The following is a 72,089-nucleotide window of genomic DNA, read 5'->3' as shown; positions in this document are numbered from 1 at the left end:
ATCAACTTGAGCACATTAGTTTGGAAAATAAGTAAGCCACAAGAGATAACATTTCAATCCTTGAGAAGGAAATGGATATTATGTAAAATTATGCTAAATCTATGCCTTCTCACAGGGAAGTGATTGAAGGTGGGGCTGTATGCAACTTTCATTCTGCCCCCTCGCTAGGATTACTTTTCATAAATCTGGAATCCCTTGTGATGGTGGATAAAGTCAAGTATTTTGTTGGATATTTTATCCCAGTTATTGAAAGTGTAAGAGACATCTAACTATGCGAAATTAAATGAGAGTTTAAATATGAGGTGTCAAGCACACAAATTGTGTCCTCCACATTGTTTCATTGTAATGATGGTGAATTCAAAAATTAATGAACACACTCTCACAATTCCAAAGTCAATTAGAATGTTTAAAAATCACATAAATTTTTTAAAGCTTTAAGATATGTAAATTTTAGCACACATTTTAGCATTGGCTTTGATGAAAATAATTGTTAGCACATTTGCCAGGCATTTGTAAACTACTGTCCTCTATCTAGTCATGTGATAAATGAATAAACTGTTTAATACATTATCTTCTATACCTTAATGCTAAAAGTGGGATGTTATGATAGGAATTTAAATAAAAGAAGGTGAAATAAATACTGTAAAGGACAACTTGCAACAGGGCTGCCTGTTAAATGTACATACTGATCTATTTGAAGTAGGGAATTCACATGTACATGCAATTTTTTTAAACTGGAAATCAAACTCACAATCTCACATTGCCAGGCAGGCACTGTTCTGCTGAGCTTAATCCCTGGCCTTGTAAAAGGATATTTTCTTTGAGTGCAGAGAAAGAAGCACCATTGGCCATGTAATTCTTATAATTCATTGACAGTTACTAGATGTTGTTGAAAAGGACATGGTAAATGATGCACTTTGTGCATTGCTGTTTCATAGGTTTTCATATTTTTGAAAGTCAGTCAATGTGAATTGCATTTGATATAATGCTCATAATTTACAATTCACTTGTTTATACCTGATAAAAATTTACATGGAACATATCTGTTTTTCAATCCAGAGATATTGTCTGTGGTACAGTATCTTATAAATTATATTGGATTTTTGTTGCAACTTTAATTTTTTGCCATATAGACTGTCATTTGAAAATGAAAATATTTGTTTGCATTCCAACTTATTCTCTGCTAATTTTATTCTGTTTCTTGTATCTTGTCTAGGCCCACTGACATCATTGTTGGGTATTTTTCCTCTAGATTTCCATGTATTTAATTACATTACTACACAATAATGCCTCTAATACTTTTAAGACTTTCTTCTCTATTGTTGTTGAGAATCTGTACAAATATATAGCAGTGAAATACCCAGTTTTCTGTGGGGTGATTTTATCATTTCTATATTGCAGCAGTTTTCTCTAGTTCTCTCTGGCAACTCAGCTCTCAGAGGCTCAGGGATGGGCCGGTTATGGCACTGCTGGCCCTAGTCTCAGATATCCCAGACTGCAAGGCAGAGTGATGCCATGCACTCAGCTCTCAACTGTGCTGATTGGCTTCCCTCTAGCTATTAATCAGCTCTGCCACCTGTTTTCTCAGTCCCTTTTAATCTCACCTGTTCTCCTAATAATGTGACCTGCTCTCCTGATAGGTTGACCTATTCTCCTTTTGGTGAACTTAGCATTTCATGACTGATAGCTGTGGACTTGTTGCACTGACATTTGAAACTTTTGTTTATTTTACCTAATGTGGAAACTGTCTCAGCATTTCTTTTCTGAAGACAGATAAACAGATATAAATTGATAAGTTCCTATACTGCAATTTATTGTTTTAATCGTTTAAGGAGAATGTTATTACCAAAAGTTTTCTGTTTAGATTTATTTATAACAATGAAAGTGTCCAAGATATATACAGAGTGTTTCACCATTGGGTCTTAACAAAAGAAATGAAACTAAGGGAGAAATCCTACTATGTAAACAATATGAGGAATCTACCAGCCAAATACATAGCTTTCAAATGCAGCAAAGAATTCACAATGGGAAGAATCTCTACTTAACCAATTCTGGAAAATATTCACTTCATGTAATCACTGACAAATATGAAAAAACGCACAATGAAAAGAATCTGTATGCATGTAAGCAATGCAGAAACTGTTTCTCCCACCAGTGACTGCAATGACACCAAAGAATTCACACAGGGAAGTAATCCTATGCATTCCAACAATGGAGAAAAGCATTTAGTGCACAAAATGTCATCAAATAAGGAAATAATGCACAAAAGGGAAAAACCCTGTGTAAGTAGTCAATGTGAGAAGGATTTCTTACAAATTTTTCATTTTATAAATGTTAAATTTCCCACAAACTGTACAATAACTGTTAAAAAGATGTATTAAAAAGTTTCTGTTGAAAGAGATGCTAACCTCCAAAATGCTGTCACATTGTGGCCAAAGTCTATGTGGTGTGAGAAAGCTCTCAGTATATATTGGTATGGTCAAATACATAAAGGTCAGCACTATGAAGAGAAATTGTACACACATAAGTGTCTATTTTGAAAATACATTGCAAATTACTCATGTCATAAAGACCTGTAGAAATACTGTAAAAAATTGTGTCAATATATATTCTAGATTTTACAGAGATCACACATAAAGATGGAAATATACCAAACTATAGTCATTTTGCATTTCAGTGTCACAAATAACTAACTGATTTACTTGCATGTAGACTTATTATTTTAAAAATCACATATTTAAAGATAAGTCAAGAATTCAGAAGAATTTTCACCAAATTTTTTGATCAACTGATGTCACCTTCAAAGTTGACGCCTATTTTTCTCGCAAAAATATGTTTCATATGGATCTGTCTCAATTGCTTTTTAGAAAGATCTACAAAAACACATATAATTACATTAGTGTCTGTTTCTAGTACATTATGTAACATTCATTTGTGGAAGGCATCAATGTATATAGTAGTTCTGAGTTCTTTATTGTTGCCTTAATATGCCCTATTTATGTTTCTGCTCTATTTCTTGCTCTTCTCTATTTTTGAAATATATATATACCCAACAGCCTATTACACATCATGTGTAAACACCATCCCTCTTATATTAAGTCAGTCATTTACAAATAGCAGAATCCTGAATATGTAAGTGAATCAGGATTTCACACAAGTTCCTAAGGTTCAAAGGAAAATGCATGGAATATGATTTCCAGAGAAGGAATATTGAATGATGGAAAGGATGTCGTATTGTGACACCAGAAAGACAGTGTCCCCAGTGTGAAATAAATAAGGTGACAATCACAAGTGTGTGAATTAAATACATGAGAACTGTAGTGTTAGGATTTTTTGGTCTGAAATGGTTTTGCTATGAGGTTCGGGCTGGCCTTAGGCTCACGTTGCAGTCCAGGCTGATCTTGGGCTCACTGTGTAGTTCAGCCTAATCTTGAACTATCAGCAATCCTCCCGGCTTAGCCTTCTGAGTCCTGGAATTGTAGGCATGTACCACCATGGCCAGGTTGTAGCATTAGATTTGCCTAATAAAAATTTTCCTGCAGTGATGATAATACACCACATACCCCCCCCCCCCCAGCTAAATTCCCAGTCTCCATTTAGGCACATGTTTCACGGTTGCATTTTAGCAGCATCTTATGGTATTAAAATAAAATTCACAATTAAATGTTGACCAAATCTAACTCATGTTCCATTCTCAGTAGTGTAAGTCAATATAATGTTAATTGGATCCATCATGGATCTCAGTTTCCTTTATCAGAGAGCTGTCCTGACCAGGTTAAGAGCAAGATAGGATGAGATCTGAAGAGAAAGACAACACATTCACAGGATGTTGATTACACTGTTGTTATTATGCCAATTTCTGTATTTAGTACCATTGAATTGTTTATTCATATAAATTTTGTAATATATTCCAAAATCATAAATATTTACATGTTATATGTGTAAGTTTCTGTTTGTATAATATATTACTCTCCAATATTGGAAATATACATGGAGGCAGTTGGCATTTCTGCACACTTGATCCTGACGTAGAAAATTTCTGACAGATTACTAGTAACTAATAAGTTCCTACTTATATTCTCTTATTTTATTTTTTTTCTCATTTTTTAAAAAAAGAAAACAGTTCAGACATAGGAAAGGTGGTGGTTTCATGTGATTTAAGCAATCTGAGAACCTGAGACAACAGGATTTCAACTTTGCAATTAATATTCAGGCTTGGAAAATTAGAAACAGTGAAAATCTCTCTGTAAATAAAAATAAAAACTGCTGCTGGAGAGACAATTCAGCATAAATGTCTGGTATTACAGTCTCAGTCCTAAAAATTAAAATAGGCCTTGTTTCCTGATAAGGCAGTAAAACCATTGGCCTCTCTCACACTCAGAGTAGATATAAGAACCAGTTTAAAGAAGAAAATCATTGCTTGTCATTAAACTAATTCTTGCTGGTTCTTAGAAAGATGGCCGAATTTAAAAAATGAGTTGAAAACAATTGAACAATACATAGCATACAAATAATGTCATTTCTAGAGAAAAAAAGATGAAAATGGTTTGGAGAAAAATCCTACTCTGGGTTTTAGGATGAAAAAATCTTTAAGACATTTCTGTTATTTACCTAAACATGTAAGCAATGTTTAGTACCAGTAAGACAAGGCTACACATTTTAAGTCCATTATAAAATTGTATATGTCTCTGAAGCTCACAGGTTAAATTTATATCTGTCATATAATAATCACAATTTACATGTGAATAAAGGCATATTTATTTGTCTTCTTTGTGCACATTTAAGCTAAAAGGCTGTCTGAATTCTTTTTTTACTTTTAATTAACTTATGTCAAGCACATATATAAATCATTCCCTTGATAACTCCCTGATATCTTTGGCTCCAGAAAAGCCAAAACATTTTTCAAAGAAGTAGGCCTAATGTTGAAGATGGGCAGTATAATTACAAGGTGGATTTAAAGTTAATTCCCAAGAATTTTTAAAAAACGTGGGGTTTCCAACTGAATAGTAAAGAGATACATGTACAATAGGTAAGTGGAAACTTTTCTGCAACTGGGAGTCAGTTTCTACTGAGGAACCTTTATGTATCTTCCAGAGACCAGCCCTGATCACATCAGTACTTGACCCAGAAACAATAAGATATCTATCTCCAGAAAGGAATCCAGTTGCCAGTCTCATCAAAATTCCATTGGTCAATCAAGATAAGGTTTTAATGAGTGTTTTCCTAGAAAGGAAAACTTTTGATGTCTCATCTGACCCATAGATGACATATGGATACCTTGTCTAAGATGATTTCCTATCTTGGTGTTAGCAAATTATCATTTTTTATGTGCTTATCTTAGTTGTTTTGAAGGACTAAGAATCTTTTTCTCTAATCTCACATGGCTACAACAAAAAGGAATGGATGAAATGGCAAAAATTATTAGAAACCCTATGAGAGAAAGGAAGGATTTTTGAGTGTGTTCAATAATAATATAGGAATCCAAGAAGCCAAATTGATAAATTTTGAGTTTAAATAGCTCAGCTCAGTGACCACTCACCTGGACCCATTTCTGAGTCTCTATAAGTGCACCTGAACTGGAAAATTACAGTGCTTTTAAAACAGAGAACTACAAAAACACATCCTGTTGAAAGAATTTATCTAGAATCTTACATTAATTTTTGATTGACACCTGCATCTTTCTTCTTTGTTGAACAGGTTGATTTTTCTCTTGTGGGTACAGCTCATTCTTCTTTTCTCATGGGATTGTACTCTAAAGGAATTTTCCTTTCTTCTGAGTCAAATACAGGAGACAAGTTAAATACAAGGTTCAAGAAGGTGGCAGTTATGCCAAGCTACAACATATTTTTTATGATCACAGAAAGTTATTTAGACAAATGGGCTGTGAGTCATTGTTCTCATCCTGGAAAGGTGAGGATGGAGAATTTCATGAGGTAGTTTGCCTTCTCATAGTAGATCAGATAAAAAAGGGAACTGATGAAGAACACACGACATGCCCACCAGCAAGCAGAAGATGATGGTAGTCTTTCTCAATGAAATCAGTGCCCCAATATTACTGTTTGCCAACCTATTGACTTTCAGTTGGTAAGTTAGGGTCTCATTATTTATTAATCAATATGTATATTTTCTAACAATAAACCAGATATCAGAAAAACACCTTTTTATAGAATTTCATGTCAAAATATATGAGGGAGAACTCTGAATATTATCTTTCTGTAGAGTTGCTAAGATATCAATCCATAGCTATCAGGTCAAACAAGAAACACTAGAAAATTTATTACCCAAGTCCAAATGCTACAATGCAGAACAGGAATAAAATGTCCCATTAAAGAAGCGGCATAACATTCCAAAGTTCTCAATTTAAATTGATCATCATTTTAACAAAATTATAAGAGCAAGTGTTTCCAAGACATTACATAAAATTATATGAGCATTTACTTACAAGATATTACATAAATAATTGAAGCATAAAAATTTTTTATTACTGGCATGAATTATAATCAGAATATATGAAACAGAAACAAATTCTTACCTATTTCCACTTATATGTGAGGAAGACCTCCAAATGATATAGTTCTTATGATATTGGACCTCCAAATAATATAAATAGAATATAACTCAACTAGGTAAATGTCTCTAACTGAAATTTCCTGTTCTACAAAATTGAGAAATGAGTTCTAGGATGAACAGAGGTTAAGAAAAGGGAACAATTTTTGGAAAGTGAAGGAAAAAATTCGAGGAGAGAGAGAAGGCATAGGGAAAGTAAATTGCCCTAAATTTAATTTTTAAACAAGCTAAAATGACTGTATGTCTTCATGAGTCTCTTGGTGATATTTTTATACATTCATGGTCATGTATTGATGAACACCGGATGTTTATCATCCTTCCAAGCAATGATCCTTTCTGTTTTATGAGAATGTCACTAGCACTTTCCTCCACCTATTTGGGATTATGTAACCCAATATTATGACCTGTCACCAATTTTCTATGTGAAAGAAAAGCAGGGATCTTTCCCTCTATCCTCTGTGATCCTGTACCTTGTGGGTCAATTCGCAAATTCTGGATTGGCCCCATACATTCTGTGTCAATAATTTATTTCCATTTTTCTGTGAGATTGCTACTTTATCTTCCAAATATGAGACCACCTGAAGTATCTGTCCTTCTTTGTCTGATTTTGTTTCCTTCATCATTAAGTCACACTATTTTTTTAGACACAGTTTCACTACATTGTTCAGGCTGCTTAGGTCCTTATGTAGTCCAAGCTTGCCTTTAACTCTAAGGAATCATCCTGCCTCAGAATCCTCACTGCTGTGAAGATAGGCATTAGCCATCATGCTTAGCTCGGGAGTCACCATTGTCAAAAATCCAAGAGTGGTGATCTCCAAACTTCAGCATAAATGTCTCTCTATATCCAGGTCCAAAATGACAGAGCAGTTTGTTTATAACTTAAGGGAAAATAAGCCCTGCAATCGAGAGAAACATCTTCAGGTCTTCAGATCCTATATACAAAACACAACTGGGTGTGACATTTTCATTGTCTTACACAAATATAAAGAAAAAACCATAAATACAAAAACATATGACCTTTGTACATGCAAAAAAATGGAGAGGCAGAGATAGCTATCCAAGACACTATCACAAAATGAGCCATGATAATTCATGATGGCTGTCATTATTACCTAACTTCACTATATTCACTCATATTCCTATGGGTGTTGCCTTCTCTGAAACATCCATCACCTGAGCTCCCTGCAAAACAAACAGACATGGCCATGGTACCTCTTTCTGTTGATGAGAACCAGCCTGGACATGATTTTACAGTTCTGGAATAAAACTTAGTCAAGGTGAACCTGGTGTTCCCACTCAGTGTTCAAGGCAGAGCACACACACAATGGAGCTGAGGCTAAGATCGGTTTTCCTTGACAATATTTTAAAAGATGATTTATGGAGAATAGCATATTATGGGTGTATACATTTACAAGTGGGAAAAGCAGGTGACATATGTGACAATTTCCTGATCAAGATCTCTGTTTGTAGGTGTCCAGTGTGAGGTGCAGCAGGTGCAGTATGGGAAGTCTTTCTGGAGCCTAGAGAGTTCTGAAAACTCTCATTTGTAACCTCTTCATTCACCTGCAGTAGCTATAATGTGTACTGCTTCTGTCAGGCTTCATGGAAGGGGAAGATTGGGTCTTACTAACTATTAACTAGAGGAGGCAGAACATTCTATGCTGACTGCATGAAGGGCCAATTGACCATGTGAGACCCAAGGCCAAGAACATATTTGTCTCTGAATTAACAGTGTTGAACTGAGCTCATTGTCATGTATTAGTGTGTAAAGGAAATAGTGAGGGGACAGCATTGCAAGCCAGATAGATGCCTTCCTTCAAGGATGTCCATGACCAAACAGAGGGTGAGAAGGATCTACAGAGCACAGGAAAGGTCCCAAAACAGATGCAGAGAGGAAAATTGGGAAGCCAGTGCTTCCTGTCAGAGTCTGTGCCTCCCTCTCTGTCCTATATCACATGTGCTGATGGAACATGCAGCACCTAAGCTGTGATTGACTTATGGAGAAAACAATTTATAAGTAAAGATTGTCTCTATAACTTTTGTGAATTTGGGGGGTTTTTTCAGTGCCAAATTATGATCATTTAAAAACAAATCTGATCATTTTATCCCAATGACAAGGAGCTGTCTCATTCAGAATTAAATGTTTCAGATTAGGGAATTAAATCCTTCACATCCCTCTTCTCCAGGTCTGAGAACACACAGCTCTTCCCTCAGCAACATCATTTCAGGAGACTTTGTCCCCACGATCAGCACCAGCACCTTGTGCAGCACAGTGCTCAGGGGAGGAGGAAATAGGGCAGCCTGGCTGCACTCATGACACTATTCAAGGGCCTTAGTGAGCTTTCTGCTCATGGTAGCTAAACAGGAGTAGGGACTGTACTATCTTTACAGAAGTTGGAAATAAGACTTTATTCAAGACAGTAGTAGCATTCAATCTTTGGATATCTATTTACCTCCTTACCTATATACTTACATATATCTCTCTTTTGGCTTGGATCACCATGTCCTTTCAAAGCCTCATATACTTATAGGCACGACTTCTCAGAGGTGCCTGCACATGGGGTTTATGAATATGTTTTAAGAGTATGTGAGAATGAAATGGCTTCAGTATAGTCTGTTAGGAGAATGTGCAAACATCACCCTTCCTTGCTTTCATCATATATGAAGATCAGGCACAAGTAAGTGTTCCCTATATTCTGTGCTGGGGGTCTGTATTTCCAAGACTTAAACAGAAAAATTTTCAAAACATTCTGCTAAATCCTTCAATGTGAATTTTCAGGCAAATTATCCATTTTTGTTTTATCAAACACTTTCTGTTTCTCTTGTCACATCTGATGCCATTCAATCCCCTTCTCATTAGGCAATTCCCCCTCAGGAACCAAATCCAGGAGCTCTTCCAAGTAATTGTAATCTATTGTAAGGGTGGCATTCTTAGTCAGGTCAACCAGTTGGCTCACAGGAAGGGTGAAATGATTTGTTGTTCTTCGTGTTACTTCCCCTCAGCCCAGAATAGTATGTGCCAGGTCATGGGAAGGCTGTACTTGGCTTATTCTCCTCTCAGGATTAGCATGCCTTGTGCCAGATCCTAAAAAGGAAAAATTGCCTTCTTTTTCTTCTTTGTATTCCTCTCAGGCCCATCATGCATTCTCCTGAATCACAGGAATGGGAAATTTGGCTTTTCCTCTTTTCAGGATCTGCATGACTTGTGCTGAGTAACAGAAAAGGTGAATTGGCATCTTATTCTTGATTTTACTCTTAGATTCAGAATGGCTTTGAAAGTGTTCTTGGTTGTAATAACGCTGATAATTTAACAAATGTGTGGTGACACCAAAGCATATGAACTTCTTTCAAGTGTAACATTGTGCAGGAAATTGTTTTTATATGTTGCAGGAGTACATTAAATAACATTAGCAAAATTTTAAAATGTTAAACAAATAGAAAAGTAATATAGTTACTTAATTTTGTTAACAACTCATATGTTTATACATGGTTGTTAGTTACTCTATGTGTTTGACTGTGCAGTATTAAAGTTAGAAAGTATAGTAATATATATTTATATTACCATAGCTCATCAAAGATAAAATATGGCAGTTACATATTTATACTCATGTAGGATAAATAAAGGCTGAAAATATGGTGTACCTACAGAATAGAGGTAAGTTTGAGTTGTTTTAAGGAAAATAGGTTGATCTTGAGATAATAAGTATAAATTAATTCAGATAAAGAATATCACATAATCTGTCTAAAACAAAAGACACAATAGAAACAACACAAAGAACAAACCAAACAAGATAAGGAACTGAAATGTATCTTCTGTGGAAATATGAAGAAATCTGAGGCAGAAGGAAAGTAAAATGGAGAAAGATGTGACACATAACCACCACATATCACAAATGTGTAGTGATAGAAAAATATAAGGATTGTTGGATAAAAACAAATGATAAAAAATTTTGGAATATTTTTCAGGTGAAAATGTTAGACTAGAGTATTTGGAAGAAAAGGAAGAGGCATTTGTGATCCAAAATTGAAAATTGGGTGTTTACAAAACAGTACATGGTAAATACAGAATGTTAAGAAGTGTACACAAAGATATACTGTAAAATATTCAAGTAAGATGTTGAATTTATGAGGTTACTTCCCTTGATTGTAAACTACTGATTATATTCGATTTATCTAGTGGCCTTTTCTACTTGTGACTCAGAAAATTGTCTGTTCATTTCAATTACCTATTTCTTATTTTTAAGGGAATCATTTTTTTTAGTTCTCCATTCACTATATTGTTGATTGTTGTTGACTGCCAAAGGAATCACAGGAAAAACTTGTTTCACTATATAACTGAAATAAATCAGAGATATTTAAATACCTCACAGTTTATTTCACGTAGGAAAAGAAGAATATAAATCCATTAAATGGCAAAAAGGGAGGTAAAGAAACAAAGATTTTTCACAACTAAAGGAAACTAAGAGATAGAGAGATGTTAGAGGTAATCTGGTAGAAAAAGAATTAAAATGTTTTAAAAAACATGTGTAAGAGTCTACAATAAATATAACCATTATATACTATAAGCACTATTGATAAAAATGACTAAAAATTTTAAAAAATAGAGTAAAAAATGGAAAAAATTGAGACAGAGAAAGATCATCTTAGGTGAAACTGAGAAACTGATTAACAGGATCCTCATGAATGCCGGTGCAGTTTTCTTTGAATAAAGAGCAGAACGCACACAGGTGCACACATTTCACCACAGGGAGAGGAGTCTTCAAACAGGAATGTCCAGGAGCTGGAGCAGGAAACAATCTGCTCACACATCAGTAGAGCAAAGACCTAGACAGTGGGGATGACCTTCCTCAAGCATCAGATCCTATATGAAGAAAACAACTTTTTATGGCATTGAACATTTTACATGTTCACAATGCAAGCATCATTAATATAAAAAGCATGATCTGAGTATATAGACAAAAGTGAAAGCTGATGAAGTGTTAAAAACACAATGGAGCACTGTCACATGAGCTATAATATTCTCTTTAGTGCATCTTTGTTACTAGACTTGCTCAGTGCACTCACATAATCTGTGGACACTGCTGGCTCTGAGGGACCAATCACAGTACTGTTTATATAGCAGGAAGAAATGCAAATGAGGCCTCGTTGTGCTCATGAAAACCAGCCGAGCTTTCATTCTGCAGCTCTACAGAGGAGCACAGTCCTGGATGTCCAGCTGTTCCCACCTGTGATCAGGACTGAGCAGAGACAATCACTATGGATTTGAGGCAGAGTTGGGTTTTCCTGTTTGCCATTCTGAAATGTAAATTATGAAGAACAAAGAATATGGAAAGGGAAGTGAACATGACTGGAATGAACAGTGGATATATATGAGTTTCCTGAGCAGGATGTCCTTGTGTTTTTAGGTGTCCAGTGTAAGATTCAGCTGGTGGAGTGATGTGGAGGCTTGGTGCAGCCTGGAGGTTTCCAGAAACCTTGAATAATCACATATTTCTGAAAGGTGATTTGTAGGCTACCTCTTTGAGCTCTGCTTTAAATTCAGTGAAAAGTAGAGTATAGACAGGCCTGCAAGACAAGCCACGCTACAGTTCTGTCATCAATTTGGCAATGTGTTATATTCTATCTTCAGTGTTCCTCAGTGACTATTGCAATGTTCTTGAGTTTTGTTGATGATGACATACAGTTAATGCTTGAAGGAATGACCTCCAGGTAGACTGTTTATGACAGGAGCTGTGAAATATCAGGTTGTGTTTCTGAACTTCAGGGCACTTGTCATTACTTAAGAGACAGTGACTTTTGAGGATGTAGCTGTGATTTTCACCCCAGAAGAGTGAGATTTGCTGAATGCATCACAAAAGAAGCTCTACAGAGATGTGATGTGGGAAATATCTATGAATATTAATGCTGCAGGTAAGGATGATATATTTTGTTTATTTATACAAACAGCATTAATTATTTCTCATTGATATAGTGTGACATAATTGATAATTATAATATTTGCTTGTATATCTCAGGACCAATTATATTATACCATGAGTATGATTTGAATCAGTGATGTTTTATCATAAAGTTATAGTGAGTATTTTTAATTTCTATGTCTGTAGTACAGGAAGAATATTGCATAACCTACAAATGAGAGAAGAGGACAAAAATGGCTCAAAAAGTCTAAGGTGATTAACATAAGAGAAACAGAACACCCCTTAAGTATCAGTGTGTGAGCATAAATATTACAATAAATGAACTTGAAGAAATGAGATCATGTTACACTTAATCCTCAGGAAAAAATCAAGAGATGCATATTATTTTATTTTTGTTATCTCAGAATCCATAGAAAAACATTTGAATGTAGAAATCAGATGTGGTACTGATACTATGTAACAAATAATAGTATCTAATTTATCAGTTTGAAAGTTGCCTTCAAGATCAACATCATGGAAATGTATGAGTAAACTGAAATATTGTTTATATTGTTATTGTTCTGATATGCAGGAAGTGAACAAATAGTGAATTTTGAGTGAAACTCATCTTCAAACTATCCATATATATATAAATCATCTTCAAACTATATATCTATATCTATATCTATATCTATATCTATATCTATATCTATATCTCTCTCTCTCTCTCTATATATATATATATATATATACTGAGACTTTCCACAGATGAGAACGTGATGAGGCTAAATAGATAAGGGGGAGAATGAAGACCTAAAGTGTTAAAAAATTAATCAATATTTGATAGCCATTTGTACCAATCCCCTAAAATGATATGATGTATTAGGATTGTATACCAATTTAAAATTCCCAAATGAAAACCATCCTCTTTAGAATGAACAGTACTTTGAAAGAAGTCCTGCAGGACAATGGGTCAGTTAACAATCAGAATTACTTAGAAGGCATCAAACAAAATTTTTCATCATAAATCCCAAGTGTTAATGTGAAGCACTTTCCATTGTGATTGATGTCCCTCTTTGTTTCTTTACAGATATGATGAAGACAAATATTTGGGAATTGAAGAGCAGCAATATGAATGTAATAAAGATGAAGACACTTGCAGTGATTTTCAGTCCTTTCAGAAGCACGAAGTAAGAAAGACTGGAGAGAGACCTTGTCAATATGGGCAATGTGGGGAGAACAGTTCTGACTTTTGTGAACAAAGTCCCCATGGGCAGAAAACCTTTGTAGGTAAGAAAAGTGTGAAAGCCTACACACCTAACAATGTTCAAATGCATGAGAAAAATCACACATTGGGCAACTCCTATGTACAATAACACAATGAGAATAGTTCTATTTCTTCATACCATATTGAAAAAAGATGTGAGGAAAGATTGTGGAGAGAAACACTATGTAACTGAGAAATGTGCAAAAGCATCATGTCATGGTAATTCCTTTTAAAAACATAAAAAACTTCACACTGGAAAGCAACCATATAAATGCAAGCAATGTGGGAAAGCATTCAGTATACACAGTAGCTGTCAAAGACATAAAAGTTTCACACTGGGGAGAAACCCTATTTATGCAACAAATGTGGGAAACCATTCAGTACAGCCTCTGGATGTAAAGTACATGATAGAATTCACACTGGAGAGAAACCATATCTATGTAAGCATTGTGGGACATCCTTCAGTCAAAATGGAACCCTCATTAGACATCAAAGAATCCATATTAGAAAGAAACACTATGTGTGAAACAAATGTAAGAAAGCATTCAATACAGCCTCTAGTTGTAAAGCACATGATGAAATTCACTCTGGTGAGAAAACATACATATGTAAGCAACATGAGAAATCTTTCAGTCAAAATGGTAACCTTATTATACATAAAACAATTCATACTGGGAGAAACCCTGTGTATGTATGCAATGTGGGAAATCTTTCAGTTAAAATGGTAACCTTATTATAATGAAAGAGCTCACACTGGGTAGAACCACTATGGGTACAGCCAGTATGGCAAAGCATTCAGTATGCAGAAGTGCTGAAAATAAACTTTATCTATATATGTAAGCAATGTGCAATGTTTTTCAGCTATAGTAGTACATTTTGAGTATATAAGAGAATTTACACTGTAGAAAAACCCTCCATATATGAGAAATGAATAAGTGGATTTGTTGCTAAATTCTTACTTTCTAAACATAAAATATCCACACCAGGAAAAAAAAAGCCATGAACATGAGCAATGTAGAAAAACTTCCCACAACCAGAGAGATTGTCACTACATGAATGAACTCCCTGTGTGTAGTAATTCTATGCATTTGAACAATGGTGGATAGCATTTAGGGCACAAAAATCCATTCAAATAGTGGAAACATGCACAGAAAGAAGAAACCCCATGTGTGCAGACTGTGTGTAAAATATTTGCTGTAGTGTTTCCCTTTTGCAACCTAAGATTCCCCTCACACCTGGGAGTAAATGCACATAAGAAATATTTGGCAAATTTGACCCGACAGAGGTGCTAACCTGAGTGATGTTATATTGTTTCACAAGCCTATACATGCTATATGTGGGGAAGCATTTGGTATTCATGGTTGTTGTCCAATGTGTGAAAATAATCATAATTTAGTAAAATCATACATATAAAAGTGACTTTTGGTAATACTTTGAAAATTACTCATGCCGAGGGGACTTATAAAAATAATATAAAATTATTGCTCTAAATATATGTCCATAGATATTTTTTGTAAACTCCCTCAAACATAGTTATCCTAAAATGTTTTTGTTCCTTTTTTAATAAATCACACATAAATGTCTGATCTCTTTTTGTAGTCTTAACAAAAAATACGGTGTTTAAAGAAATTTTAAGTATGCTGAATCCTTTTTTCCTATGTTTTTGATCCACCAATATCTCGCCTTGATGGATGACACCCAATTATCTCATGACCATTTTTCCCACCATAATCTGTAACTCTTGTGTCAGTTTAGAGAAGGATCTATACATTTATAAAAAAAGTGTTCTTGTATTGATGGCCTGTGTCTATTTATGTAGTCATGCTTATGGTAATATAAACCATCACAAAAGCAAAGGCAGATCTAGTCACTTAAATCTCATGTATGCAACAAATGTGGAAATATGTTCAGTACACAAACAGATTCTAAAATACCTGATAGAACTACACTAGGGAAAAACCCTATGTGCGTAAACTGGAAAATCTTTCAGTCAAGACTGAAACATTGTCCATAAAATTTACACTTGGGAGAAATCTTTTGTAAGAAATATTAAGAAGGCTCTGCTGATAATCCATATTTCCTAGACTTAGAAGATCCCACACAGAGAGAAACTATAGTATGTAAGCAATATGGAAATCTAGCAGCCAAACTCATAGCTTGTAGATGCATAAAAGAATTCACAAAGAGAAGAAGCTGTGTGGATAAGCAATTTGGGAAAGGATTCAGTTCACATAGTCACTGAAAAACACATGAAAGAACCCACAATAGCTAAAATTTGTATGCATGTAAGCAATGCAGCAAATGTTTCCACCAACAGTGATTGTAATGACATGAAAGAATTCACACAGGGAAGTAATCCTATGCTTTGCAACAATGGAGAAAAGCATTCAGTGCAAAATAATGCCATCAATTAAGGAAATAATGCATGCAAGGGAAAAACCCATGTACGTAGTCAATGTGAGGATTTCTTGCAAAATTTTCATTTTATAAATGCTGAATTTTCCACAAATTGGGGAGTAACTATGTCAAAAATATGTATTGAGGAAAAGTTTCCATTGACAGAGATGCTAACCTTCAAAATAATGTCACATTGTGGCCAAAGCCTCTGTATGCGATGTGAGGAAGCTCTCAGTGTAGATGAGTATGGTCAAATATGTGTAAGTCAGCACTATGAATTGAGATTTTACATATGTAAGTGATAATTTGGAAAATACTTTGCAAATTACTCCTGTGGTTGAGGCCTGTAAAAATACTATAAAAAATGAGGTCAATATATATTCATAGATTTTCCAGAGATCACCCTTAAAGATGGAGATATCCCAAATATATTCATTATGTGTTTCAGTATCACACATAACTACTGGTTTGTCCATAGTCTTACTATTAAAAAATCATAAACTTTAAAGGTAATTCAAGGGTTTTGAAGAATTTTCACCTTGTTTTTCATTCACCAATATCGTCTTTATAAAAGACACCTATTTTCCTCACAAACATTATTTTCCACTTCAGGTTATTTTTCCAATTATTCTGAATTATTTTTCTAGAAAGATACACACAAATGTATTCAAAGGTGTCCTTCACCATGTTTTTTATCATGTATCTATGTATGTATGCTTATGATAAGACATTCACAAAAGCGAAAGCAAATTTATAATATGTATAATTGCATTAGTGCCTATTTCTAGTACATAATGGAAGTGTTCATCTTTGGAAGGCATCAATGTGTGTAGTAGGTCTGAGTTCTTTATTGCCTTAACATCCTCTATTTATGTTTTTCCTCTGTTTCTTGCTGCTCTCCATTTTGAAACACATATGCTCCTGCAGTTAATAAAACAGAATTATACATATTTAAACTACTTCCCTCTTATATTAAGTCCATTTTCCATACATAGCAGAATCCTGAATATGCAAGTGAATTTTGATTTCACACTAGTGAAAATCCTGCTGTTCAAGGGAAAAATGCATGGAGTATAATTCCCAGAATAGAAATGGTGAGTGATGGAAATGATGTCATATTGTGACACAAGAAAGACGGAATCACCAGTGTGCAATAAATAAGGTGATAAACACAAGTGTGTGAATCAAGCATGAGAATTATAGAATTAGATATTTTTTGTCTGAAATGGTCTTTTTCTGAAGTTATGCTGGTTTTGGGCTCATTTTTTTATCTATATTGTCCTTGGGTTCACTTTGTAGTCCATGCTCTTCTTGGGTTCATTGTGTAGTCTAGGGTGATCTTATGCTCACTTTGTGGTTCAGGCCAATTTTGAACATGCATCAATGCTCCTGCTTTAGTCTTCTGAGTTCTGGGTTTACAGTCATGTCCCACCATGCCTAGGTTGTAGCATTATGTTTACCTAAAATTTCATGTAGAGATGATAGTATACCACTTTTGCCCCTTGCATTCCAGTCTTTGGGGAATGGCACTTCTAAAATCTCATAGTCTCATTTTAGGCACATGTTCCACAGTGGTACTTTAGCAGCATTTTATGATATTAAAATAAAATTCAGAAATGAAAGGTGAAAATGTCTGAATCTTGTTCCATTCTCAGTAGGATAAATAGATCTTATGTCACTCTTAACTTTCATGGATCTCAGTTTCCCTCATCAGAGAGCTATCACATGATGTCACAACCTGACAAGAAGGTTAAGTGCAAGGCAGGACAAGATCTGGAGAGAAAGCAACACATTAACTGGATGATTACACCATGGTTATACCAATTTCTGCATTTATTAACATTTGTTTATTCATATATTTTTTCAATATATTCCAAAATTATAAATATATAAAAAGTATTCATTTCTATAATATATTGCTCTCCAATATAGGCAATACATTTTGAGGCAGCTGGCATTTCTGCACACTATTTTGAGGTTGAATATTGCTGACAAGTTAGTACAATGTAGTTCCTATGTTTATTCCCTTATTTTAGTGTTTTATTTTTTAAAAATGCAATGGTTCAGACATAGATAAAGTGGGGATTTCATAAGATTTAACCAAACTGGGAACCTGAGGCAAGAGGATTTCAACTTTGCAATTTAAGCCCAAGTTTGGCAACATAGAGACATAATGAAAACTTGTCTGCAAATAAAAAATAGTTCTGGGGAGATAGACCTGTATAAATGTCCTGGATTCCAATATCAGCCCTGAAATGTTAAAATAAGTCTTGTTTCCTGATAAAGAAGTAAAGCCACTGGCATCATCTCACACTCTGAGTAGACTGGCCTGTTCTCACCATCTCCCTCTGAGTTTAGGAGTCATTTCCAGAACACATAGTCTCAAATCACTGGAGTACAGTTTCCATCCTACTTACTACATGTAGGAATAAACTTGCAAAAAATATAGTTATTCAATTTCTGCTCTGAAAGACAAGAGCAACTTCATTTTAAGGGCAGTGATGCTCTTGTAGAGCATTTCATTAGCCCATCTCAATTCCAGGAATGGTAATTGTCACTTTGCTTATCTTTCACATTTTGGATCACTTTCCCTGTCCCTTAAGTCTCAAATATTTGGTCTTTCATCACTAGCTATTTGGTGATGCAGGAAGGCTGTGTGCTTTGTGAACTGGAAAGAGGCACAGGAAAATCAGGACAATTGATTATGTGGAATCTTCTTTTATATTTTTTCCACCATGTTTTGGATGCAGGGTCACCTGCTAATAAAGGGTCCTAGAATTTGAGCCTGGTTGGTGGATGACTTCCTCAGATATCAGGAATCAAATTCAGAAGGAAATATCCTAAAGGCTGTAAATGTAACTGGCTGTAAAAGGAGAGCCAGTTTTTCCAGTACCATTTATTAAAGAGACTGTCGTTATTCTAGTGAGCCTGCTTGGCTCCTTTATCAAAGACAAGGTGGTTGAGAGTGTTTGTAGTTATGGTAGTATCTTCTAATCTATTCCATTCATCTTCGTCTCTGTTTTGATTCCAGTACATTGTTGATCTTACTATTGTTGCTTTGTAGTATAACTTCAAGTCAGGGATTGTGATGCCTTCTGCCTTGCCTTTGCTGCTTAGAATTGCCTTTGTTATTCTAGGTCTCTTCTGGTTCCAGGTGAATATTAGGAGTGATTTCTCTAGATTTATAAGGTATGTTGATGGTATTTTTATTGGGATTGCATTGAATCTGTATAACAATTTTGGGAGAATGGCCATTTTCACAATGTTTGTTCTTCCTATCCATGAGCAAGGGATGTCTTTCCATTTTCTGAGATCATCTTCAATTTCTTTTTTCAGTGTATTATAAATTTTCCTGTATAGGGCTTTCACTTCTTTCATAAGAGTAATTCCTAAATATTTCATTTTTTTGCTTGCTAGTATGAAGAGTGTGGTTTTACTTATTTACCTCCTTGTGATTTTGTTGTTAGTGTATATGAATGCTATTTATTTCTGAGTATTGATTTTGTATCCACCTACATTACTGAGTTTATTTATTATATCTAAGAGTCTTTCAATGGAGTTTAGGGGGTCTTCTATGTAGAGCATCATGTCATTTGCAAACAATGATAATTTAACTTCTTCTTTTCCTATCTTTACCCCTTTTATTTCTCTCTCTTGTCTAATTGCTCTGGCAAGTACTTCCAGTACTATATTAAATAGGAGTGGTAATAAAGAACATCCTTGTCTTGTGCCTGATTTTAAAGTAAAGGCTTTCAATTTTTGGCCATTTAGTACGATGTTGGTTGTTGGTTTGTCATAAATGGCCTTTATTATATTGAGGTAAAGACCATCTATTCCAATTTTCTGTAAAGTTCTTATCATGAATGAATGTTGGACTTTATTGAAGGCTTTTACTGCATCTATAGAAATGATAATGTAATTCTTACTTTTGGCTTTATTGGTATGGTGGATTACATTTATTGATTTACATATGTTGAAACATCCCTGCATGCCTGGGGTGAATCACACTTGGTCATGGTTTATAATCTTCTTGACAATTTGCTGCATCCTATTTGCCAATATTTTATTGAGGATTTTTGCATCTGTGTTCATTAGGAATATCGGTCTATAGTTCTGTTTTTTAGTTGGGTCTTTCTCAGGTTTTGGTACTACAGTAATATTTGCTTCCAGGAATGACTTAGGAAGGATTGCTTCCCTTTCAATTTCATTGAATAGTTTTAGGAGTGTCAGCATTAGGTCTTTTTGTATTTCTTGTAGAATTCTTCAGTGAATCCATCTGGATCTGAGGTCTTCTTTTTAGGTAAGGATTTTTAATTTTATTAACAGAGATTGGGTTATTCAGCAGTTTTCCATCCTCTTGATCTAACTTTGGTACTTCATATGTTTCTAAGAATCTGTCTATTTCTTCTCTGTTATCAAACCTTTGAGAGTAGAGGTTTTCAAATTAGTTGTTGATGATCTTCTGTATTTCTATTGGGTCTGTAGTGATTTCACCTTTTTCATTACTTGTTGCATGAATTTGAGCTTTTTCTTCCATTTTTTCAATAAGGTTGACTAGGGGCTTATTGATTTCATTTATTCTTTCAAAGAACCAACTTTTTGATTCGTTGATTCTTTGGATTGTTTTCTTAGTCTCTATTGCATTTATTTGTGCTCTGATGTTGATAATTTCCTCTCTTCTTTTGGATTTGGGCTTGACTTGCTCTTCTTTTTCTATCTGTTTGAGGTGTAGCATCAGGTTATTTATTTGTGTTCGTTCTGTTTTCCTGATGTGAGAACTCAGTGCAATAAATTTTCCTCTGAGGATGGTTTTCCTTGCCTCCCACAGATTCTGGTAAGTTGTTTCTACATTTTCATTTTCTTGTAGGTATTGATTAATTACTTCTTTAATTTCTTCTGTGATCCACTGATTACTCAAGTGTGTGTTATTCAGTTTCCATGTGTTTGTGGGATTTTTGCAGTATCTTTTATCATTAATTTCTAATTTCAGAGCGCTATGATCCATTAACATGCAAGGGATGATTTCAACTATTTTGCAGTTGTTTAAATATGTTCGTTAAGCTAATATATGGTCTATTTTAGAGAATGATCTATGTACTGCTGAGAAGAATGTGCATTCTGATGTTGTTGGGTGGAACATTCTGTATATGTCTATCAAATCCATTTGTTCACAGGTGTGATTCAGTTCTGTTATTTCTATGCTTATTTTCTGTCTGGTTGATCTGTCCGTTGGTGTCAATGGCGTATTAAGGTCTCCTGTTACAGTTGTGTTACTGATAATTTGAGTTTTCATTTCTGTTTATAATTATTTTATATAATTTGGTGCTCTGGAGTTTGGTGCATACATGTTGAAGATAATTATCTCTTCCTCTTGGAGTTTTCCCCTAATGAATATGTAGTGACTTTCTTTGTCCTTTATCGTTATTGTTTGTTTAAAGTTCACGTTGTCTGCAAACAGAATGGCTACTCCTGCTTTTTTTTTGATTCCTGCTTCATGAAGTATTGTTTTCCATCGTTTGACTTTCAGTCTGTGTGTATCTTTCCGGGTTAGATGGGTTTGCTGTAAACAGCATATGGTTGGATTTTGTTTCTTGATCCATTCTGCTAGTCTGTTTCTTTTGATTGGTGCATTGAGACCATGTACTTTAAAGGTTATAACTGTGAAATGCTGGTTTATTGTTCACCTGTTATCTCTCTGCTGTTGCATCTTTATCTTTCTGTTCTGTTTAATTATCTGCTTTGTTTAGCGGTTTGTTCCTTTGTGTATCTAAACTGTCTTTCAATATTTTTTGCAGGGTTGGCTTGGTTTTCATGAAATTCTTCTGCTGTCCTTTGTCATGGAAGTATCGTGTTTCACCATCAATTTTGAATAATTTTGCAGGTTACATCAGTCTAGGTTGGAAATCATTTTGCTTTAGGATCTGGAGTACTTCACTCCATGCTCTTCTTGACTTTATTGTTTGTAATGAGAAGTCTGCTGTGATTCTGATAGGTTTTCCTTTATAAGTGATCTGTCTTTTCTCTCTGACAGCTTTTAATAATCTATTCTTGTGTTGGATTTCTGGGATGGTGATTATTATATGTCTCGGTGTAGTTTTACTTTGGTTTTGACTATATGGGGTTCTATATGCTTCACTGATCCTGATGTGGGTTTCTGACCTCATGCTTGCAAAATTTTCAGCTAATACTTCTCTAAATGTCCTCTTGACATCTTTTATGTTGTCTCCTTCTTTTTCATTAATCCCTGTCAATCTTATGTTATTGTTCTTTGCATCATCATTCAGTTGTTGAATTGTTATTTGCTGATTCCTTGTTATTTTCAAAAGATCTTTCCTTTCCTGTTCACTAGCTGGAATCCTGTCTTCAATGTCTGAAATTCTATCTCCACTTTCATTGAAGCGATTTTTACATCTTTCAGTGGAGATTTTTATTTCCTGTATATCTCTGTGCATCTTCATTATGTATTCTGTTTGTTTCTTGTGTTGCTCATCTAGGGATTCTATCTTTTTGTTTAGTGCCTGCAATTTTTTAACTGTGTTTTCTTTAGATATATTCAGAATCTCTTTCATTTCTTTTATCATTTCTTCTTTTACCTGGGAGATTATTTCGAGTTTGAATTCCTTTAAAGCTTCGTGGAGTTGCTTGTTGATTTCAGTAGCTATTATGTCCAATATTTGAGGTGAATGGCATACATTTTCTTCTATATACATCCATCCTAGGGTTTCTTGAGATGGGCTGGAGGTTTGAGGTTGCAATTTGGTCTTTCGCTTTGTCATTTTCCTATATTTCTGTGTTTCAAGTGTTATTTGAAAGCTTCCTCAGCGTCTGTTGGAAATCCACTTCTATGTTCGCAGCTCCTCGGACTCTGGCACCCAGTTCCCCCAAGCCACTGGGCTTTTAGAACCAATGGCACTCTTCTGCCTGTTAAGAACTTAGTAGTTCCAGATAAGCTGGGCTCCATGGACTCTGTACACCCACCTGCTTGCTGGAAGCTCCACAATTCTACAAGCGCAGCCAGAATGAGGAGGCAGATGTAGGTGCCTGAAACCCACTTATGCACTTCACTGCACCTGGAAGCCTGGAGGGTCCCGAATAATCTGTGCTTGGGGCAGAGTGCACTTAGCACTTACCTTAGGCTGTGGGTCCTCTGGAACTGGTGATGCTCACATGCTTGCTTTGGTATTCACAGTCCTCCAGACACATGGGAGGTGGCTTCAGGTGCCCCATGTCTGCCCAGCCCTTCCTCTGCACCCAGAATGTGCAGGAGTCCCAAATATGCTGGGCTCCAGGGATAGTATGCACCTGCCTGTTTGCTGGAAATTCCACAGTTCTCCAAGTGCAGCCGGAATGGGGATGCGGATGTAGATGCCTCAAACCCACTTATCTACTTCCCTGGGTGAGATTTTTGATCACTTGCTAGGGCAAAAAAGTCACTGTCCTCACACTGAAGCAGTTACAGAAGATGGACCATGTAGCCTTTTCAGAATTTAATGAGAAGAAACATTTGATAGATGAGATATAATGCAAGAAAAAAAATATATAAAAAGAGACAAGTACCCGGGAGAACATGGCAGACACAGCAAAAAGACAATTGCAGATGAAACTGAACACCAGGGAAGAAGAGAATGTAAATGAGGGGCAATAGCAGAATCAAAATAATCACAGTGTATTTTATGTAATATATAACAATGGAAAGTTAGAAAAAGATCACACATTCATCTCAAAAGATGCACAAAAATTATTTCACAAAGAATACACATTTATAATAATTTTCTTACAAAATTTAAAGATAGTTTTCAATCTTAAGCTGATAATCCAACTGTGACACCAACAGCAAACATCAGTCTAAGTGGCCCAAAACTGAAAATTCACTCGGAATTCTGAAATGAGCATGAGTTGAATGCACTCTGCTCAGATGATGAAGTACAAATGGCAAATTCATATATGGAGAAAACTTCAACATACTTGTCTTTTTAAAGATGCAAGTGAAAACAACTCAGATTTCATCTTACTACAGAAAATGGGAAATATTCAAGAAAACAAGCAATAAAAATTGCTAAGAATAATTTGGGAAATAAACTCTTCTTCACTGTTTATAGAAGTGTAAACAGATCCACATCTCTGGAAATCAATGCAGACATTCCTAAAATATCTAGTATTACAGGGCTCCTGTGTCACAACTGTTCTCCAACATAATATCTTCCCAAATTAATTTAATACATTTTACAAGAATGATGTATGTGTACCCATATTTATAAGAAAATATTTGGTAATGCTAAAATCTTGGGAACACCTCAAAATGTCCATCAACAGATGAAAATATAAAGAAGGCATGATGTTTTACACAGAGATGAAATACCCAGCCATTAATGATATACTTTACGCATTAGTAGGTAAAATGATGTACTTTCACAATCTTCTTCAGTGACATAAATTTTTAAAACTTGGGTAAATACTGCATGATCTCACTGGTGTGAAGATTTGAAAGTGGAAATAGAAAGCAAATGTAAAATAGATATAATGAAATAGTAAGCAGTTGTTCAAAAACAAAGGAGAAGTAGTGAAGGGGAGTATAAAAGGAAAGAAGGAGAAAAATGGAAAAACAGAAAAAATCGTTGAAAATGAGGAAAGGAGGGATTGTAGAGAGCAAAACAGAATTACAAAAAGAAGAATCAGAATATATAATTTACAGGTACCATTTACCTGTGATGAATGCGAATATTAGGAGTATCTCAATTGTAAAAATAAATAATAATAATAATAATAATAATAATAATATAACAAAGTGACTCCCATAAAAATCAATGTATATTATATACAAGTTGCAATACACCAAAATGTAATCCACTATTCTGTGCAATATACATGAATTTTAAAATCATTTTCAGATTCTATATATGTGGAAAGATTTATTAACTACCTTAATGTTTTCATTCAGGTATCTATCTAGCAAAGATTAAAAACTCCAGTTGTTTTTGGTTACAAGAAACAGGCTAGTGAAAAAGAAATCTTTCTCCATCAGAATTAGATGAACACACACACACACACACACACACACACACACACACAGACTCACTCACGCATATGTCCAGATTCACTACAGCCAGTTATTTCTTGCCAAAATTCCACTATTTGAATTCAGCATTTAAAATAATATATTTGGATGATTAATGTCAACAGATTGCTCCCTAAGTTTCCATTGATCTTCAGTTCTATGGATTTGATCTCCTCTCATCCTGGGTCAGATGAAGACACAGGTTTTATTTCCAACCTGAGACAAGCTGACCTCAGGAAGACCTTCCTTGGTCCAGGAGTTGATATTGCCATGCTCCATCATCCATTATGCCCTACACAATTGTGTTTCAATTTTCTACTTATTTTTGCCTATAACTGAGATGCTGGTACAGAACATATTCAATGTATCTCTAAATTTTGGTATTATGTTTACTGAATCATGTTCTACCTCAGCCAGTATTCATGTTTGTTAAACAAGGTAAAAAGGACTCCGTGGCACAGGCTATGTTAAAGATGGAAACAGCCTCCTTATTCTCTGGAAACACAGTCATGGGTATTATGTATGTCCATGTGCAGATGTTCTGGAAACTTGAAATTTAATTGCTACCTTATAAATGCTTCTTTCTGTACTCAAATCATGAACTTCACACTTTGCTTCCAAACATTCAGTAAATGTAGAGAAATCATGACTGTCTGAGTCAAAAGTAGAATGAAGATTGAGGAAAAAAAATACCGTTCTATATAGAAACAACAGATGGGCCCGTAGACTACACATGCACCAATGAAGTCACCATAAAGAGTGTCAAGACATGGAACTGTAGAATAATTTGCTAAATGCGTGCCACTTTCCATGGAAATGATATTGCAGCTGGAACAGGACAGGGTACTGAGGTCTCAACTGCCAGTCAAGCCTCCTGGCACACATCTGAAGGAATCAGGTGGAAGCCAGTACACAGATCAGGTCACAAACTTCACATATTTATAAGGAGACTCCAACTTCATCAGATAACATCTAGTCTGTCTGTCTCCATCTCAGAGCACCTTATCCCACACTTGCATTTCTAGCCTCTAGGTTGTTTCCTTGTGTATTTGATTCCTGCTCTCTGAGGAAATCATCCAGCAACCAGGCTCCAATTCTAGGGTCTTTTGTCGAAAGGTGACCATGGGTCCAAAACATGGTAGCAAAAATATAAAGGAAGACTCCGTATAATGAATTGTCCTCATCTCCCCGTGCTTCCTTCCAGTTGACAATGCACACAGCCTTCCTGCATCACCCAATAGCTGGGGATAAAAGACCAAATATTTGAGATTAAAGGGACAGAGAAAGTGATCCAAAACCTACACTGATGAGCAATTTGACAGGTGCCATTCCTGGATTACATATGGGCTACTGCAATGCTCCACAAGGGCATTAGTACACTTAAAATGAGGTTTCTCTGATCTTTACAGAGCAGGTATTGACTAACTGTATTTTTTGCAAGTTTACTCCTACTTGCAGTAAATAGAATGGAAACTATACTCCAGTAAATTCAGATTATGTAGTATGGAAATGATTCCTAAACCGGGGGGGGGGGAGGTGAGAACAGGCTGGATATATTCAGTGTGTGAGATGAGGCCAATCGTTTTACTGCCCTATGAGAAAACAAGGCCTATTTCAACTTTTCAGGGCAGATGCTGGAATCCAGGACATTTATACAGACCTATCTCCTCAGCATTGTTTTTCATTTGCAGACATGTTTTCACCATGTTTCCAAGTTACGAAGCCTGGGTTTAAATTGCAAACTTGAAAACCACTTGCCTCAGGTTCCCAGATTGCTTAAATCAAATGAAATCACCTACTTTCCTATGTCTGAAACATTTTATTAAAAAATAATAAAACATTAAAATTAGAGAATATAAATATGAACTACATTGTAGTAATTCATCAGCAATATTCTATATCAATATCAAGTGTGCAGAAATGCCAACTGCCTCAATGTATATTACAATATTTTAGAGTAATATATTTCACACATGGAAACTTACACAAATAATATTTTATACATGTTTACAATTTTAGAGTATATTGAAAAATGTACACAAGTAAATAATTAAATAGTACTAAATACAGAAATTAGCATAATAACCACAATATAATCAGAATCTTGTGAATGTTTTCTCTTTCTCTTCATATCTCATCCTGTCTTGCACTGAACCTTCTTGTCAGGTTGTGACATCACGTGATGGCTCTCAAATGAAGCAACAATGTGATGGCATCTCAAATGAAGTCAAATAATGACTCCATGTGACATCAGATTTATTTACGCTACTGAGAATGAGACATGACTTAGACTTTCTCAACATTTATTTCTGAGTTTTATTTTAATATCATAAGATGCTGCTGAAATGCCACTGTGGAACATGTGCCTAAATGGATATTATGAGGGTTTAGCAGTGACAAGCCCCAAAGACTGTACAGAGAGCAGCAAAAGTGTTGTATTATTATCAGGCATGAAATTTATTGCTAGAAATATAATGCTACAGCTTGGGCATGAAGGTGTATGCTTGTAATCTCAGGACTTGTAAGGCTAACACAAGAGGATTGCTGGAAGTTCAAGATCAGCCTGGACTACAAAGGGAGTCCAAGGTTAGCCTGAACTACAAAGTGAGCTCATGACAAGCCTGGCCTACAAAGTGAGCCCAAAATCAGCCTGAACTGCATAGCAAGTTTGTTTCAGACAAAACAAAACTAATGGTACGACTCTCATGCATTGAATTCATGCAGTTGTAGTTGTTACCTTATTTATTGCACACTGGTGATTCTTTCTTTCTGGTGTCATGATATAATATCATTTCAATCACTCACTGGTACTATTCTGGCAATCATATTCCATGCATTTTCTTTGAACCCTAGGAACTTATGTGAAATCATGATTCACTTGCATACTCAGGATTGTACTATTTATAAATGACTGCCTTAATCTTAGAAGGATGGTGCTTACATTTTTAGAAATGTACATGATGTGTAATAGGCAGTAGGAGCATACTTCTTTCAAAATAGAGATGATCAAAAGAGAAAAAACATAAATTGGGCATGTTAAGGCAACAATAATAAACTCACACCTATTATACCCACTGATGCCCTCCAAAGATGAACACTTACATTGTGAACTAAAAACAGGCACTAATGCATTTATACATATTTTAAATTTTCTTTTGCTTTTGTGATTATCTTATCGTAAGAATACATGCATAGTTGCGTTTCATGAGCTGTTGTGAAGGACACTGCTGCTGTGTTTGTGAAGATCCTTTTACATGAAATAATTTATACACATCCAACTGGAAAAGGGTGTGAAAAAATAGGTGTCTTCTATGCAGATGTTGGTGGATAAAAAATGAGGGGGAAATTCTTCAGAATCATTGAATTATCTTTAAAAACTATATTTTTAATAGTAAGCCTACAAATAGTTCAGCTAGTTATGTGTGATACTGAAGCATAAAGTGAATGGGACATCTCCATCTTCAACTGTGATCGCTGGAAATTCTATGAAAATATATTCACATCTTTTTTTGGTATTTCTACAGAACTTGACTACAAGAGTAATTTGCAAAGTATTTTCAAAATAGTCACTTACATATGTCCAATTTGTTTTCATAGTGCTGACTTTCATGTATTTGACCATATGCAGGAATACTGAGTGCTTTCTCAGACAGCATACAGAGGCATAATTTTGGAGGTTAGCATCTCTGTCAATGGAAAAAGTTACTCAACACATTTTTTCACAACTATAACCCAGTGTGTGAGAAATTTAGCATTTATACAATGCAAAAATTTGCAAGAAATCCTTCTCTCATTAACTACTTACATGAAATGTTTCCCTGTTTGCATTTTTTCATTATTTGATGGCCTTATTTTGCACTGAATGCTGTTCTCCATTGTTGGAATGCATAGGGTTACTTCCTTATATGAACTCTTTCATGTCATTATAATCACTGGTGGTGGACAAATTTGCTGCATTGCTTACATGCATACAGATTCTCCCCATTGTGGTTTCTTTCATGTGTTCATCAAGTACAAAACGAACTGAATGTTTTCCCAAGTTGCTTACCTACATAGGGTTTCTTCCCATTGTGAAATCTTTAATGCATTTACAAGCTATGGGCTTGGCTGGTAGATTTCCCACACAGCTTACATACTGAAGTTTTTTCTCTATGTGGGATCTTCTAGGTCTAGAAAATGTGGATTATCAGCTGAGATTTTAAGTTACGACTTATATAAGTTTTCTCCCATGTGAATTATTTTATGGACAACATTACAATATTGATTGAAAGATTTTCCACATTATGCACCTATATAGGCGTTCTCCCTACTGAGAGTTCTATCATGTTTTTTATAACATGTTTGTATACTGAACATGTTTCTAAATGTCTTGCATGATAAGATTTCTCCCTAATTTAATTTCATTCTTGTTTCTGACAGTGAATGTGTCTGCCTTTGCATTTGTGATGGTATATCTTAACATTAGGATGGCTACATGGATACAGGCCATGAATACAAGCATAATTTGAATATGAATGTATATACACTTCTTGGTAAACTGATATGAGTTACAGATTCTGATGGGAAAAATTGTCATGAGATAATTTGATGTCATCCATCAAAACAAGACAGGTGCGGTTCAAAACTTGGAAAAAATGATATAGCATACTTAAATTTTCATTAAAAAGTGCAACATCTTTATTAAGACTACAGACAGATAAAATATTTATGTGTAATTTGTAAAACAAGACAAAAATATTTTAGGATGATTCTGTTTCAGGTTGTCTTCAAAAATGTATGAATATATATTGACAGAAATTATTTTATAATATTTTGGCAGATCTCCTCTACATGACTAATTTTGAAATTATTTTCAGAATAGTCCCTTACATATGTATGATTTCCCTTAACTAGGATTACTTTCACACTTTTGACAACAGCCATGTATACTGAGTGCTTTCCCACATTGCATACATAACCTCGGGACATAGTATGACATCACTCAGAAGGTTAGCAGCTGTCAGCTGAACGTCTACCAAATCTTTCTTACATACAGTTACTCCCCAATGTGAGAGGAATCTTATGTTTGCCAAAGGGAAACACTGCAGCAAATCTTTGCCATACTGCCTACATATATAGGATATCTTCCTTGTGTGCAAAATTTCCCTATGGCATTTTTGTGTGCTACATACGATCTACCATTGTTCAAATGCATAGAATTACTACACCGAGGGAGTTCTTAAACGTAGTGGCAATCTCAATGGTATGGAAAGTCTTCCTATATTCCTTATGTTCATGGGATTTTTTTCCCAGTGTGGGATATTTGGTTTTGTATAGTGAGAATGTATAAACAAATCCATTTACTCATTTCTCATATAGATAGGGAATTTTTATAGAGTGAATTATCTTCTATACAAGAAAGCTACTATTATAGCTAAAATACATCACAAATTGCTTACTTCAATGGAAAGGGTTTATTTTTAGCACTTCTGCATACTGTCTATTTTGGCATATTGGTTGTACCATAGATGTTCTATCCAGTGTGAGTTCTTTCATGAATAATAAGGTGACTGCTTTGACAGAAAGATTTCCCTCATTGCTCACATACAAAGGGTTTCTCCCCAATGTGAGTTCTATCATGTGATTTACAAGCAGAGGATGTACTGAATGCTTTCCCACATTTGTTGCATACATAGGGTTTATCACCTGTGTGAATTCTTCCATGTCTAATAAGGTTAGACTTTTGATTGAAAGATTTCCCACATGGCTTACATACAAAGGGTTTCTCCCCAGAGTGAATTCTGTCATGTACTTTATAAGCAGAGGATGTATTGAATGCTTTCCCACATTTGTTGCATACATAGGGTTTATCCCCTGTGTGAATTCTTTCATGTTTAATAAGGTCACTATTTCGACTGAAAGATTTACCACATTGCTTACATACAAAGGGTGTCTCCCCAGAGTGAATTCTGTCATGTACTTTACAAGTAGAGGATGTACTGAATGCTTTCCCACATTTGTTGCATACATAAGGTTTATCCCCTGTGTGAATTCTTTCATGTTTAATAAGGTTAGACTTTTGACTGAAAGATTTCCCACACGGCTTACATACAAAGGGTTTTTCCCCAGTGTGAATTCTATCATGTGCTTTACAAGCAGATGCGTGATTGAATGCTTTCCCACATTTGTTGCACACATAAGGTTTATCCCCTGTGTGAACTCTTTCATGTCTAATAAGGATAGACTTTTGATTGAATGCTTTCCTACATTTGTTGCATACATAAGGTTTATCCCCTGTGTGAATTCTTTCATGTCTAATAAGGATAGACTTTTGATTGAATGCTTTCCCACATTTGTTGCATACATAAGGTTTATCCCCTGTGTGAATTCTTTCATGTCTAATAAGGATAGACTTTTGATTGAATGCTTTCCCACATTTGTTGCATGCAAAGCGTTTCTCCCCAGTGTGAATAATTTCATGTGTAATAAGGTCACGATTTGGACTGAAAGATTTCCCACATTGCTTGCATACAAAGGGTTTCTCCCCAGTGTGAATTCTATCATGTACTTCACAAGCAGAGGCTGTACTGAATGCTTTCCCACATTTGTTGCATGCAAAGGATTTCTCCCCAGTGTGAATGTTTTTATTACTTTGACAGCCACTGAGTTTATTGAATGCTATCCCACATTGCTTGCATTCATATGGTTGCTTTCCAGTGTGAAGTTTCTTATGTTTTTTAAAGATATTACTGTGAGATAATGCTTTTGCACATTTTTCAGTTATATGATCTTTCTCTATACCATATTTTCTAACAGGTTTTTCAATATTGGATGAAGAATTAGAATTATTCTCATAGTGTTTTTGTACATACGAGTTTCCTGAATCGTGGTTTGTCTTGGGGGTTTGAACACTGTTAGGTGTTGTGTGGGCTTTGACACTTTTGTTACCTGCAAAAATTTTCTGCCCAGCGAGTGTTTGTTCACTAATATCAGATCTCTCCTCCTCATATTGCCCATATTCACAAGGTCTCTCTACAGTCTTCCTCATTTCATGCTTCCGAAAGGACTGGAAATCACTGCAGGTCTCTACATCTTCATTACATTTATATGGCTGCTCTTCAATTCTCAAATAATTGGCTTCATCACATCTGTGAAGAAATACAAAAAATATATCAATCACAATGGAAAAGGCTCCACATTAGCAACAATTTCTATGATGACAAATTTAGTTTTATTCCTGCTAAGTAATTCTGATTGGTTAACTGACTCACTGCCCCACAGGACTTCTTTCAAAATACTATTCATTGTAAAAATTTTTACTGTTTTTTTTTTTTTTTTTTTTTTTTTTTTTTTTTTTTTTTTGGTACCAGGGATTGAACTCACAACTGCCTGCTTACAAGGCAGGCACTTATGCCTCTGAGATAAAATCCCTGATCCATTTAGACAATTTAAATTGTTATGTGATTCTAATACTTAATATCATTTTAGGAGACTGGTACAAATGAATAGCAAACATTGATCATTTTTTTTAGCTCTTCATGTCTTAATCTCCCCTTTGTCTATTTAGCCTGATCATCTTTCTCATCTACAGAACATAAGGATTTCTGGTAATATATTCTCTCTCTTTACTTTCACTTCTCAAATAAGGTTTGAATTTCTCATTTAAGAAAAAACCTGAGTTGTGGCCAGTGATTTAGCCCAGCAGCATAAGCACCAGCCGGGCAAGCATAAGATTATGAGTTCATTTCTCTGTACCAAACAGAGAGAGAGAGAGAGAGAGAGAGAGAGAGAGAGAGAGAGAGAGAGAGAGAGAGAGAGAGAGAAGGGAGAGAGAGAAACCTGTGATATTTCCATTTCTATGTCTGAATTACTTTACTTAAGGTCCAATACTTCTTGTTTCTTGGGAAATGGTATCATGGTTCCCTTTATAGCTTTTTTTTTACAACATGGAGTTAAACACAGGTCATAGTATGAACTACATTTGCTGATCTATTATTTGTTTTGTTGAGAAAGATTTTTATTGACCATCAACTTGTCCATGCTGAACTTCAAGTTATCATCCTGCAGATTCAGCTTCCCCAGCTGCTTGGGGATTGCAGGAATGCACCACAATGTTGAGCTGACCCAAATTTTCTTTACCTTGGCATCCAGTGATGGGCATCTGGGCTCTTCTCAATGCTTAGCTACTGTGAGTTGATTCTTGTATTGGATATTGTAAATGCCCTTTCATGTGCTTTAACAAACAACACACTCTCATGCATCACTAACATTTGATGATTTTAATGTATTTGACAATATACTGAGAGAATCATTACACATAATGACACAGTACGACCCACTCAACAGTCAGGAGGTAGAGGCAGGAGGATTTCCCTGAGGTTCAGGCCATTATGGGCTTCACAGTAAGTTCAAAATCAACCTGAACTACAGTATAAAATCATGGCTCAAAAGATTTAAAAAAGGATATCATTGTGGATGTACATGTGAACCAATATGAAATATGTTGTTTTAATTTTCAGACCACTGAATATTTATTACCATGTTTGTATTTTATGTGTCCATCAACAATGTATGAGGAATTTTAAACATGAACAGCTCAATATTCTATAGGATATTTTCAGAGTACTTATTGTAACAGTAGAATTCATTTTCATTTTGAATGCTGATGCTATGTGAAAATAATTCTAGATCATGAAAGTCTCAGTATTCACATGTATACATAAATGGTATTTTGAAGATGGGTTGTTATCAACTTTCACAATTTGTTCATTTCCTACATATTAGAATACAATATTTAATTTATTATCATACATTTATATGATGTTGATCATGAAGGCAATTTTTAAACTGATACATTAGATAGTGTTATTTACTACATAGCATTAGAATTACCTCTGATTCTTATATTTCAATATGTTTCTATGGATTCCCAGATAATACAAAATAAAATCAAGTATATCTCTTGGTATTTTTCTGAGGTTAAATAAACTATAACATGATTTCATTTCTTCAATTCCTTTGTTGTAATGTTTATGCTCACACACTGACAATTAAGTAATGTCCCTTTTCTCTTATGTGTTTCAGTCACCTTATACTACTTGAGCAATTTTTGTCCTCTTCCTTAATTTGCTGATTATTCCATATTCTTCCTGTAATATGGACATAGTAATAAAATACAATTACTATAACTGTGCATTAAAATATCACTGATTTGATTTACACTCATAGTATAGTATAATCAGACGAGATACTCAAGCAAATGTTATTTTTATCAAATATATTAAACTGTATCAATGAGCAATAATTAATGCTGTTAGTATAAACAAAGATGTCATCCTTACTTGTTGCAGTAATATTCATATATGTTTCCCACATCACTCTTCTGTAGAGCTTCTTTTGGGATGGAGTCAGCAAGTCCCACTCTTCTGGGGTGAACTTCACAGCTACATCCTCAAAGGTCACTGTCTCCTAAATAATGACAAGGGTCCTGAAGTTCAGTCACACATGACCTGATATATCTCAGTTTCTGTCATAAGTAGTCTACCTGAAATTCATTCCTTCAAGTACTAACTGCATGTCATGGTCATCAAAACTCAAGTACATTCAAATATAGTCACCCAGTAACACTGATGCTAGACTATGACACACTGCCAAAGCAATCACAGAACTGTAGCATGGCTTATCCTGCAGGGCCACCAATAGTGCAGTTTTTCACTTACTTTAAAGCAGAGCTCAAAGAGTGAGCATGCAAACCACCATTCGCAAAATATTGGTTATTCATAACATTGAGTTTGTCTTTCTTATCAATAGCATTATGGTCTTGAATCTAGATTTATAGATAAATATTTAGTTGAATATGAAAAGATATTTCTGAATGATTAAAATTTAATGACAGAAAAGTTTTATTTGACCATTCTATAGACAAGGAAATAAGGGAAAATATAGTTATAAATCTATAGCTCAGGGATACTAAACTATCTTCTTGTACTTATACACTGGAAATTCCACTAGGGTGCAAAGGAAGATAATGTGGAGAAAAACATATATGAAATGCTTGAAATGGAGTGATAATTGAGAAATAGAAAAGTAACTGATCATTAAATACTGATGGAAGAGTTCAGTACAGTGGAGTAGTATATGCTTGTACTCTCAGAACTTGAAATCATGATGTAAGAGAGTTACCAGAAATTTCATGTTTGCCATGCATAGAGTGTCCAGCCTGGGCTACGTAATAAGGACAGTTCAGACTACAAAGTGAGGCCATTCATCAAACTCCTGTACCAAATGAAAATTAAAATTTATTCATAGTCATTGACAAATCACAACTTTGCACCCATGATATATCTCAATGGTAAAAGCACCTGTGTGATATTTGCAAGGGCCTGAGTATACTTTCCAGTACCAAAAAGAGAATTCAAGTGCACCTTTGATTAGTTCCAACAACTGTAGATGTAAGTTAGGGAAAAAAAGCCCTACAAACATTGAATATTTGTGTGCAAGGAAACATTTTGCATAATAAACAGGAAAACATTTGACATTCAACATTCATATCAGTGGACAAAGGGATCTCAGAAAAGGAAAACAACCTTCAATTCATCCACATGGAAGTAGAATATTATGTCACAATTCAGCTGTCATTGTGCTTCTAGGCAAGAGAGCACAATATGTTTCATTTACATCCAGAAAGAAACAGGTATGTCCCTAGAAATCTGGCCTGCACACTACCGTTGCCTATGTGCATTGGTGAATTATTGAAATGGGAAAGAGAAACATGAATTACTGTGCAATTTATACTGAAAAACACTCAGTGCAAAACTCTTCTGAAGAAAATCAAGCAGCCATGAAAATTAGAAGAATTTGAAATCTATGAAAATTGGAATTAAACAAGAAAACATTTATTGGGAACACAATACAAAGATTTTACATAGAGTTATGATCAATGATTACAAATCTAAAAGTAAACAAAATTTACGTGGCCCAGCAGAAATAATGAATAGAAAAGAAAGTCTAACTCACATTTGTGAAAATAACCAAACAATATTGAAGTGTGGAAGAAAAAATATTTAGATTTATTCTTAAATTCCACAAACTCCTTTTCTATGGAGTTTATGAAAATCTACAATCAAGTGAATTCTTTCTAATGTATACAAAATATTTTGTTCTATGATTCCTTGAAATATACGTGATTCTTTTCAAGTGAAATTACAGACTCAGAAACTCTGACAAGAGAATAAATGATGGGGGCTGAGAAAATGGTGGCTTTCTAGGGGATCGGGCAGAAAGTCTTTCCAGAGAAATCATATTAGAAGCTAGAATATGACAACATGGAGAGGGCCAGACAAATGGGTAACGATTCTTATTAACCAAGACAGCACAGCTGGAGGATTTAAAGTCGTGCTGAGGCTGTGAAGGCTAATAACGGGAGGCTGCAAATACCGCGCCTTTAAATCAGCGAACTGACCCATGGACTCAAGAGGAAAAGCTGTGTTGGCTTTTGGTCACTGCTGGAAACTGAGACCTGGGACCCTGAGAAGCAGCCAGGATAGCCCCGCTGCACCAGAGGAGATTGTAAAAGGTCCTGGAGCTCCGAAGCCGAATGCTGTGCAGTTTTCTGATGGTTCCTCGCTGTGCTGGAAGCGCGGGGAGGGTGGGCAGTGTGGTGTGCGGTGGACCCGGGAGGAGGACCTGCACTGAACCCTGGTGAGTACTGGGGACCCCGCGGATGCTGGGGTTGGCCAGAGAACATCTTGGAACTGGGCAGTGCCCGCCACCACGTGGACATCATTAACACAGAGAGTCTGGCAGAAGACATCTTATAGTTGGGCAGAACCTACAGAGCAGAGACATCACTGAGTCCCCTGTAGGGAGGTCTGGTGAAAGACATATTGAAATTGGGCAGAGCATGATGCCATGCTGGCTTCAGCATCATACAGAGAACTAGTGGTAGACATCTTGGTTTTGGGCAGACTTGCTCTCCTGGCGCTCCTGTCACAGAGAGGTCTGGAAGAGAACAGCTGGGATTTGGGCAAAAACCCGTGCCATAGTGACATTAGTCAGCTGCTTCTGGTACAGGGAAAACTGGCGGGAGCTACTGGTGCTAAACCAAGCCTCTGCTTGGGTCCCAATAAGCAGAAACAAAATAGTTACAACTCAGTGACATCCAGAAAGTACAGCCTAATTTACGGATTGACTGGCACAGAGGCTGGAGCCTAGCCTGTACTGCCCCTGCATCCCAGTCTACCCCAGATAACAGCAAATTGGGGAGGACAGCAAAATCTCAAGCCAGCATGCTTCTGAAAGGCTCTAAGGAATACAGAGAGGGCCAGGGAGCCCAAGAACACTCCAGTCTGAAAGAAACCAGAAACATGACAAGAGATAAAAATTTTAAAAATCTCCAGTTGCCCAACATTAGAAAATAAGCCCAGGAGAAGTAAACACTGAAGAGAACAAGCACAGTAACCATCCAATACTTGACACAGCATCAGCCGGAATTAAAAAATACCTTCATGACCTCATAGATGAATTTAAAGCTGTACTCCTGATCCAAGTGAGGCAAGATATAAAGAGATTAATTAAAGAAATGACAACCCCCCCTAAGAGAACACAGATGGAAGAACTGAGGAAATCAGCAAAGAAAGAGAAACTTCTGAATAAGAATTTAAACATCTTAGAATACATGAAACAGATCCAAAGAGATTACCTTGAAACTAAAAACACCATTGAACACTGGCAAAATGCCTTGACAGAAACTAAAGGCAGCCTTCAGAAACTTGAAGAGAGATTTATGGCATATGATCGTGAAAGAAAAAGCCTCTTAAAAATAACAAGGAGCCAGAAAGAAACAATTCAAAAACTAGAAGATGACAAAAAGATACATAACTTAAGAATAAAGAATGTGAATGAGGAAGCAGGAGCAACCAAAAATGAAATACAAAGAATATTCACAGATATATTAAAGCAAAAATTCCCATGTATAGCAAAAAGAAATGATATGCAGATAAAAGAGGCATACAAAACACCAGCTACCTACAACCAAAACAGATCTATGCCTAGACATATAATAATCAAGATTCCAGAAATCCACCAAAAGAACAGAATATTAAAAGCAGCCAGAGACAAGATGCAGATTACCTACAATGGGAAAATTATCAAAATAATAGCAGACTTATCAACACAAACTCTTAAGTCAAGAAGGGACTGGGGAGAAATATTCCAAGTCCTGAAAGAAAATAATATGCAATGAAAGCTCATATGCCCATCAAAACTCTCTCTCAAAATTAATGGAGAAATAAGATGCTTCCAAGATAAGGAGGAACTTTGGAAATTTGTTGCCACCAATCCAACCCTACAGAGAGTGCTGAAGGACATTACAGAGAAAGAGAGGAAGGGATACCAGAATTCCAGCAACAGCAGCAGAGTGGCCTCAATGAATGGGGCAGACAGTGGAATGAGGGAATAAAGTGGACAAATTATAGCAGAAAAGTGGAGTAGCAGATATAAGTAAGAGACGGTAAGCTATAGTCTTTAGTACAGACAGCTCTGAAACTCATTAAAAAAGGCAGAGGTCATTGTTAATGGTGTGTAAGGATTTAAAAGACACAGTAGTCTTATTGCCATATTTAGTTTGAATTTAATTTGTTCTGGTCTGTCCACTCATGTCAGATTTGAGGGCACAGACATCTTGACCTAAAAATAGCAGGTTATATTATGGTAACTATCCTTACTTTCCTATTAACTTAAACTGAAATCCTGTATTACTTACATTATCTTACTATGACTGATCTTAATTGAATCCAATTCATAAGACCATGGGTTTGCCTTGGCTGATTTTATTTGAATTTGGTATGCTTGTTAGTATCAACCCTAAAAGTAGAGGCAACTACTCTGAAGAGGACAAGATGTAAAGGATATCCATACTGGTATTAACTATTAGCAGCCCTCAAATCCTACAATGCTTTCAAAGTTAAGTTTTTAAAAAATAGGTAATACTACGTTTAACTATAATAAGCCGATGTTGTGGACAATTCTATTGAAAATAACAAGAGAAAACATAGCAACTACGGAAGATCATTTATATTGTGGTCTTATATGTCTTATCCATTGCATGTTTTTTCTAGGAAATTGTTTTGCTTTCTTGGTACAACTTGGTTTTCCCTATAATACAGAGAGGATAGATACATATGTAGAAATTCACACATGAATTTTTTTAATTATTTATGGGAACAGATTATATAATGCAAGATGTAATGAACAGATACTCTGAGGAAGAGACGCTAAGAAACCCAAGGCTAATCTTGTAGCATTATGATACAAATTCTAGCAATACTATTGTTCATTGATTAGAATGACATTGGACTGATTTCTTGAGTTCAATTTCAGCATATGTAGAGATGGGGACAACTATCACAATGAGAATGAGAGATACGATGGTGGTTATTATTGTCTTCCCTAAGGTTAGATCTTGAAGACGTAAAAAGCCTTCATCATCCTGTAATGATTTGATTAGTTCTATAATATGCAGTAAGTATATAAAGTGGGTGAAGATGGGGACAACGATTTGTAAGAAACTGGAGACAGTTAGATAGCGAAGATCTCCAGTGGACTTGCTTTGAAATCTGTATTTCTTTAAATTGTTTTTTTAACTGTTTTGTTCTGTTTTGATATGTTTAATCTTACCCTTTGAGATGTAAAACAAATGTGTAGGACTGATAACCATATTACTGAGCTTTTGTTCGATCATTGAGAAGTTTGTAGTGTCACTTTTTGAATGTCATTCTAAATACTTTAATTCTGTAACCTGAGCAGCTATTTCTAAGATGACAATATGTAACTTATCAACCAGCAATTTCTTACCGTTTGTTTTTCTGTAATTTTGTATTATTTCTAACCTTTTTTGTTATCTCCATGTATTTTTTTGTTTCCTTTTCTTTAAATAAAAAAAAAGAGAATAAATGAGAATGTACTATGGCCTTGATTCACATATCAGCCCTTGTGAATGACAGTGAGAAATGACTGAATTGAGAAATACCACAAAATCTCACAATATATTTCTATGTGAATTAAATTGTAGTTTCTAAATCTTAAAGGGAATAAGCTAAAAGAATCATCTCCATAAAAGAACACAATGTACGCTTTGGAATATTTCCAAAGAATTGTCATGCAATTTGTATTGTAGTTTCTAAAAACTTAAAGGGAATAAGTTAAAAGAATCATTCCCATAAAAGAACACATTGTACACTTTGGAATATTTCCAAAGAATTGTCATCAATCATGCAATAATACTTTCTAATGTGAAGGTATTTTTCACATGGTTACCTTCATTTCTTGCTTAAGACACAGTGGTGAAACTTTCTGAATACACCTGTGACTCTTTCACCGTTCTCATTAAATCTATACACAAAATCTTTGAGAACAAGATTTTCTTTAAATGATTAAAACAATAAATTGCAATACAGGTACTAATTGATTTGTTTCTGTTTATCTGTCTTGAGATATGAAATGATTGGACAGTTTACATATTAGATAGTGATAAACAAACTACAGTTACAAATATCAGTGTAACAAATTCAGCACTAACAATTGTGAAATTTGAAGTTCACCAAAAGGGAACAGGTCAACCTATTGGGAGAGGAGAAATTATCAGGAGAACAGGTCAGATTAAAAGGGACTGAGAGAACAGGTGTCAGAGCTGATGAATAGCTAGACAACTAGGTAATCCAAAAATACTCTCATGATCCGGAGTGCAGTGTTTATTATGTGCACACTGATATGATAGGTTAAATAGTAAGCTTTGCAAAAAGACATACCTCAGTGCCATTGATTCAACAAAACATACTGACACTACATTAGCTTGATTATATTCCACATGTACAATCAGCAGTTATTTAGAAACAAATATCATTCCTTATTACATGTACCATATAAAGAGCAATCAACTGCATAAACAGAAACAGAATTGAAAGAGAAAAATCAATCATTTACAAGTCTATATTTAAGAGTTCAAAACATCTTCATCAGTGACTGACAGCTCAAGAAGACAGAGCAATCTGTAAGGTCACACATAAATTCAACAAGATAACAATTCAAAGCAATATATCAGATGGGTTCTATTGAATGGTTTATCACAGAAAAACATACCACAATATTCTCACAGCAAGGCAATAAGTATTCACACGTGTAAACCAGGTTCAACACAGCAATACAGAATGTAACATAGTCAGTGGAGTGGAAGTCATGCAAAGCAGGCTCTTACACAATACTGGAATAAAATTATAAATGAAAAGCAGAAAAAATGAAGAATATCCTTAGAATGAGAGATCAAAACACAAATTTTAAATAACGTTTAAATAAAAAGCTTAAATAATTAAGGATTTCACAATCCATGTCAATAAATGCACATTTAGAATTATTTCAGTTCCTCAAAATTGATGTCTCAAAACACATCAAAAACAGTAAAAAGAACATAGACTTCCATTGTAGAACATTAGAGAACACAGTGCAGAGGGAAGCTCAACAGAGCAGCTGTGAGCTGAGTGCATGGCATCACTCTGCATGGCAGTCTTTTGGAAATCTGAGACTAGGGCAGAGCACATAACAGGCCCATCCCTGAGCCTCAGGAAGCTAAGTTTCCAGAGAGAACTAGAGAAAATTGCTGCAAAATAAAAATGTTAATCACCCCACAGGAAATAGGATATTTCATTGCTCTATATTTGAGCAGATTCCAAGGAACAATAGAGAAGAAACTCTTAAAAATATTAGAGGCATTACTTAGTAATTAATGTAACTAAATACATAAATATCTGGCGAAAAAATCAGACATTGATGTCAGTGGACACAGACAAGACACAAGATGAAAAAATTAGCAGAGTAAGTTGGAATGCACCCACATATATTCACTTTCAAATAAGAGTCTACATGGTGAAAAAATTAAAGTTTCAACAAAAATTTAATAGAATTTATAGGATAATATACCACAGACAATATCTCTTCATTGGAATAGAGATACGTGCCATGTAAATATGTATCAGGTATCAACAACTGATTTGGTTTGCAGCCACCATGAACCGCAGCCCAGCCATGCGCGCTTTCCTTGGAGCCAACTGAGTGTGGACTGAAACCTCCAAAAACTGGATTGAACTCACAACCTTGTGCTTGCCAGGAAGGCACTTATGCTGCTGAGGTAAATCCCTGGCCAGAAGAAACTTGAATGTACTCACCAAGAAAAAATGTTGGACTTCCAGGAGAACATGGTGGATAGAGAGCAGCAGCTTCAGAGGCTCTCTGAGAAACCGCACTTAAAATCCAGGAATGGTGCCGGGCAAGAAATCCTAATCAAGGGAAGATACACTTTGCCAACCCAGGAACAAACTAAACTAACAGAAACCAACTGGAAACACAATTCCGGTGATATAACAGGAACAGATAAGGTCTCAGCATGGAAGCTGGACCCCGCACCACTGGAAACTGTGATTTGAATTTCCTGAAGCTGCTGCTGTGTTCCAAGTTCACAGCAAGGAGAGAGCCACAAAAGCTCTGAGAGTGGGAAGCGATGAATGGAGTTGAGAGCAGGACTGGCTGGGGGCCCGGCATTGACCTGCAGGGAGTGAGAGGAACGGGGACCCTTCCATAGAGGAGGAGGCTTCAGCAAAGGACATACTGGGACCAGGCAGACTAACCAGAACAGGTTGTTGCAGTGACTTCAGTCACATATTCCCCTCTCAAGCGAGACTGGTGGGGAGTGCCTGGTCTGTGTGACACTGCTGACTAAGACCTGGTAGGCTAGCCCAAACCAGGTCCCAGTACTGGGAGGTGCACCTTAGAAGTCAAGCCTTCAGTAGGTTGACCTGGAGGGGAGGGCCCAGCATAGGCTCCCCAGGTCTCTATCTCCCTAGTACACTGCAGTGGGCAGGAACATCTAGCTGGCGTAATTCAAACAAAAAATTTTTTATGGGTACCTGGGATCAAACTCATGATCACCTGCTTACAAGGCAGGTGCTTATGCCACTGAGTTTAATCACAAGCCCAACTATAACCAACAAAGAAAGAAACTGGGCAGCCTATATTTGCTTGTATAAAAGGAACAAAAAATATGGGAAGAGGGAGCGACAAGAAAGGGTCCTCTGCACCCAGTCCTGAGAAACATGCAATATCAGACATGGCACCAATAGACACAACGCGCTATCTCTGGAGCCTTATAGACGAGTTAAGGAATGAAGTTATTAATAACCTGAAGCAAGATATAAGTAAAATAGTTAGGGAAATGCTAAACATCACCCAAGAAAAAAATGGAAGAACAGATGGTGGAATGGAAGAACAGAATAAAAGGGGAGAATTGTTTGATAGAGAAAATAGAGAAAACAGAATACGTGAAGTAGGTTCAAAGAGATTACCAGGAAACAAAAAACTCTATCAAAAACTGGCATAGCAGCTTGAAAGAAACTAAGGATAGATTATTTGACCTGAAGTACAGATTTGTAATATGGGAGCATGAAATGAAAGACTTCTTAAAAATAACAAATTCCAAACAGCAACAATACAAAGGCTAGAAGATGATAAGAGGATCTATAACTTAAGAATTAAGAACATAAAAGAAGAAATAGGGACACAAACAAATGGACTACAAAAGCTATTCACAGAAATAATCCAAGAGAATTTCCCTAAATTAGCAAATGGTAAAGATACTCAGATGTATGTGGCATGCAGGAACCCAGCCAACTAGAACCCAAACAGAGCTACACCCAGGCATATAATAATCAAAATTCCAGAAATCCAATATAAGAACAGAATATTAAAAGCCGTCAGAGACAAGAAACAGATCACTTACAAGGGAACACCCTTCAGAATTACAGCAGACTTCTGTGAACAAACCATCAAATCATGAAGAGTATGGGGGGAAATAATTCAAGCTTTGAAAGATAATAACCTGCAGCCAAGATTGATATATCCTGAACAACTGTCACTAGAAGGTGATGGAAAAATAAGGTGCTTCCAGGATAAAGAGGAACTAGGGCAATTTGCAACCATCAATTCAACTTTACAGAGAATATTGGAGGATATTCTAAAAAAGGAAAATACCCAGATTTCAGAAATATTGGCTGAGAGGCAACAATTAATGGAGCAGAAAGCGAAATGAAGAAGACAAGCTGACAACAAACGACAGAAAAAGAGCTCAACAAAAATGAGGCAGAGAAGATCGGATGGTAGGAACAGCTATTTTGCAGAAAACAAGACATCATCATAGCTAGTGTTGATTTAGTATCATCTTGTTTTGAAGTCCCATTAAACTTGTATTCTTCTGTCTCCATTGGTCTTTAAAGGTTGTATCTTATTGCATTTTATTATATATGATAATATAAGTAAAAACTTTTGTAGACAAGGAGATTATACAGAAACCATTATTCTTTTTATGTTAATTGGTTCTAAATATCTGGTAATAATGTCATTCTCTTGAATGGATTTATAGTGTCTTGATATGTTTGGTGATACAGTATACGAAGTTATACTCAAAGATTTCAAGGAAAGAGACACTACGGTAACTATTTTTGTGTCAGCATATCTTGTGGTGAAACACTATTTTGCTTAAATGTTTATGTTTTGACCTGTGCTGTTTCTGTTGTTATGCTCTCCTTTATCTCAATCCCCTTTTTTAAAAAAATTATTTACTTTTTTCCTTTTAATTAAGGGAAAAATAAATAAAAAAGCAGGATACATTATAGTAACCTACATTGATTTCCTATTAACTTGATTTGAAATCCTGTATTGCAATCACCATCTTGTTTTGACTTATTTTTCTGTATTCCGCTTTGCTTGATAGTACCAGTTTCGAAAGTATAGGCAAAACTGTGAAGACAATAAGCTTCATTATGACGCCCATTCCAGTTGACTATTATCTTCTTTTAAAGTCCTGTAATGTCCCCAATGCTTTGGTTTTATTCTTTTCTGTTTTGTTCAATTTTATTGTAACTGGCAATTCTTCTTAAAATAGCAAGAGACAGTATGCTAACCATTGTTGATCACCTTGTATTTTGTTTTTACATTACCTATTATTTCCATCCTTTTGATTTGACTGACTCTGTTCTGATATATTGCATTTGGTTTTATTCTCTTCAGAAAAAGTAATAAGAACTGTGGGAGTAATAATACCCAAAATGTGTCAAAGAAAAGTAAAGAAAGTGCTCTAAGGGTTATGACTGCATATATGTTTAAGTGTATAAGATAGATAACCATATTACTGAGGTTTTTTGGATCACTGAACAAAACTGTTTGCACTCTCACTGTTTGAAAGTCCACTTTATATGCTTCAATTTTATAACTTGAACAACTATTTAAGAAGAGAATATGTAATCTATTAACTAGTGATTTCTTACTGTTTATTTTTAAATTTTGTATTACTTGTACCATTTTTCTGTTTTTTTTTCTCCATAAATAAAAAAGAGAAAAAAAGACCAATTGATTGAAATTACGAGCATTATACCACATGCAATTCATACTGACATAATTTTAAAAATATGAATACCACATATGAAACATATAAAGAGCACAAGGTGCATCATTTAGCGTGTCCTTTTCAACAATATACAGTCACTATCAATGAAGTATAATAATTACAGGAGCAAATGGTGCTTCTTTCTCTGCACACAGAGAAAAAATTCTTGTACAAGATCAGGGATATAGCTGAGCAGCACATTGCTTACCTGGCAATGTGGCATTGTGAGTTTGATTCCCAGTTTTAAACAAATTGCATGTACATGTGAATGCCCTACTTCAGAGATTAATTTGTGTTTTTAAGAAGCAGCCCCTTTGCAAGTTGTCCTTTATTGAATTATTTCACCCTCTATTATTTAAATCCCTATCATAACATCGAACTTTTCTCACTATAAGGTATAGAACCTAATGTATTCAACAGTTTATTCATTTATTGTATGATTCTAGATGTAAGACTGTAGTTTACACATGCCTCGAAGGCTCCTAGTAATTATTTTCATCATAGCCATAGTAATATGTATTTTAAAATTTATTGATGTTAAACTTAAAAAAAAAATTCTCATGTGATTTTTTAAACATCCTAGAAGGACTTAGAATTCTGAGGGTGTGTTCATTGATTCTGGAATTCAACATCATTACAATGAAACTCAATGTGGAGGATACTATTTGTCTGCTTGAGGCCTCATATTAAACTCTCATTGTATTTATCATAGTTAGATGTCCCTGGCATTTCCTATGACTTGGTTAAAATATCCAACAGTGTCACTACAATGTATTCAAGACTTATGAAAGCTAAACCTAGCTGGAGAGCAGAAAGAAGGCTGTGTGCAGTGCCCACCCTCACTTCAGGCCCTGTAAGAAGATAAGGATTCAGCATGTAAATTTTCTGTAATAGACCTTTCCATGCCAAGAGATGAATGCTAATCTCTTGTGACTTACTAATTTTTTCAAAGTAAATACTCAACTTTGCATGTCTGATGCCTAGAATTCTACTGTCACATTCTGAGTGTTTGAAGGCATTGAGGTTATTAGGAAAGACATGTAAGCGTGTGGCTTCATGTTGCAAGGAAACATGACCCACAAGATTACATGTGGTGCATGAACTTGGCTCTCAGGCTCTCTCTCACTCCTGAAGAATCTCCACTGGAAGGTTGAAGATTGATTCTGAGAGAATGAGCAACCTGAAGCCAATATCATAAGGCAATGAAATACCTATACCCATGCACAAAAAAGTAAGAGACTTGTTTTCCCTTATTATTCAAACCAGGTCATATTGGTTGTTGTCAAGCACAGAAAAGGGAGTCATTTGCCATGTGCTATAAATCAGTAATTCACAAAGAAGTGCAGAACATTAAAATGGACTGGGACATTCATACTATCATGACACACACCACCCTTCACAGATATTCTTCATACATAGTAATTATTTTCTGATTCTCTTAAATCTTTGCAGGAGATAAAGAAACATTTTTTCAGTAAAGCCCTATAACCACTGGAATCCTTTCTTCAGAAAGAAAAGACTCACAAAATTATCTGGGTAAGTGAGGCTCCTGTTCTACAGGAGACAATTTGAAGACTGGAAGGAATAACGCAAAAGAGATATTTGAGTTTCATAATTAAAATGACTTGATCAAACTAAAACTAAGGGACAACAAAATGAATTGAATATGCACAAAAAACAAATCTGTTATTGCAAACACTATCATTAAGCATTAGATTTTTTTTCAACATCCTGAATACGAATGCTTTGATATGTATTTCAGATGTAACAGAAAGAGAAATTCATAATACAACACTAAATGACATGTAGCTCACTGAATGCAGCACACTGTGAATCACTGTTTGTTCACCCATGGTGTCCTTTTTCAGAGACCAGAGACTCATCTCTTTATCCTCCAACATGAGCATATAAACTTCACATTGAGCGATGTATCGCTAGTATAAACTATGTGTCAACTTAAATATTCAATATAAGTTTACACTCAAACATTTTCTCTGCATTATCCAAGGGCCCCATGGACTTTAGAAAAGATAATTTGAGATGGGCATAAACTTTCAATATGCATCTCATATTGAAAAATTTCAGTAATCCAGGGTGGCCTCAATTTTTAAGCACTCCTAACTTTCTGAGGTCACTGGAATTAAATTTGTGCATCACCATGACTCAGTGTTGTTTATTTTACCCCACCAGTGAATTCTTGGTGAAATTGGGTGACATGAAAAAAAAAACACAGATCCAGGCATGGCACTGCATGCCTGAGTCCATAGCATTACAATGGATGATGTATGAGGCTCTGAGCATTAAGTGTGAACTAAAGAAGCAGACCAAATTCCCTCCAGCAAAGCAGAGGCATATCCATCACCATTGAAGTAGAATATTTATGTCATCCCCTCACTGGCAGTTGAGCTAGTTAGAAATATTACATCCATCAGAAATGGCTAGGCTCTGGAAGGGCCCCCACAGAGGACGAGATATCTAGTGACTTTGAAAGAGACACACACACCACATGCTGTGGACCAGATCTCAAGATAGATGACAAAGAAATACAATCACACCCTTAAGTATAATTCTTAGGGGTTAGGGATGGATCACCTTGAGAAGACAGGAGTTGCCATTCTAATCAACTACAGAAAAAGTGACTGATCCATAAATAATGCTAGCTTGCTATGTGATTCAATTCCCCATTTGTCTCTGATATAGTCAATTTTACCTGAGGAGGGAAACTGATTGTTTGACCATAGCTCTTTCCCACCTCATGCCTGCCTGTCTTGTGAGTTATTGATCTGTCTTTAGACTTGCCTCATCTCATTGTTTTACATTATAAAAATTCCTAGAAAATGCAGAGTCTTTGGCAATCCACATGGGACCCCTTCTGTCTCTATAACAGAAGCATTCTTTCACTCAATAAATAGTTCTTCTCTTAACTTTGGTTGTACCTAAAATTCATTCTTAAATTTAAAAGAATATGAATTTATGCTGGACATATAGAGGGTAGACAATTTCATTCCCATATATCAAACTCAGCAGTCAAAGTGCTGGCAAAGACACACCTCTTCTTGTGACCATGTGCAAAGTAGTAAGACCTCATCTCTAAATGCCAAAAAACTTTTATTAATTAAATCTTTTTTCAAAATTTGCAGGATGTCAATAAGGGCCAGATTTCTAAGGGCAGTCATTGGACAAGAAGAAACAATAAATGTATCTTAAAATTTTTGGTGTCCAAAAGAAACTCCTTCCCATGTTATTTTAGTTGTGATGCCCAACATATTTCAAAACCTTCAATACTAGGATTCTAAGTACCTATCTTACCTCATACATGACTAGGAGAGCTGATCAGTACACATAGAAAAAGTTTTTATCCATGACTAAGTTTCCCTCCTTTCTATAGGCCTGTGAGCTTTTTCCTACTCTCAGACCTACCACGCAGACAATCCTCCAGTGCTGTCACAGTAGGTCAAGCTCACCTCAGAAGTCCTTTACTATGCTGCCTGCTGATTGGGCCTCCCTCCTCATGCCCCTGCTCTCTCATGTCCTTTCCATCATGTTGGCACATATTATTAAAACTTTTGTCCTTAATTCTTTAATACTCATGAATATCCTGACCATGTGAAGATACCTCTACTTCAGTAAAACAGTCCATTTCATCGTTCAAATTCCTTTTCGAGACAAGGACTCATGATGTAATTCAGGATGCAATGTCCTGGAACTCACTTCATGCCCCAAGCTTGTCTTAAACTTGCAAGGATCCTCCTGTATCAGCCTTCTGAGTGCTAGGATTAAGCCATGTGCCACCACGGCCCACTCGCTGCTTCAAATTTCAGGTCAAATTAAAACACAACCCAAATGTAACAAATTTTTGCAGTTTTGAAACCTACTTCCATTTCCACTCTCATTTTATCAGATCTCTACATCCCTGTAGACACCAGTTTGCTGTTTTTCTCAGTGTGGGATTAGCACACAGCACCTACAAGAAGTTGTTCTCAGCAAGAAATTTCCACTCAGAAACTAATTCATCACCATCCCCAAATACCTCACAACATTCTAAACTTTAAGAAAACCATTGCTTCAGTAATTCAATTGTAAAAAAGTATTTATCTACTTAGCTTATAAATAAAGCACTCCCTAAGGAAATGGCCTGAGGTAAAGTTGCAAAAGTAGTGGCTGGGATAAGAATTAAAATCAGAACAGACCATGAACTAGGACTTTGAACTTCACAATAAATTGCAGATTCTAGTCTACTAGAGTGACTTGCAGGCACTAATTACTAAACTCTTTAGGTAACAGAAATGTAAACACAAACATCCAGTTTATCTCTAAAACCTGTTTCCTATAGACCCCACAGGCTGAACAAAACGGTTGGACAACCTCAGCTCAAAGTATTTCTTTTTCTGGGTGCAGTGACTCTGGACTGTAATATCCTCACACTGGAGACAGATGAAAGAGGATATCCTGGATCTCATGGTCTGGCCAGACTACAGAGATACACTCTGTATCCAAACAATAATAATAAAATGTAAAAGAAAAAAGAAAGGAAACAAATATGGAGATCTATTTTAAATCCATAGAGCCAGGTGTACCCTCATGGCTATCTATCCATGAACGAAACATTCCCAAAGTCAAGCAGCTTTCTCATTTTTATTTTGGTTCCATAACTCATAACACACAGTGCCATGAGTTTATGAGTTCTGTTCATGCCATAACATCACTTCAAGTAGAAGTCTCACATAAGGAATTCAAATGATAGTGTTTTCTCATTTTGAGGCCTGAATACATGTTTGCCTCCAAAGAACTGCACTCCTTAAACACAGCTGTGCCTGAGGCTGTGCAAAAGACACTCTGGGTATACAGGGGTTCTGCCCAATACCATCCAGACTGGCCAAAATTCCATCCCATTCCCAGCTGCAATACCATCAAGTTACCATTGTTATGCTTGAGGATTTCCAAGGATCCTTTCCAGTCTTCAGTAAGAAGAAGTCACAGAAACTTGACATGAGCTCAGCTCCAGGCACTCAGCACTGAACTCCAAGTGAGCACTTCACAAGAGGGATGGGAAGACCCTCCTCCCCTGGCTCACCTGATTGGCCCTCCTACCTTCACCCACCTTTATCAATAATTGGCTCCTGGGCCCATCTCTCTTCTATGATGTCACCCTCACCTGCCAGGATTCATAGTTTACTCTTGGCTTTTCAGTGCTGTCCTTGGTTTCCTTAAAGTTTTAGTGCCCTCTCCTGAAGCTAGGTCCCAAATATTACCAGGTGAATGTCCTGTGGAAGAACCAATCCCTTGAGGACAGAAAAGTTTATTTGTCAAGCTCAGGCTGGGACAACTTTGCACAGGTATGGTCTGCTGTCAGGAATAAGGCCATAAGCTTTATTGCCCAGAAGTTCACAGGGTCTCTCTCAGTCTGCTCATTTGCATTAAACTAATTTTTAGGCCATCTACCAAGAGAAGTCCATTACAGCATGAATGAAGAAACTACACATTAACAGTAAGAGATTTCTGCGAAAAAGTAAAGATAAGGAAAATCAAACAGTCCAACTGCTTCAGAAAAGCTTTACACTCTATTCAGTGTCATAAATCATAACTAAGTTTTGAAGATAATCCTTGCCAAGCATAAGCTTCACTATTACTGCTGAAAAAGAGTACCGCACTTGATCCACTAAATCACTTCCTGGTATTGAGTGTGGGATAAAAAAAAAAAAAACACTTTAGATTGTGTTATGGATTAAGAACTGGTGGTCAACTTAACACCAGATGGATTACATCAGCATGACATTGATTGAAGATGCCCCACCTGAGGAAAGTTGCAGGATAAATAAGTGGAGGAGAAGCGGTGCTGAAGCATTAGGGCGTTATTGCATTGAGGTATAGTGGGTTCTCCTATGAGTTGCTGTTTGAACTGTTGGTTCTCCTGGAGAAGCTTTGGTCCTCACACCCAGCATTGCTTCCTGGCTCCAGAGGGGAAGACATGTGATGCTTGGACTCCAGGATTAAATCATCATGCTGCTTCCTAGCACATACCCAACTGTGCTTGTTTGGAGGAGCTCAGGGCCTCCTTGTCACTGAGGATGGCTTTTGTGCCTTTCAAGACAGACCTGGGCTTTTTTGTGAGTGTGACTTCTTGGCTCCAGTGCAGAACCCTCATCCCACCAGCACATCTCCTTCATTCTACTGGCATGGACATCCTGGCTTCCACCGCTGACCCTTGGGTTTTCTTGGCATAGATCCATAAAAGAGACTGGGGTGAGTCTTTCTTGTGGGCACTGGACCTCCAGTTGGACTCATCAGAGGCATTGTCCTGAGTTCTGGGTTTATATCTGGACTTGTGTAGGACATTACTGTGAGATTTAGGCCCTTGAATAAATATTCTATGTCTTTGGTGTTGTGGATAGGTTTCCTGCATTTTCCTGTGTTATCTCCCTGTGACCATTATAAAAATATTATAAACTCCATGTCCTGATTCTAATTGTTCTCAGTGTATAACCCCTAAATACAATGGACTGTAAGTAGAAACATTTGTGTCAAGTATGTATATATTTTACTCTAGAATCATTACATTTTTGTATTAACCTGTTGCCTAATTCTTGACTTAACTTTATGTGCAAGATTGCTTTTAGCCAATCTATATATTTAAGATCTAAAATATAGAAAGTATAAAAGAAAACCTAATGAAGCTGAAGTAGGAATTTGCATGTAGGAAATGGTACCTGAGTTGGGATCATAGAGCCTGGCACAAGTTCCAGGTTTTTTTTTTTTTTGTCTCTTTAATCAATGCTGCCAGAAACAAAGGCCCTCAATTATGCAGCCACTACCTTCTCACAAGTAGCTGCCTGACTGTCATTTCTCTTCCTTCTTCCAAACTAAGTGTTTTTTTTATTTTCCATTTCAATCTTGCTGTCTTTAAGTCCTTATTTTTATGATTGTTACCTTCCCTTATTTACTATAGTGCAGGACTAGGGTGTGCACACCCTTTTATGGCTAGGTAAGATAGACAACCAATTCTCTTCTTTTCCATGGATTCCACTTATTGAACAGCAAAAAATTATTTTCTTTTCTTGTTTACTTTTTAGTAAAAGAAGAAAAATATCTCTCCTAATTTTCTGGTTTTGTCCACAGCTACATACACCTTGTCATTGTGAATCCCTGAGCTCAGTTTGTACCAAATTAACAGTTTCAATAATTTTCTCCATAATGATTACTGTTTGGCTATTGCTAATAGCCTTGCTATCCACCTAATAACAATGCCTCTTGAATAATAGACTTTTCATAAGTGTGCTGATGCAGTTTTTAATTACCAATCATGTATCTTAACTAGATTTATTGTAATGCATTTATCTGACATCTACTGTATAAAATTCTGTTTCTAAGCATCAAGCTTCTGATGTACTTGAGGCCCTAATTCACTCCTTAGAAAAACTGGAAACCTGACACTAGCAGGTTCCATATGAAATTCCTGCAGATGTCTGTGACAACCTTCACAGGGCACAGGTACTTTATTGGTTGTAATATTAAATAAACTGTTATTCATGAATTTTGGACTCCTGAGTGTTTTTGTACTTACAAGAAGAGATTGTAACTGAATTTTTATCATTCTGCATTCGTGTTAATGAACTTTCTATCACTGTGATAAAGTGCCTGAAAAATCCAGATATTAGAATTGGAAATTTACTCAAGGTGTATTTTATCTCATACTTTCTGAAGATCAGCCCATGGGGCAAAGGTGAGATAGAACACAGGAGCTAGGTCATGTTGGTAAACATGCAGAGTAAGAGATGATGTAGCTACATCAAAGTAGGCAGGGTCCAAGGGCACTATGTGCGTGTGTGTGTGTGTGTGTGTGTGTGTGTGTGTGTGTGTCTGTGTGTGTGTCTATGTTTCTGTTTCTCTCTGTTTGTGTCTATGTCTGTGTCTCTGTCTATGTGTCTGTGAGCAGGGATTCAACAATCCCAATGGGTGCACCTGTTCTTTCTCTGCACAGCTATGACCTGTGTCACTATAAAGCTCAGCCCCTCAGTACACTAAAGCTCAGTTTTCTGTCTCCACATGGTTGATGTATCTTAGTGAATGCAGATCTCACTCCCTGTGTCTCTCACACAGTGAGGCTCATCAGGATCCTCATGGTCACACAAGGAGACTGCTACATAACAGGCTTTTGGAGTGGTCTCTGGAGTTGAATGCATTATACTGAATTAAATCCTGTAGTAAGCATAACATCCAGCATCAGTGTCAACAAATAATTTCAACCCTACAAATTGCTAAGGAGTAACAAATAGGAGACAACATACGGTGATAACTGACAATGTTATATAAAAATATAAAACAAAATTATTAACTAGAGACACTCTATACTGCTTCCTTCCATCCAAGTTGAGCACTCCAAGATGAGATAATTGACATGTCCTATATCCAGCTGAGTTAACAGTGTCCAGCTCCATCATGATATATCCTTTCACTGTCACCTAAGCACTCATATTCCCCAGACAATCACCCAGGATTGGCATTTTAGGATTTAGTGAAGGCCCTTAGTCCACTGGCAGTGTCTCCCTGTGAAGGAAGTGGCACATGCAGGGGGCTTACACCTGTCTTTGCTGACATTCTCCCTGTGTTCATTGTCCCTGGACAGGAGTCTCTGATCTGGAACACAAGGCTGACAGAATCAAAAGGTACTTTTTCAGGTCCCTGATGCTTCTTTGGCTCTGAGCCCTCCTGTTTCACATCCAGTATTCTCAAGGCCTTCCTTCATGGTACTGCAGTCCCTTCAATGTGGAAATTCAAAATTGGTGTGTAAAGTTGTAAAGGCCTTTAAATTCCAACCCAGATTTCCTACAGTCTGCACTGGGGGCCTGAAGATGTATCATCCATCTATGCAGAAAATAACTCCTCTGGCCCAGATAACTGCTGGTGTTGGCAAAGGAAAACAAGGATATCTGTGGATGAAGGAGTGCTTTATTCCTGCAGATTGTCATTACTGGGCTCCCTATAGTAGAAAGATAACTAAAAGATTGCAGTCTTTACAAACTTTTAATTTTAAATCATGCAAGGATCCAAGTCCTGTAGGAACGTGTCCCTTATTTGGAAAGTTTCCCTTTACTGAAGTGCAGGGAGGTCACCTGTTAAATTCCCTTCTGCTCTCCATGCCACAGGAAGGGACCTGTATTGATCTTATGCATGTATTAGCACTTCTGATACACATGGAAAAAGGTGACTGAGTATCAACACATTTGTCCACTGACCCTGGTGGTGTGGTTTCAGGGTCAACAATTGGAAGCAACACTTGCCTGATCAGAAAGTTCATCTATGAGACATATTCTACAGGACACATTCTAGCCAGGAAGGACACAATGCTGGTGTGGTGGTTTCCAGATACTAAGCTTTTCCATTCATGACCTGAGAAACCAGGATAGACATGAACACAAACATCCTGGAGTCTGTGTTGTGTGACTACCTGGTTGAAGGAAAATGTCTGTCCGGTGTGTCCTTCTGGGTCTGTATCTTCAGCTGCATCTCATGGCACTCCTGGATGTCCCAGCTGCCCATGTGAGATAATCATTGCTGTGATGATCAAGGGGAGACTGAAACATGCACTTGAGGTCTTGGGGGCTTTCAGCATTGTATGGAGTTTGTGGAGGCAGATGCTGTTCAAAGTTGCCCTTTTTTCTCTTCTGTCTCCTCTGCCTTCTGCAGCTTCACTGAGTTTTCTCAGGTGAACCTGGGTCCTGCAGCTCCCTCAGCTCCAGTTCTCTCTCATCACACTGTGTACCTGATACTGTGGGATTCTGTGATCCCTAAGATTTTCTATCATATGACATCCTAAATAAAAGTCTTGTGATATAGATCATTATCACCTGACAACTGTAACTTTTGGTGGGACTGCCCAATTTCTTTGGTTTATTTCACCTATGAATTGTATTAATTGTTCAGGATCATATTTGAATTCTGGCTGGTTGTTCTGTACTTGTAACATGTTATATCCACATAGCATCCATTTCTGAAAATGTCCTTTAAGAGTGCCTTCCATCTGCACCAAGTTCTATGTCCATTTCCCTAAAATCAGTCCTCTCTTCCCCATATCAGGGACCTGAGTGATTTTTGTTAATATTATGCTTGAGATTATGAGAGCTGATACAGGTAACATTTGGTTTCTGTGACACCTAGTACCTTGATGTTAACTCCTCATGGTACTCTCCTGTCCTCCAGTCATCCAGCATCTTGCCATCAGTGCTGTGTCCACTCTGTGCCTGAGGCACTTGCTGTACCAGGAAGCAGGGCTTGCCTGGGATCTGGATATTCTGTCTCTCTAAGTTAATTGGTGTTCATTTGGTCTGCAATTTTATTTCTTTCATTGGTGAATCAAAAGAGAGTGATGTTTATTTTATCCAGATCTTTGTAGATTTGAATATGTGAGAAATGATTTTCTGTTTCTTTACAAGTTGGAGCAAATCTAGGTACACCTTCAGTAGCAAAATTTGAACTCTTGTTTGAATCAGGGTTCTAAGATCAATAATTGAAAATGTCATTTGTACATCCATGACTGAAAATTCAATAACAGAGAAATAAAAAGAAGTAAATACATGAAAAGGTTTAGACATTTAAGGGATCTGTTGTTAGCTGGAATTAAGAAGATCCATCAGAGGGTATCTGGCTAAATCTCAGGTGATGATGTTACTGGAAATACAGGTATGTTTGAATATTTTAGGAAAAGTTAAATATGCATGACTTATAAATACAGAATTAATTGAGGCAACCTGACATAAAGTAAAGGAAATGCATGAAGACAGAACTATGAGAATATGTTTAAAAATGTTGAATATTATGATACTAAAGTATTTAATATTATATATGAAAGACACAAAGAGAAACAGAGACAGGGAGAGACAGAGAGAGAGTGAGAAAGAGAGAGACAGAGACAGAGAGAGAGAGAGAGAAAGAGAGAGAGAGAGAAACAATGGCTACATTGTATTGTGCTGTATTAATGAATCCCTAGATTCTAATGTTTAAAAGGAAAAAAAAACATGCCAAAGTCCTGCTCAATGCACTGTCATAGGAAGAGAACACTAAAGCCCCTGGATTGTACCCTGAGTCTAGCTAGACTGCCTTATTTCCTTCCTCCCTCAGGTCTTTGCTGCTGGGACTGAAGCTGGGGATGAGGAATTCTGAGAGGGCCAAGGAGAATGGAGGTCTGTGAATTCTCAGAACTTAGAAATAGAAAATTGATGCAATTAATTTACTAAAATGAAGCATTTATTCTTGAATGATAAAAGTGATTGTCATCCAGAAAATTTAGTACATTCATTTTAGATGATGATTAATTGCCATATTAAAGAAAGCAATTGTATGGATGAATCTAGAGTGAAGCTGCTAGGTTGGTGAGGATAAATTTGTTTGTCATCAAAATTAAAGAGACCACAGCAACCACTATTAAGACAATAAGATTCATGTGACACCCATTCTGGTTGATTATTATCTTCTTTGAAGTCCTCTAGTGTCTCCAAAGTTTTGGTTTTATTGGTCTTATTCTTTACTGTTTTGTTCAATTTTATTGTAACTGATAATATAGGCAATTCATTTTAAGATAACCAGAGGCACTATGGTAACCATTGTTGATCACCTTGTATCTTGTTTTTACATTATGTATTATGTCAATCCTTTTGATTTGACTGACGCTGTCCTGGTATGTCACATTTGCTTTTACTTTATTAAAAAAAAAGTAATAAGAACTGTGGGAGTAATAAAACCCAAAATGTGTAATTGTCATTGTACAAAAGAAAGGAAAAGAAAGTCCTCTAAAAGATATAACTGTATATATATATTTAAATGTATAAGATAGATAACCATATTACTGAGTTTTGTTGGATCATTGAACAAAACTTTGCAGTTTCACTGTTCGAAAGTCCGCTCTATGTGCTTTAATTTTGTAACTTCAACAACTATTTCTAAGGTGACAATATGTAATTAACTAGTGATTTCCTACTGTTTATTTTTTCTGAAATTCTGTATAACTTGTACCCTTTTTCTGTTTTTTTTCTTTTTCTCCTTAAATAAAATTTTTAAAAAAAGAGACCATCATAGGAAACAAGAATAGCAAAATCTGAGCAGTGATTCCTCTCATTATCTACATGGCAGACTTGGAAGGATGTAGAGACACAGAGCTGGAAATGCTTGAGTAGTAAGTGTCATGTCACACTTCATAAAGACATACTTAACAACACTGCATATGTACATGAAAATTTTTTTTTAATTTTGGTGATCAGGAGAAACTCCTGCCAGTTAAAAGCACCCCAGGATTATGTCTGGGTTTACACTGAAATCTTCTGAGTGTCTTGCTCAGTAAAATGTGATCATGTCCTTGGAGGTCATGGAGTTCAGTTGCATGGTAAAGTGGTTCTTATTTGTGTCACCAGTGAGGGAGATGAAGACTTGAAAATCCAGGTTGTAGATTGTGCTAACAAGTACCTCATCCATTGTAAATCTTTCCCAGGAAGCTGGTGGCTCCAGCTCAAGTAGTAACTGGAGAAAGAGCTCCTTATGACAGGGCAGGTGTAGGACAGAAGCTCTTCTCATTCAATAGGCTTGATCCTGACTGCCCAAGTGTCAGATCTCACAGCACACATGAGAACAAGGGGAGTCATGAAGAATCTTCCATTCCCACAGCCAGAACCCTTAAATATCTAGAGATCTCAGGACTAACCTAAGGTCCATATTGTTTGCATGTTGCCTGCAGGATGAGGACCTTCCCAGTAGCCAAGCTGCTGACAGGAATTTAGTCTGCTATCCACTAGCCTAATTTGCACATATGTGTTGAAGGACAATATATAGGATACTGAGCCAGCATGCATTTCAATGTATCCAAGATCAGGCATTATTGTGTATGAGAGCTGCCCAGCCTGGCATTGACCATGAGAGATTTATCCACGCCTAAGCTGTACTGCGTTCTGTTGCTTTCATGTGTGGTTGATGCAGTTGTTGGGCATGGAAAGGAAATGTTGAAGCTTTTCCTGTTGTCTTCCATTTTTGAAGAAAAGCCAATGTCAAACCAAGTAGAAGGCTCTTTGCACTGAGAAATCAAGTAGGCTACTTTAGTGATCTCAGCACCATTGGGCTGGGGGATGATAGCATCTAAATCACCAATGAGGAACCCTAGTTTGAGTTCAGTTTAAATAGTTTTTGAGCAGAAATGCAAGGCAGATGGCAGGTTATTGGTTCCCTGAATCTAATTAAGTTACATATTGTCAGGCTACTTAAGTCTAAATAGATTTACTTAAAAGCCATCATTTAATGTCATGTAGGAACATGATGGGGACAAGGAGAGGGGACTTGAGTGGAGAAAGCAAAGTTAAAAGTATTCTTGATTGTATCACTTTGTTCAAATCAAAGACCTTGAAACAAGTTGGAAATAGGATATATGTTTTTTAAGTAAGAGAATTACAAGCTAGGAATAGTCTGCCTGATCAGTGTATGATCAGAAGAAAGCATCTGAACAGTCAAAGCTAACTGAATGTAGCAGGCTGCTTTATATGAAAAGCAGCAGGAGGTTAGGCCGAGGCCACTATTTGAATTTTCACTTGCTGTCATGTCTTTCAGTTTGTTGTGCTAACTGTGATTTACTATTTTATAATAATGCCCTTACACCATGAAACCATCAGGCTGTGCTCCAGAGAACACTCCATGCAGGTGCTTCACTTGAGGAGATGCACAATGTGCTTTTTCCATCTGTCTGGGACTGTAATGGTCTAACTCCATCAGATATGAATCTTTCAGAATTCACATTGGTTTCCTCTCCAACATCTCCCTCACTCATGTTACATCATTATCATGTGTGCTTCACATAATTTGATTAGCTTTTCAATATTTGTATTGCCTTTTTTAGAGTTATTGATGACTAAATTTAACAGGTCCAATGTTTTATTTCTTATTCTTTGCCTGTACCGGTTTTTAGATTGAAAGGTTTTGTTATCCCTCTCAAACCACATTGAATGATTCACTCTGAGGTTTTTGGTTTCTTCACCATCAGTGCTACATGGATGAGTTTTGCGAGAGTTGGGATTCCTGGGAAGATTTCTGTTGGATTGCCTTCTTGTGTTTCTCTTTGTGCTTTTGTTTGTTTTGTTTTGTGTTGAGAGTAGTTAGTTTATTGCAGTGCAGTTCTTATTTTAGAGATATCTCTGGTTAATTTCTGTTTTTCAGTGATGTTCCCTGGGAGTGGTTAACCAGCAACCTTTGCCTCTGTCCCAAGATTCAGTCACCTCTGTTTAACTGATGTGTGATGTGGTAGCATGATGGGCCCATACATAGTTCTCCTGGAATAGTCCATAATATTTGTAATAACACCAAGTTAACATAGATGTTTGCATGTCAAAGAAAGTCAATTAATAGCAATATTATATTACTTTGGAAAAATAATTAAATCAGTATCCACTGTGTCATTAAATGCAAAATGAATATCAAACCTAAGGACCATTAAAGTACTACACTTATTGACAGAAAAAAGATCTATTTTTATGGTATGAACACTAAGACAAACAAAATATTCACCTGCTATTAACCTAATGTAAATATCTACTAAATGGAACAGATTTGCCTCTAAAAAATAAAACACCATTCAATGGCAATACTGTAATGTACACTAGTTATGTAAAGATTAAGAAAGTTTAATACCTACACTAGTCAAGACAGAGGTGCATGAGAGCAGAGAATGGAAAAAGCAATTAAGAAATTTAAAAAAAATGGGATATGAGAAATAGTAGTATTTGAAAATGTAAATACAGGCAGGTGCTGGGGTCTTGAAAACCTGATCATGGCTTGATTCACCCTCTCATGGCAAAGTGAATTAGTAGCTTGTTGGTGAGGGGCTAATTACTTGGCCAATTATTGTCTCACACAGGATGTCACTGATTTGGGTAGACCCAGTGTGAAGTGCTCTCTTTAAACCACAGCAGAGGCTTGTGCCAAGCATTTGGGTCACTATAAAAAAGGTTGACAGAACCCTCATTGTTCAGAACTTATTCAATCTGCTCCATCCATTCTGTTCCAGCGATAGAAAATGGACTCAGATACCTATCCAGCTCCATGAGTTGGAGGATATTTTGCCCATAAAACTGAGAAGGTGATGACCCATACTTTTACTGCACCTCTTAGTGTGTACAAAAACAAATTGAGGGAAGGTATAATTATTATCAACCACCATTTCCCCACAATTACAGCCCCTGGTTACCTAATGAGTTTTGGATGAAGAAAAGATATTAATGAGTTGGCCCACTGTGTCACAGGAAAAAGAATTTAGAGACATATCTTAGGAATGCTCTCAAATGTTTTGTCCAAAATATATACTCTGCCGCATGAAGATAATTTTCCTTCTATGCACAATAGTTATTCAGGTATCATTTTCTCTAATCTTTTAGATTTTGTGAATAATTAATTATAATTATTTCAAATTACTTCTCTTTGTCACTATGATTATCATGTATTGGTTTTATGCACATCAGGAATGTTTCCTTATACTCTTGCAAATTTTATGTCACTAGCACTGCACTTACACATTTTCCCTTCCTGAACACTTTCCCCCTTGTAAGTGTTACAATTAATTGTTTTCTGGCAAAATGGATCTTCTTAGGAAGTGTCCTGCTTACTTGAGGACACACGCTAAAGCACTGGGTGAATTGCTCCACATATTTCAACCAGCAAAGGATCCTGCAGTGAGCCCCACAGAGACACAATTGTTAAGAATATTTTTTTTATTTAAGGAGAGAAGAAAAAAAAGGACATAAAAATTTAGTAAAAGGGTACAAATAATACAGTATTTCAAGAAAATAATATATACAGTATGAAATCACCAGGTAATAGATTACATATTATCTTCCCAGAAACAGTTGTTACTAAATTAAAGCATATGAAGTGGACAAATGTCCACTTGAAACAGTGAAATTGGAGACAGTTCTATTCAATGATCCAACAAAAGCTCAGTTATATGGTTTTCCATCCTACACTCAAACATACCTGCAGTTATAACCCTTAGTCCACCTTACTTTCCTCTCTTTTTTACAATAACAATTAGACTTTTAGGGTTTTATTACCCTCACAGTTCTTATTACTTTTTTGAAGAGAATAACACCAAATGTGACTAAACAAAACAGAATCAGTTGGAACAGAAGGGTAGGCATAGCACATGATGCAAAAATAGAATACCAGGTGATCAAAAGTGGTTACCATTGTGCCTCTTGCTATTTTTAAACTGAGTTGTCTATGTCATCAGGTATAATAGAATTCATCAAAAGAGTACAGAAGAAAACCTACACTGAGGACCTTACAGGATTTAAAAAAAGGATAATAGACAATCCATATTGGGCATCATAGCATATCTTATTGCCTTCAAAGTGATTGCCTATACCCTCAAAATTGATACTATCAAACAAAATAGAATATATAATAATCAGACAGAACAAGATGGGGAGAGCAATAATGGGGTTCAAGTCAGGTTAATAGGAAAACAAAAAAGTTACTATAATATGTCACATTATTTTTAATTTAGTTTTCCTTAATTAAAAAATGAGAGAAAATAGATTAATTATAAAAGGGGGAGATTGAGATAAGAGAGGACATTGTAATAGAACAATGCAGGGCAGAACTGAACAATTCAAGCATCATTGTGTTTCACAACCAGATAATCTAACATAATAGTAGACGCCATAGAGCCTCTTTCCATAAATTATTTGAGTGTAACTTCGCATACTATAGTATCAAGCATATTCAGATAGTGTGAAGCCTTTCAAGAGAATGCAAGAATTACAGGGTATTTAGAACCTGCTAATAGAAACCTAACAATGGTTTCTATGTTATCTCTTTGCATAAAAAGAATTTTGTTTGTACTATAGCATGTAGTGAAATATAGTAAGATACAACATGTTAAACCAGTGGAAACAGAGATACTACAGCTTTATGGGACTTCAAAACAAGATGATATTAAATCTGCACTAGCTTTTATGATATGTTGCTTTCTTCAAAACAGCTATTCATGCTATCATAGATACTAAAATTGAACAACCCTCGTTAAACCATTGCGGATAATGAGTGAAAACATTATATGGCTTCAAACCAATTTGATTGGGAATCGTGATTACCACATACTTCTATGTATTCTTATAATTTCTTACACTAGGGAAACTATTCGGTATTTATACATGTGAGTTTGATTTATTTCACTTCTGAGTATGGTCTCAAGCTGCGTTCATTTATTTATAAATGTCTCAATGCCATCATTCTTTATAGCTGAGTAGTACTCCATTGTATAAAAATCCCACAACTTTTTTATCCATTCTTCAGTTGATGGACACTTAGGTTGTTTCCAAGATCTGGCTATTACAAATTGTGCTGCTATAAACATGGGTGCACATATATCACTGTGGTATGATGCTTTCAGTTCTTCTGGGAATATGCCTATAAGTGGTATAGCTGGGTCATATGGGGCTTCCAGTCCAAGTTTTCTGAGAAATCTCCAGACTGACCTATCCAGTCTACACAACAAACCAACAATGCAGGAGAGTTCTTTTTTCTCCACAGCCTGCCCAGCATTTGTTGTTGTGGGTTTTCTTGATCTTGGTCATTCTTTCAGGAGTGTGATGAAATCTCAGTGTGGTTTTGATTTGCATTTCTCTAATGACTAATGATGATGAACATTTTTTCATATATTTAATTGTCATTTGTATTTCTTCATCTGAGAATTGTTTATTCATCTCAGATGCCCATTTTTGGATTGGGTCTTTGAATTTTGGTTGTCTGATATTTTTAAATTTTTTATATGTTTTAAAAGGAAGTGCTTGAGGGGCAGTTCACTAAGATTTTTCCCAGTTTGAGGGGTTCTTCTCACCACACTAGAGACTTCTTTTGACATGCAGAAACTTTTTATAAGAAGTGATCCCAATTACTGATTCTTGGAATTATTTCCCGTGTGGTTTAAGTCCTGTTCATGAATTCTCTACCAACTCCTATATCTTCAAGATTTTTACCCAATTTGTCTTCCAAAATATTCAGTGTTTCTGTTTTAATATTTAGATCTTGATGCATTTAGATTTTATTTTAGTACATGGTGATAGGCATGGGTCTAGTTTTAGTTTTTGACATATGGAGAGCCAGTTTTTCCAACACCATTTATTAAAGAGACTGTTGTTCTCTCAGTGAATATGTTTGACCCCTTTATCGAAGATAAGGTGGTTGAGTGTATTTGTAGCTGTGGTTGTATCTTCTAATCGATTCCACTGATCTTTGGCTCTGTTTTGTTTCCAGTAGCATGTTGATTTTACTACTGTTGTTTTGTAGCATAATTTTAAGTCAGGAAATGTGATACCTCCTGCTTTCCCTTTGCTGCTTAGAACTGTCCTTGCTATTCTAGGTCTCTTCTCATGCCAGATGAATTTTAGGAGTGATTTGTCGAGTTCTATGAGGTATGTTGATGGTACTTTTATCGGGATTGCATTGAATCTGTATAAAAGTTTTGGGAAAATGATCATTTTCATATTTAGTCTTCTTATCCATGAGCAAGGGATGTTTTTCCATTTTCTTAAATCATCTTCAATTTCATTTTTCAGTGTATTATCACTTTTCCTGTACAGGTCTTTCACTTCTTTTGTGAGAGTAATTCTTAGATATTTCATTTTTTGGTTGCTAGTGTGAAGGATGTGGCTTTTCTTATTTGTCTTTCTGTGACTTTGTTGTTAGTGTATAGAAATGCTATTGATTTTTGAGCATTGATTTTATTGCCAGCTTCATTACTAAATTTATTTATTATATCTAGCAGTCTTTAAATGCAGTTTTGCAGATCTTCTATATAGAGTATGTCATCTACAAATAATGATAAGTAAATTTCTTCCTTTCCTATTTTTACACCTTTATTTCTCTCTCTTGTCTAATTGCTCTGGCTAGCATTTGCAAATAGGAGTGTGATAAGGGACATCGTTGTCTTGTGCCTGATTTTAAAGTAAAGGCCTTCAATTTTTGGCCATTTAGTATGATATTGGCTGTTGGTTTGTCATAGATGGCCTTTATTATATTGAGGTAAAGATCATCTATTCCAATTTTCTTCAGGGTTCTTATCATGAATGAATGTTGGTCTTTATGAAAAGCTTTTTCTACATCTATAGAAATGATCATGTGGTACTTACTTTTGGCTCTATTGATATGGTGTATTGCATTTATTGATTTACATATATTGAACCATCCCTGCATACCTGAGATGAATCATACTTGGTCATGGTGTATGATCTTCTGGATGATTTGCTGCATCCTATTTGCCAATATTTTATTGAGGATTTTTGCATCTGTGTTCATTAGGGATATTGGTCTGTAGATTTCGTTTTTAGTTGGGTCTTTCTCAGGTTTTGGTACGAGAGTAATATTTGCTTCCAGGAATGTGTTAGGAAGGATTGTTTCCTTTCCAATTTCATTGAAGAGTTTGAGGAGTGTTGGCCTTAGGTCTTCTTTGTATGTCTTGTAGAATTCTTCAGTGAATCCATCTGGGCCTGGGCTCTTCTGTGTAGTTAAGGATTTAATTATGTTTTTGATTTTATTAATAGAAATTGGGTTATTCAGTAGGTTTATCTCTCCATGACCTTGCTTTGGTTCTTCGTATTCTTCTAGGAATCGGTCTTTTTCCTCTGTGTTATCAAACTTTTGAGAGTAGAGGTTTTTGAAATAGGTGTTGATGATTTTCTATATTTCTGTCGGGTCCATAATGATTTCTCCTCTTTCATTCCTTATTGCATGAGTTTGAGCTTTTTCTTCCCTTTTTAAAATAAGTTTGGATATGAGCTTATCGATTTATTTTATTCTTACAAAGAACCAACTCTTTGATTCCTTGATTTTTAGTCTCTATGGCATTGATTTCTGCTCTGATTTTTATAATTTCTTCTCTTCTTTTGGTTTTGGGCTCGACTTGCTCTTCTTTTTCTAGATGTTTGAAGTGTAAAATCAGATTATTTATTTGTATTGGTTGTTTTCCTGATGTGTGAACTCAGTACAATAAATTTTCCTCTGAGGACAGCTTTCATTGCATCCCACAGATTCCGTTAAGTTGTATTTTTGCTTTCATTTTCTTGTAGGTAGTGTTTAATTTCTTCTTTGATTTCCTCTGTAAGCCACTGAATACTCAAGAGTGTGTTATTCAGTTTCCATGTGTTTGTGGGAATTTTGTAGTTTCTTTTATCATTAATTTCTAATTTCATTGCGCTATGGTCTGATAGCATGCAAGGGATGATTTCAACCCTTTTACATTTATTTAGATATCTTTTGTGAAATAATATATGGTCTATTTTATAAAATGGACCATGCACTACTGAGAAGAATGAGTATTCTGTTGTTGCTGGATGGAATATTCTGTATATGTCTATTAAGTCCATTTGGTCACAGGTGCATTTCAGTTCTTTTATTGCATTTTTGATTTTCTGACTGGTTGATCTGTCCATTGGTGTCAATGGTGTTTTAAGATCTCCTGTTAGATTTGAGTCACTGTTAACTTGGCTTTTCATTTCTGTAAGTACATGTTTTATATTACTGGGTGCTCTGGAGTTTGGTGCATATATATTTAAGATAGTTATCTCTTCCTCTTGGAGTTTTCCCCTAACCAGCATGTAGTGACCTTCTTTATCCCTTCTGATCATCATTGGCTTGAAGTTCACATTGTCTGTAATCAGAATGGCCATCCCCACTTTTTTGGGGAGTTCCTGTTGCATGAAATATTGTTTCCATCCTTTGACTTTTAGTCTGTGGATATCCTTTTGGGTTAGATGGGTTTTTTGTAGAAAACATATGGTTGCATTTTGTTTCTTGATCCATTCTGCCAGTCTGTTTCTTTTTATTGGTGCATTGAGACCACTTACATTAATGGTTATAACTGTTATATATTGGTTTATTGTTGACATGTTATTTTTCTGCTGTTGCATCTTTGTCTTTTGGTTCTGTTTAATTGTCTTCTTTGTTTAGTGGATTTTTCCTAGATGCATCTAGGCTGTCTTTCAGTATTCTTTGAAGGGTTGGCTTGGTGGTCATGTAGTTTTTCAGCTGTTCTTTGTCACAGAAGTATATTATTTCTCCATCCATTTTGAAGGACAGTTTTGCAGGATACATCAGCCTAGGTTGGAATTCATTTTCCTTTAGGATCTGAAATACTTCTCTCTATGCTCTTCTTGACTGTATGCTTTGTGCTGAGAAGTCTGCTGTGATTCTGATAGGTTTTCCTTTATAGGTGATCTGTCTTTTCTCTCTTGCAGCTTTTAATATTCTATTCTTTTGTTCAATTTCTGGGATGGCCATTACTATGTATCTGGGTGTAGTATTATTTTGGTTATGGCTATTTGGAGTTCTATGTGGTTCATTGATCTTGATATCGGTTTTCAATTTCATGTTTGGGAAATTTTCAGCTGTAACTTCTCTAAATATCCTCTTGACATCCTTTATGTTATTCCCTTCTTTTTCATTTATCCCTATCAACCTTATGTTATTCCTCTTTACATCATCTTGCAGGTGTTGAATTATTTCCTGATTTTTTGTTATTTTTAAAAGATCTTTCTTTTCCTGTTCACTGGCTACAATCTTGTCTTCAAGGACGGAAATTCTTTCTTCACATTCTTTGATGCAGTTTTTACAACTTTCAATGGAGTTTTTGATTTCTTGTATATCTCTTTGCATCTGCTTTATATATTCTGTTTGTTTCTTATATTGTTCATCCAGGAATTCTATCTTTTTGTTTATCTCCTCAATTTTTTACTGTGTCTTCTTTAGATATGTTCAGCATCTCCTTCTTTTCTTTTGTCATTTCTTCTTTTACCAGGGATATTATTTCTCTTTTGAATTCCTTTAAGGCTTCCCAGGGTTGCTTCTTTATTTCAGGTACTATTATTTCAGGTATGTGGCATATATTTTCTTTTATGCACATGGCTCCTAGGCTTTCATGGGATGGGCTGGATGTTTGAGAATGCATTTTGGTCTTTCATTTTGTCCTTTTCCTATATTTTTGAGCTTCAAGTTTTCTCCAAGTGAGGTAGAGAGGTCAACCACTTAGGACAGAATTACCTGCCCCCTCCTTACTCAGTGATTTCGACAGGAAGCTGGATCCTGGGCCTGAGTGATGTGTTAAATTCTGTCTGCAATCATCATATTAAAGAGTTTTCCATGTTGATTCCTAAAGGAAATTTGTCTATAGTATTCTTTGTATGATAAATCTTTGTCCAATTTTTGTTATACTAAGCATGATAATAGAGTTTTAGATTTTCCTTTCCTTTTTGTTTTCCTACTTATCCCTGAGATATTTTGTTCCTTTTGAGCAAATTTCTATCCTTTCACTGTATTTATTGAGTATTTTGTATCTTATATACTGTCACCATGTCTTATATTAGGAAAGCAATACAGTGTTTACTCATGTGAATTTGATTTATTTCACTTATGAGTATGGTCTCAAGTTGTGTCATTTTATTTATAAATATCTCAATGTGATCATTTTGTATATCTCTGTTGTACTCCATTGTATACAAATACCACAATTTTTTTATTCATTCCTCAGTTGATGGGCATTTAGGTTGTTTCCAAGATCTGGCTATTACAAATTGTGCTGATATAAACATGGGTGCCTATATATCACTGTAATATGATGTTTTCAGTTCTTCTGGGAATATGCCCAGAATTATAATACCTGGGTCAAAGGGGACTTCCAATCGCAGCTTTTTGAGGAACGTCCATACTGACCTCCACATTGGTTGCACCAGTCTACACTCTCACCAACAGTGCAGAAGAGTTCCTTTTTCACAACAGGCTCTGTAGAATTTTTGTTGGTAGTTTTCTTGACCCTGTCCATTCTTTCTAGAGTGAGATGAAATCTCAGTGTGGTTTTAATATGCATTTCACCAATGACCAATGATGATGAACAATTTACATGTGTTCACTTGCATTTTGTATGTCTTTTTCTGAGAACTGTGTATTCATTTCAGATGCCCATTTTTGGATTGGTTCTTTGAACTTTGTTGCTCTGACTTTAAATTCCTTATATATTCTAGACAGAAGTCCTTTGTCTGAGGGACAGTTGACTAAGATTTTTTTGCCACTATATGTGTTTTCTTTTTGCTATGCTGGAGGTTTCCTTTGATATGCAAAAACTCTTTAGTAAGATTTGATCTCACTTTTTGATCATGGTATTTCCTAGGCAGTTTGATTTTTGTTCATGAATTCTTTATCTTCCATTATGTCTTCAAGATTTCTACCTACTTTGTCTTCCAAATGATTTAGAGTTTCTGTTTTAATATTTAGACCCTTGATCCACTTAGACTTTAGTACATGGTGATAAGCATTAGTCTAGTTTTAGTTTTCAGCATACAGAGCATTAAGATTTATAGCACCATTTGTTAAAGTGACTATCTTCCTTTCGGTGAACATGTTTGGCTCTTTTATTGAAAGTAAGTTGGTTTAGTGTTTTTGTAGTTGTAGTTGTATCTTCTAATCCTTTTTAATGATCTTCAGGTCTGTTTTTTTTTTCCAGCACCATGCAGGTTTTATTTCAGTAGGTTTGTATTGAAGACTTCAAGTTAGAAACTATGATGTCTCCTGCCTTACCTTTGTTGGTTACTATTTTCATTGCTACTTTAGTCATTTTATGATACCAAATGAATTTTAGGAATGATTTTTCTAGATTTTTGAGATATGCTAGTGCTATTTTGATTGGAATTGCATTAAATGTGTACATCAGTTTTTGGAGAATGGTCATTTCCACAATATTTGTTCTTCCTATCCATGAACAAGGAATGCTTTTCCATTTTCAGAGGTCCCCTTCAATTACATTTTTCTGGATATATAATTTTTCCTGAATAGATATTTACCTCTTTTGTTAGATTGATTCATACATATTTTATTTTTTGGGTGCTATTGTGAAGGTTGTGGCTATTCTTATTTTCCTCTCAGTGATTTTCTTATTTGTGTATAGATATTGAAAACAAGTACTGATGATCTGTTGCATTTCCCACATGGTCTGTAGTGATTTCACCATTTTCATTACTTATTGCCTGAATTTGAGGGTTTTTTCCTTTTTAAAATAAGATTGGCTAAAAGTGTATCAATTTAGTTATTCTTTCAAAGAACCAAGAGTTTGATTAATTAATTCTTTATATTGTTTTCGTAGTCTCTATTACATTGATTTCTGCTCTGAACTGTATAATTTTCACCCTTCTTTTGGCTTTGGATCTGACTTGTTCTTCTTTTTCTAGATGTTTGAGGTGTAGTATCAGGTTGTTTATTTGTATTCTTTTTGTTTTCCTGATGTGGAAATTCAAGACAGTAAATTTTCCTCTGAGAACTGCTTTTACTGCATGTCACAGGTTTTGGTTAGTTGTATTTGTATTTTCATTGCTTGTTTGTATATCTTAATTGCTTCTTTAATTTTCTCTGTGACACACTGATTGCTCAGGAATGTATTATTCAGTTTTCATATGTTTGTGAGGTTTTTGCATTTTTTGTTGTTATTAATTTCAAGTTTCATGGTGCTGTGATGTGATAAAATGCACCAAAGGATTTCAATATTTTTTCACTTCCTTAGTCATGTTCTGTGGGCTAAAATATGGTCTATTTTTGAGAATGTCCCATGTGCTGCTGAGAAGAATGTATATTCTGATGTTGTGGCATGGAGCCCTTTGTATATATACACCAAGTACATTTATTCGCAAGTGTGATTCAGTTCTGTTCTTTCTTTGCTGATTTTCTGCCTAGTTGATCTATCCCTTTGGACCTATGGCATGTTAAGTTCTCCTGTTATAACTGAGTTATTGCTAATTTGATTTTTTGTTCTTGCTAATATTTGCTTGGTATAACTGATGTTCCCAAATTTAGTACATAGATGTTTAATATTGTTATCTATTCTTCTTGATTTTTCCCCCAAAATAGTATGTAGCAATCTTCTTTATCCCTTTGGATCATTCTTGGTTTGAAGTCCATATTTTCTGCAAACAAAATATCTACCACACTTATTTTGTGTATTCCTGTTGCATGGAGTAATGTTTTCCATCCTTTGACTTTGAGTCTATGAATTTTTTTTTAGTTAGATGGGTTTCTTGTATACAGAATATGGTTGGATGTTGTTTCTTTATCCATTCTGCCAGTCTGTTTCTTTTAATTGGTGAATTGAGGCCATTTACATTAGTGGTTATAACTGGTATATATTAATTTTTTGACATAGTATTTTCTTTTGTTGATTCTTTATTTTTACAGCCTGATTAACTGTTTGCTTTGATTATTGGTTTTTCCTATGTCTATCTAGAATGTCTTTCAGTATTTTTGCACAGTTGGTTTGATGATCATGAAGTTCATCAGCTGTTATTTTTCATAGAAGTATCTTATTTCTCCATCAATTTTGAAGGACAGTTTTACAGGGTACATTAGGCTGGGTTGGAAGGCATTTTATTTTAGGATCTGAAACACTTCACTCCATGCTCTTCTTGACTTCATTTTTTGTGTTGAGAAGTCTGCTGTGATTCTCATAGGCCTTCCTTTATAGGTGACCTGTCTCCTCTCTAACAGCTTTTAGTAATATGTTTTCATATCACATTTCTGTGAGGTTGATTATTATATGTCTAAATGTCATTTTATTTTGGTTTTGGCTATTTGGAATTGTATATGCTTCACTGATCTGTGTATCAGTTTCCATTCTCAGCTTTGGGAAATTTTCAACCATTAATTCTGTAAATAGCCTCTTGATGTCACTTGTGATGTCTCTTTTTTTTTTTTCATTTATACCTATCAGTATTATATTTTTCTTCTTTGCATCATCTTTTAGTTGTTTACTATTTCCAGATTCCTTGTTATTTTTAAATGTTCTTTCTTTTCCTTTTCACTAGCTGTAATATTGTCTAACATAGTATTTCAAATTTTAACCCATGTTAATTGATCAGGTAAAAGAAATAAAAAGTATCCCTGGTACCCAAAAAAAAAAAAAAAAAGGAAAAAAAAAAGAAATAAAAAGTACACAAAAAAGAAAGGAAGAAATGAAATCCTATTTCCTAAGAATATGATTTTTATAAAAGACTCTAAAACTTGCACCAGAACACAGGTAAGTGTAACAAATTCAGTGAAAGGGGAAGATACAGAATTGCCACTAACAATCAGTTACCGTCTGGTGTACCACAATGAATGACCAAGAAAAAATGAAAACAATTCCATTCACATCAGTTTAAAAAATAACTAGGAATCAACCTAGCAAACAATGTGGAAGACCTTTGTACTGAAAAGTACAGAACACTGAAAAAATATTTTTGAAGTCATTAGAAAATTGAAAAATCTCTCTGTTCCATGTCCTGGAAGAAATATGTCAAAAATGTCCACTTTGCTGAAACTAATCTAAATTTTCCTTGTACTCTCTGTTAAAATACTAAAAACTTTCCTCACAAACTAGAAAATTCAATCCTAGCATTTATAGAGAAGCAC

At 35.7% G+C, this 72,089-nt stretch overlaps 1 protein-coding gene across 1 annotated transcript; it reads right to left on the bottom strand.

Moving 5' to 3' along the window:
• Window positions 1-29,189: 29,189 nt before the first annotated feature.
• LOC134476765 (gastrula zinc finger protein XlCGF26.1-like) lies at window positions 29,190-50,709 on the bottom strand. The gene is made up of 4 exons (XM_063252432.1): window positions 50,567-50,709; window positions 34,504-34,630; window positions 34,251-34,311; window positions 29,190-32,310 (listed from the first exon to the last, which is right to left on the bottom strand). The coding sequence occupies exons 1-4, from the start codon at window positions 50,636-50,638 to the stop codon at window positions 30,756-30,758; spliced, it is 1,815 nt and encodes a 604-aa protein (XP_063108502.1). The 5' UTR covers window positions 50,639-50,709; the 3' UTR covers window positions 29,190-30,755.
• Window positions 50,710-72,089: the final 21,380 nt, after the last annotated feature.

Source organism: Cavia porcellus, unplaced genomic scaffold (assembly GCF_034190915.1).
Source record: "Cavia porcellus strain 051 isolate PalLab524CR breed Dunkin Hartley unplaced genomic scaffold, mCavPor4.1 scaffold_7, whole genome shotgun sequence".
Lineage (NCBI taxonomy): Eukaryota > Metazoa > Chordata > Mammalia > Rodentia > Caviidae > Cavia > Cavia porcellus.
This window is presented reverse-complemented; position numbering and strand designations above follow the sequence as displayed.

Excerpts from the sequence above, each read along its gene's own strand:
- LOC134476765 (XM_063252432.1), bottom strand. The coding sequence starts at position 50,638 with ATGTCAAGTTTCTGTGACTTCTTCTTACTGAAGACTGGAAAGGATCCT. Across the intron at positions 34,312-34,503 it reads TATGAATATTACTGCAACAA|GAAGAATATGGAATAATCAG; the intron begins GTAAGGATGACA and ends TCCATATTACAG. Across the intron at positions 32,311-34,250 it reads AATTGCTCAAGTAGTATAAG|ATGTGATGAAGCCAATTATT; the intron begins GTGACTGAAACA and ends ATTTCTTCACAG.